The 72,089-nt window shown below is 44.6% G+C and overlaps 1 long non-coding RNA gene across 2 annotated transcripts; it reads right to left on the bottom strand.

Moving 5' to 3' along the window:
* Positions 1 to 24,801: 24,801 nt before the first annotated feature.
* LOC120400248 lies at positions 24,802 to 64,641 on the bottom strand. 2 transcript variants are annotated; one of them, XR_005595640.1, is made up of 3 exons: positions 64,506 to 64,641; positions 60,462 to 60,547; positions 24,802 to 25,186 (listed from the first exon to the last, which is right to left on the bottom strand). It is a non-coding gene; the product is annotated as an uncharacterized LOC120400248 (long non-coding RNA). The 2 variants fall into 2 exon arrangements; XR_005595641.1 differs by lacking the exon at positions 60,462 to 60,547 and having other exon boundaries at positions 64,506 to 64,610.
* Between the last annotated feature and the right edge of the window lie 7,448 nt (positions 64,642 to 72,089).

The following is a 72,089-nucleotide window of genomic DNA, read 5'->3' as shown; positions in this document are numbered from 1 at the left end:
TCTAAATTAGCTGTTACCACTCAAGAAAAAGATCTTGGAGTCATTGTGGATAGTTCTCTGAAAACATCCACTCAATGTACAGTGACAGTCAAAAAAGTGAACAGAATGTTTTTTGAATCATTAAAAAAGGAATAGATAATAGGACAGAAAATATCATGTTGCCTCTATATAAATCCATGGTACGCCCACATCTTGAATACTGCGTGCAGAGGTGGTCACCCCATCTCAAAACAGATATATTGGACTTGGAAAAGTTTCAGAAAAGGGCAACAAAAATGATTAGGGGTATGGAATGGCTGCCGTATGAGGAGAGATTAATAAGACTGGGACTTTTCAGCTTGGAAAAGAGACAACTAAGGGGGGATATGATAGAGGTCTATAAAATCATTACTGGTCTGGAGAAAGTAAATAAGGAAGTGTTATTTATTGCTTCTCATAACACAAGAATTAGGGGCCACCAAATGAAATTAATAGGCAGCAGATTTAAAACAGACAAAAGGAAGTGTTTTTTTCACACAGTGCACAGTCAACCTGTGGAACTCCTTGCCAGAGGATGTTGTGAAAGCCAAGACTATAACAGGGTTCAAAAAAGAACTAGATACATTCAGGGAGGATAGGTCCATTAATAAGAACAGGAGTACTTGTGGCACCTTAGAGAGTAACACATTTATTTCCATTAATGGCTATTTGCCAGGATGGGCAGTGATGGTGTCCCTAGCTTGTGTTTGCCAGAAGCTGTGAATGGATGATAGGGGATGGATCACTTGATGATTACTTGTTCTGTTCATTCCCTCTGGGGCACCTGGCACTGGCCACTGTTGGAAGATACTGAGTTAGATAGACCTTTGGTCTGATCCATTATGGTCGTTCTTATGTTCTTATTTCTCATAGTCCTAAATGGTAACTAGCATAGTCCTCAAAAGCTGACAAGTTTACTGCCCTGTTTTTTGTCCCAGCTACATTTCTGGAGTCACAGACTAGTAAGCTTGAATCTTATGCCCCATTCAAGCCTATGAGGCTGTTCTCAGAAGAGCTTCAATAAAGTGTTTTTTTCACCAAACTATACTGAAACCTTTGTACCATCTAGAAGAAAATCAGGAATGCTAAATGAGTAATGTCAGTGTTGTTGTAGCTGTGTTGGTCTCAGGATATTAGAGAGACAAGTTGGGTGAGGTAATATATGTTATTGGACTTGAAAGCTTGTCTTTTGCACCAGCAGAAGTTGGTCCAATAAAAGATATTACTGTATCTCACCCACCTTGTCTGTCAAAATGAGGAATATGTCAGTGTCAGCCTCCCCAGACTCTCACTGTTACTCTGAGACATCTCATCCATACTAGTGATGGGTATAGTAGTGATAGGGGTAGAACAGCAGAGACAAAAATGTCATACATGTTTGATTAATTTATCAACTAGCTATAGAGTTAGTCAAATACTTGGAAAGATAGTAATCAAAATAAATGAAAAACTGCAGAACTTGCCAAACACCTTGGTTGCAGGATAACAGATGAGATGGACCTGGGGTCTGATCCAGTGCAGCAACTCCTATATTCCTAGTGCAGGTTAAAAGGTTTGGGGTGAGACGGGAGGTCCAGTGGTTAGGGCTCTCCCCTGACACTTGTGAGGCTGGGGAGCAGTTCCTTGCTCTGCCATAGACTTTCTATGTGACCCTGGGCAAATCCCTAGGCCTCTCTGTGCCTCGGTTCCTCATGTGTAATATGGGGATAACATGAGCTTCCCTACTTCACAGGGACGCTGTGATGGTAAATATATTAAAATAAGGATTGTGAGATATTCAGACACTATGATAATGGAGATTGTTACTCATCCTGAGGTCTGGCTCAGAAGAATAAAGAGGCATAAAATGATTCCTCTGAAACCTCAAGAGACTCTGCAAAGTTGTTGTACCCCCTCCAATGATGGAAAGGGATAAAGCATCAGCTGTGAACCCCTTAATGCACAGCTTGGATGGAGCTGTGAGACATATACTGCACCAACTACAGGAAGGGTGCTTGGCTTGTCCCCTCCTCCCAGTCTTCTTCCTGGGTTGCTCCTGGAGCATCTAAGCAATGTCCCATATACAAAACTCCTGGAAAAGCCAAGACTTAGCCCGTGGAGAGTTTTTTGCATCTATCATTTCTGAACTTTGAGCAAACTTATCTGAACCTTGACCTACAAATACTGGGAATGAGGTGGGGAAATATGTTTTCTCATATAATCTACAAGTTGTCCTAGATAGATAGATAGATAATCCATACTTTCATCATGTGGCTGTTAGTTCCCATCTAGTGGCTGGACTACATAGAGTTTTAAGAGTTCTCTGCAGCCTTTAAGGAACTAACTGAGCTAAAATAAGAATATGCCAGACTGCTGAGCTCTTACTGAACCCTTGAGAACATTTACACCTGGGAGTAGTCTCTTTGAAATCAATGGGGGTCACTTGATGGAAATAGTGTCTTTGACACAAGCCCTGTGTGTGTTACTCTTACCGAAACAAGTGTCAAAGTTTGGGGTTAGGCATTGTGGCCATTAGCATCTGTGATAGGACTAGAACTATGGAGGTCTGCTGCTAGTAATGGATCCATAGCTGAAAGTGGGTTGATGGCGTCATCTTTCGTGGTGAAATAAACCAGTGCTACAAGTTTTGTCCTCATCCTTTTTCCTTTTTTTCACTGCTTCCATGTTGCCAATGAACTGTTTGAAGCCAATAAGAAAACTGTCTATATTTTAGGGGTTTATACAACCACCTATTACTCTAGTTAGTATCTGAGCACCTTTCATCTAAAATTGATATCAAGAGTGAAGTCCCTAGTGGACTTCTTGGAGTCTCTAGCACTTCTCATTATTCAGGGTCAAAACTTTGCTCCTAGAAAAATTGCTTGCTGTAAATAGTTTGATGTGTTTAGCCCAATTTCTGTTTGTAAATTATCTGTGATTAGACTGGATGTTATGAAGTTGTCATTTAGAATTATTCAGTGAATGGTTTACACAAACATGTATGATCCTATGGCTTCCTCACAGACTATGCCCTGCAACTATTGCTTTGCGTATTTTTAATTCCCAAGTCCCTGTTTGCATAATGTGATAGGCCATATAAGTCACCTGGTATTATTTTTGCTCCTCAATTGAATGACTCTCATGGGCATGCAGAGCTTTTAAGATGGTTGCTGGAGATTTCTGGTGCAAATATATGTAAATACAAATATGATGTCTTCCCATGAACTTTCTTTTGAACAAAAATTTACTCATTCAAATATTCACAGAAAGAGAATGAGAGGAGGTAAAAAATGCTATCAAAGGGGATTTTTGGTTTTCCATCAAAAGACTGCCCATAAATCCCTTTTTCGTGCTATTTGCTCAGCACTGCACAAGTATATAAGTTGTCAAGTTCCTTGAATTAATTGGTGTCACTTCCAAAACTTAACACATTGCACTGTATATTATATATTTCATTTATTTGAAAGGAGTCCAAAGTAGTTTTGTAGGGATTGCATTGTCTTTTAAGATGAAGTCCCTGCACTTAATATGGCAAAGGTATGCTGGCCTTCTGCTGCCAGTGAATGAAAGATTAGTGCACCCATTGTTGTATCCAGGTTAACTGCCAACAAAACAATTCCTGAAGATTCATACCAGCAAACCCATGACAGAACTGGTATTCCTGAGAATTATATTACATGTGCACATACAGTTTGTCAAATATCTTGCTGGCAATTAATGAAGATTTTAAAGCTCAAATGCAAATGTTTTATTAAGAACCACATTATATATACAAACAGTGCATTCCTGAATCCTTCTGACATTTACCCAAAATAAACTGTCCTCTTAAATAGGTCTTCAGGCAGTGATTTCTTTCTGTCCTGAGTAGTACTTCATAGTTTCCTTGCTGTTATTATTTTATATTTAATTAGCATCTGTGTTGTTGGCACCATACAAATCTGCAGAAAAGACATGAGCCTGATTCTTCTCTCACTTACACAGCTGTAATGCCATTGTCTTCCGTGGAGTTACTACTGATTTGCACCAGTTTAAGTGACAAGTGAATTAGGTCCTTTGTCCCTTCCAGAAAGTGTTGCAATCTGGAGCATGATGCTTATTCCTTGAATGTAGGCTTGGGTCTTTAGATTCCTTGGAGAAGGCACTGTGTAATCCCCTAGTTTGTACAGACTTTCATTTGACTTTAATGGGGGTTTGCTCTGGGTAGGGAATGCAGTAATAGGCTCTAAATCAGCTTTCAAAAGCTCTGTTGACTGTTGTGCACGCAGTGGTTGGCAATTTACTTTTTTCAGGTGGCTCGGTGGCTCAGTGCTGCAATTCTTGATTTGCTTTTCATCTCAAGACCAAGGAGTAAAGCGTAAGGATGGAATTTCTGGCAAGCAGTTCGCTGCCATTCTAGTTACATGTATCTTACTGTTCGCTGAAGTGGCATGACCTTATATAATGTGACACATGATAGAAAAAGTAATGTGACAGGACATATCAGACAGGCAATGCTGCACACGAGATATATGACACATCTCATCCAAACCAAATATAGCTTTTAACAAAGATAGTACTTTAACAGGCACTTTACTTTTCTCCTACCCTTCAGACCTCTGATTGATAGGAAGGTGGATAAGGAGACTGAAACACTGCCATAGATAATACTATCAGCCCAATAAAGCTGATCTTTACAATTAGAAGCACTTGATATAGAATGGAACATAAATATGCTAAGCCATGCAGCCAGACAGATGAGAAGAGATTTTTTTTCGTTGGCTATCAAATGTAATGGAAACCCAAGCGCATGAAGTAATGATTTTGTTGCCCGATTATAAATAATACAATACAATGGGACCTCACTAATTTGGCTAATGTGACTGGAAGGCCATTTGCAAAGTACAGAATGTTGTTAATTAACAAGGAAGTATTCTTGCCAGCAAGTTAAAAAAGGTATGGATCGGATGAATGGACTATAAGGTGGATAAAAAGCTGGCTAGATCATTGAGCTCAATGGATAGTGATCAATGGCTCGATGTCTAGTTGGCAGCCAGTATCAAGCAGAGTGCCCTGGGGGTTGGTCCTGGGGCCGGTTTTGTTCAACATCTTTATTAATGATCTGGATGATTGGATGGATTATACCTTCGGCTAGTTTGCAGATGACACTAAGCTGGGAGGAGAGGTAGATATGCTAGAGGGTAGGGATAGGGTCCAGAGTGACCTAGACAAATTGGAGGATTGGGCCAAAAGAAACCTGATGATGTTCAACATGGACAAGTGCAGAGTCCTGCACTTAGGACGGAAGAATCCCATGCACTGCTACAGGCTGGGGACCGACTGGCTAAGCAGCAGTTCTGCAGAAAAGGACCTAGGGGTTACAGTGGATGAGAAGCTGGATATGAGTCAGCAGTATGCCCTTGTTGCCAAGAAGGCTAATGGCATATTGGGCTGCATTAGTAGGAGCATTGCCAGCGGATTGAGGAAAGTGATTATTCCCCTCTATTCGGCACTGGTGAGGGAAGAGGGAACAACAACAGACCCACAAATGGGGAGTCTTCTTTCAATTTTAAAAAGTTCTAGCCATCCCATTGGCTCTTTTGGTCAGGTGCCCACTGTTACCTCTGTTCCCCTAAAAAACAACCCAGGGTCATACTTGTATTAGTTTTATTACAGTGATGCTGTTAGGTCAGATAGAAAAGAGATGGCGCTTATTCATACACACACACATTCACACCCTCATGCAGCCACACACTTATGCAAGCGGAGAGTTACCAGAGACAGCATGGAGGCCGAGAAGCCGAAGCATGGTAGATCTGGTGTGTCCACCTGCAGTCATGAATCCAGGCTGCTGAGTAGGTCAAGAAGCAGGGGCTTGTGTGCATACCTTCTTCCTCTTATTTTGGAATTGGGCAGCTCCTGTCACGTACACTGAGTTTCCTTTCTGTGTCCATCACCCAGAAGCGTTCCCAGACCAGTTCCTCTCATGCATACCAGGTCCTTCTTTTCTTTACAGCACTCTGTGATTGCCTTCTGAGGGCAGATTATATTAGACACATCTGGCTCCTGGCTCCGGGCTCCTTTCTCTTTGCAGTTCCTCTCTGCCCCTTCCCACATACACTCCCTTGTTCACACTCCCTTATCTTCCTCACACACACTCCCTTGTTCACACTCTCTCTGATTGTGTGATGGGATATTACACAGCTTGGAAGTTCATACAAGTGGTAACTTGAAAAGGTTACAGAGCTTGCAAAGGTTACAAAACTTAAAAGGCTATGCTAACTATAACTGAAGTTACAAAGTCTGCAAAAAGGTTGCAGAACTTAATGATACAAGTTATAGATCTTACAATTGCATTTGAGCCGAGGCTTTACATAACACCCACTCCCTTTCTTTTACCTATGCAGGGAGACTTTTTTAACCTTTTACATGTAAAACAAGCCAAGAACAACCACCAAGAGGGACTTTATAGCTAACTGACCTGGCTGGGTTTCCATAAAAGGGAGCTACCCCCACCCCCTTCATTTATCAAAGCTAGCATGCTAAAAATAGCTGTGTGGATATTGTGGCTCCGGCAGAGACTCAGACTAGCCACCCAAGATCAAGACTAGGGGGTCAAATGGATAGAATGTCTCCACATTAGTCAAACTGTGAACACAGAATATCAGGGTTGGAAGGGACCTCAGGAGATCATCCAGTCCAACCCCCTGCTCAAAGCAGGACCAATCCCCAGATTTTTACCCCAGTTCCCCAAATGGCCCCCTCAAGGATTAAACTCACCATCCTGGGTTTAGCAGGCCAATGCTCAAACCACTGAGCTATCCCACCCTCTGTCATAAAGCAATCTCTCCACCGCCATAATCATTTTCACTGCTCTTTTTTGCTTTCCTTCTAACTGATCAGTTTTCATATGATGCGAACACACCTGAAGTGAAAACCATCAGTTTTTTCACTGCTTTACTGAAAATATCTTCTTAGGCATGTGGATGGGGCACTAGACTAAGAGCCAGGAAATCTGGGATGTAATCCTGGCCCCATCGGAGTTAATTGACTTCAAGGGGGCAGGATTTCACTCTTGGGAGCTTCTACTGGCTCTGCCACTGACCTATTAATGACGTTAGGCAAATCACGTCACTGCTCTGTGCCTCAGTTTCCCCAATCTGCCAAATTTGGATTATGGTCCTGATACTCTTTTTTGACGTGCTTTGTGATCTAAGAATGAAAGGAGCAGCATTAAGTAGCTTTGTGTGATAATGTAGTACCTGCACATTTTCGTACATAACCAGAGTGGACAGGCTCAGATCACAACTTGGGGAAGGCCTCATTAGGAGTTAATATTTGGAAGCTATGTACCAAGTAAGATCTCATCAAGGGAGCATCTATGAGGCACATGAAATACTTTGGTAATGTTTAAAAATGCAACTCCATTAGCAGTGGACTGATACATTGAAAACCAGAACCTTCTACCAATCAATCCAGCTGGGGCAAAACATTCACAAAAGAGGAAGTTTGTTTGGTAATTGCTGGTAGGGATGATAAGTTGTTTATTCTTAAATATAGGCATTTCTGAGATAATTTTCATGGTCTAAGGGCCAAATCCTGGGTGGCACTAAACATCTTCTAATCCCAATGAGCTGAAGGTAGGTGAAGGGCTCAACTCCACTGCAGGTTTTTCCTTATAAAGTCTATAGGTCTCCTCTGACCCTGGTTTTACAATGGTGGAACTCCATTGCCTTACATGGAGGTATTTCTGATGTATACTAGTGAATGTGAGAGAATTAGGCATTTGATCCACAATCCCTGAGTTAATTTCTACCCCGTTTGCCCAAACAAATACATCTGTATTGACTAATAGTAAATCAGATACCTCTGGTTGTACATCAAGACACCTGTATACTAACAATGTGCAACTTGCTTGTGCAGCCACTGTCACAATCCGATTCATAGTTATGGCTCTGTATGGCCAATTGTTGGTCCACGGCCATCTTGTCCTGCTAAAAGGGCAAGGCAGCCTCCATTTTGGACCAGATTCTTGTTGTAGCTGTGTTTTTGTTTTTTTTGTTCTGTTGCTGGGCCATCTAAAGGTCAGGCTAGTTCTATGTATGAAGGCCTGATTTTGCCCAGCAACCTGTTTTTTTTGGGTCGGTCGTCTGGAGGTCAGGCTAGTTCTGCCTAGTAACTCCAGAGTTCTGTATACAGAGCCTTAGTTCTGCCCAGAGACTCACTTTCCCGCTCTTTTTGGACCCAGTCATCTAAGGGTCAGGTTTGTTTACTCGTCAACTCCAGTGTGCCGTGTGCAAAGCCTTCCGACGTGGGGTGGCAACAGCTCGAAACCTGAAGGGAGGAGGGACCAGGGAGCCAATCAGATGTTGACACAGGGAGTGAGACCCTTCTATAAAACTAGTTTTCCCCCCAAAATTTGGGTGGAGCATCCGCGTGTTAGCTGAAGGACCTGATCACTCGTTCGGCCAGGGTCTCCTCCCGGTAAAGTGCACTCGTGTCGTATCGTTTGGATTCGTTGTCGTTTGGACCTGATCCCTGTCAGCTCATCATGCTTCTGGTGTCTGTTCTGCTGGTCAGCTGCCCCTGGAGTGTGGTATTTGCTTTTTGATATCTGACAGTTAGCTTATTTAGCCTCTTACTTTTCCCCTCCCTAACTTGGTACCAAATATCTACTCAGGATTGTATTAGTGAGCTCAGAATTGCACAATTGTTTAGCTAGCTTGTATTATTGTTCTATTAGTTATTGAATTGTTAATTGCAAATTGTTTTGTGTGTTTGAATCACTGCTCTGTCTGTGCCCAGTGTGTGTGTGTTTAACTGGGGAGCTGCCTCTACTTAGAGGGTGGCTGACCAAGGGGGTCCAGTCCCCGCGGTCTGAGTGAGTGGAATCTGCCCAGCTGCAGCCGCACCACACTCTGGGTTTACCCTCTGTGTGAAAGCAAGGGTGGCTGAGGCAGTGGCCTGTGGGTCTCTTTTCTGTGTTTGCACCAGGCATCGCCCTGACGAACCTGATTCCTATCTGTGTGATTGGTGTGTCTGCCTATTTGGTGTGGTGTGGTGAGCAGTATAAAGTGGATTATTACTGTGTTTTGGGGGGTGTTTGTACTTTTAATACCATCCCAGCCAAAGTTGCCTACTCCCCCAGCCCAAGTTGTAATTATCCCCTAAATAAACGTAGCCACTTGGCTTTTCAGTGTTACCCTGGTCCTGCCTGTTTTTCCTCACTCAATACCAAGCTTGAACGAACCCCCAACTAATTCAGACATGGCGTCACGAACAGGATTGAGTGAGGAAAATCCTTCCCGGTTGTCTGTACTGTCTGTCTGTCCGTGGCGAACCAGGGTCACTGACAAAACCCCAGAGGACGAACTTAATCACTTTCAACACCATGTTTTACTTGATCGGGGGGAGGCAGAGGCCATTGGCTGGAATTGTATCTTAGGGGAAGGCCACTTGAGCCGAACCTATGCTGCCAGCTTGACTGTCGGTGCTGCAGGCTGTCTCCTGACATGCCACATGGGTCTGCGGTTAACCCCCACGGAGGCCAGTGACAGGCCAACGTGCATTAAGGCAGGGGAAGCCGGTGCTGGGACTGATCCAGTCCAGCTGTGGAAAGGTGCCCGAAAGATTTTAAAAGCAGCCGGGGGCACTTGTCCATCAACTATCCCTCCCCCAAGATTCCCAAGCGGAGGTCCTGCACATGAATTGGTAGTCCACTGTACCCCCCTGAAGCGAACCACAGCTTCAGATGTTAATAAAGCCATGCTTCAGGTTTTTGCTGCTTGGGGCATTCCCTCTGCAAACAGATGGAACTCCTCCATTTACCAGTCAGAGTTTTGAGACCTTGGTTACTAAGTGGGGTGTTCAACTCCATGTTCACCTCCCTTATCAGCCAGATATAGATCCAGAACCTCCTCCCCCGTCTGGAAACCAGTTTTCTCCCCACAGGAGCTAGTGTGGTTGTCTGCCCCAGTAGGTACGGATCAGGGGGACACATGCTCCTCGGGGTCAAACTAGTTTCCCTTTGGGCTCAATTGGCTTATAGTAAACTCCAAGGCCCCCATGTACAGCTCATTCCCTGGTTATTCTTTATGGGTATTATGTTTAAGTTGTATAGTTGTTCCAGTTTAGCTGAGCTCAGTGCATTTAATCCCTGAATTGTATCTGACGGGGGCAAGCCCCCCCCCCCTTTCGCGCTGGTATTCTCTGTCAGCGGTGTGACATGTTTTCAATGCGCAAACCCACTATGTATACCTGACTGTTTGTCAAAACCCTCTGGGCTGTTAACACTGCTGCCCTTTTTTCCATTCGTAATTCCTTGGAGTGGAAGCCATAGTGTGCGAGGAAGCTCCTAGGTCGAATTGGAATCTCATTCGTAATTCCTCAGTGTGGAAGCCATAGTGTGCGAGGAAGCTCTGAGGTCGAATTAAAATTTTTCTGCCCCCACCCCCCTGTCAGTGGTGTGGTAAACCAGACATTTAAGTCCACCTTAGTTACCCTTCACCATAACTGGCTTAGCCGGAGATTCTAACAGGACCTGCCCTAGGGCTCGTCCTATACTTTCTTTTTTTAGTTTCAGGTTGACAATTCCCTTACTAGCTCGTTTCAAGGGACAATGTTGCCTTCGTTTGCGTCCTGGCTGGAACAACGTCTCTGCCATCACCCAACAACTGTCGTCCCTGGCTGTCCGCATCCGTGAGGAGCGTCAATCCTGGGACTGGTGGCAAACAACCTTGTCAGGCTGGGGACTTGGACAATGGGCACAATCCTTAAAATATTGGTTAATTGCAGCAGCAGTAGCTATTGTTATTTTCTGCTTAAGCCTTGCATGTACCAAAGTTCTAATTAACAGAGCTGTGTCAGCACTTCCTATCCAGACTGTGCACTACACTGCCTTCACGTCAGCTGACGACCAGTCAGACTCTGAGCTTTCTGCTTAAATTCGGTTTTCCCTTATGTTCCCTAGGTTCGTTCCCTCCTAGGTGTAAGCTGACCCTCCCGTGATGGACCGCCAATCGGCCACGGGGGCATGTCGCAATCTGATTCATAGTTATGGCTCTGTATGGCCAATTGTTGGTCCACGGCCATCTTGTCCTGCTAAAAGGGCAAGGCAGCCTCCATTTTGGACCAGATTCTTGTTGTAGCTGTGTTTTTGTTTTTTTTGTTCTGTTGCTGGGCCATCTAAAGGTCAGGCTAGTTCTATGTATGAAGGCCTGATTTTGCCCAGCAACCTGTTTTTTTTGGGTCGGTCGTCTGGAGGTCAGGCTAGTTCTGCCTAGTAACTCCAGAGTTCTGTATACAGAGCCTTAGTTCTGCCCAGAGACTCACTTTCCCGCTCTTTTTGGACCCAGTCATCTAAGGGTCAGGTTTGTTTACTCGTCAACTCCAGTGTGCCGTGTGCAAAGCCTTCCGACGTGGGGTGGCAACAGCTCGAAACCTGAAGGGAGGAGGGACCAGGGAGCCAATCAGATGTTGACACAGGGAGTGAGACCCTTCTATAAAACTAGTTTTCCCCCCAAAATTTGGGTGGAGCATCCGCGTGTTAGCTGAAGGACCTGATCACTCGTTCGGCCAGGGTCTCCTCCCGGTAAAGTGCACTCGTGTCGTATCGTTTGGATTCGTTGTCGTTTGGACCTGATCCCTGTCAGCTCGTCATGCTTCTGGTGTCTGTTCTGCTGGTCAGCTGCCCCTGGAGTGTGGTATTTGCTTTTCGATATCTGACAGTTAGCTTATTTAGCCTCTTATTTTCCCCTCCCTAACTTGGTACCAAATATCTACTCAGGATTGTATTAGTGAGCTCAGAATTGCACAATTGTTTAGCTAGCTTGTATTATTGTTCTATTAGTTATTGAATTGTTAATTGCAAATTGTTTTGTGTGTTTGAATCACTGCTCTGTCTGTGCCCAGTGTGTGTGTGTTTAACTGGGGAGCTGCCTCTACTTAGAGGGTGGCTGACCAAGGGGGTCCAGTCCCCGCGGTCTGAGTGAGTGGAATCTGCCCAGCTGCAGCCGCACCACACTCTGGGTTTACCCTCTGTGTGAAAGCAAGGGTGGCTGAGGCAGTGGCCTGTGGGTCTCTTTTCTGTGTTTGCACCAGGCATCGCCCTGACGAACCTGATTCCTATCTGTGTGATTGGTGTGTCTGCCTATTTGGTGTGGTGTGGTGAGCAGTATAAAGTGGATTATTACTGTGTTTTGGGGGGTGTTTGTACTTTTAATACCATCCCAGCCAAAGTTGCCTACTCCCCCAGCCCAAGTTGTAATTATCCCCTAAATAAACGTAGCCACTTGGCTTTTCAGTGTTACCCTGGTCCTGCCTGTTTTTCCTCACTCAATACCAAGCTTGAACGAACCCCCAGCTAATTCAGACAGCCACGTTCATATTCTACTGAATTGGAGCCTTTTGGATGATTTGCATATTGTTAAATTGCTTGAAATGTGTCTCTGTTTAGTACTTACATATTCTGCAGGCAACATTCCTGTGTTTTCTGTTTTGATGCTAGATTCTGTGGAGTTGTGGAACTTATAAAAAGAGTGAAATAAAAGTTAGCAGTGAAGTTTAGGACTGGGATAGACAACCTTGAGCAACCTGGTTACCTGAGGGAACAACTTGAGGACCTTTTTATAAGCCATCCTCCTCTGCTCAGTAAACAGTGAGAAAAGACTAGGAGAGCACCACATAAACTTCACTTCTGTACCTATCATTGAAGGGATTGTGAGAAGACTATAGATAGCAGGAATATAGTGTGAGCCTGGAGACTGCACTTTTCATTGAAGAACCTCTTCACAGAAGAACCTCATTTGTTTTTATGTAAATTCCTGGGTATGCTATGAACTCCGATAATATTGTGTCCATAACAACAGATAGTTTTCCAGTTTGAAATAGTTTAATAGTCTGGATCTCTTTGGACTTGACTTAGTTTGCTGTTGACTTAAATGTCAAACTGAAGCACCATTTTCTCTTCCTGAATCTCTGGAATCAAAGGTTATGCTACCTGACAGCTGGCAGCTTGACTCAGTGTCACAGATACCCTTTGTGGAGTGGTGGCTTTCTCCTTCTTCCTTTTATTTAAAATGGTTTCTTCTTGTTTCCTCCTTCACTGTATGGTATTTTGTCATTCTAAAATGGAATGACACATTAATTTCAAGCACTAGTCTTGAAATCTAGTCAATCTAGTCATTTTTTATATTACTTTACATTTTCCTATCTTTTCCTAGGTATTTCTCTGTCCCCTGTTGCTGGCCTCATCTACACTATGGGGGTAAGTCGACTTAAGTTATGCAACTCCAGCTACAGTGAATGATGTAGCTGGAGTTGACATAGCTTAGGTTGACTTAGTGCGGTGTCTACACGGTGCTGTGTTGACCAGAGATGCTCTCCCATTGACTTGCCTTATGCTTCTCATTGTGGTGGAGTACTGGATTCGACATGAGAATGATCTGTGGTTGATTTAGGGGGTCTTCACTAGACCCGCTAAATCGACCCCTGGTGCATCAATTGTAGCAACATCGATAGACATGCCTGCTGTATGTAAGATCCACACAAATAAAAGGGGGAATGATATGTGTACACCTGAATTGGGAGTATAATTCCCATCTTGGATAGACCTACATGTGCTAGTTCTGACTAAACTAGTGCACTAAGTGTAGCTGTGGTAGTGTGAGTGGAACATGGGTTAGCCATTCTGAGTAGAATCTCACCAAAGTCATGAATGAAACAGTATAAGCCATGCTGCAGATATGCCCCATCATGGAAAAGTTGAGGGCTTACTGACAGAGATGGCTGGGTCAATGAGGTGATGGGATGTGTGATATGTTGGCCAGGGAGTACAACAGCTAGTAATCATAGGACAAAGACCAAGAGGAAGACCCAGAAAAAGATGGGTTGAGATGACCAAGAGGACATGAAGAAGGTTAGCGTTGGCTTGGTGGATGCACTTGACAAGAATGCTTGGAGATGTAGAACTAGAGCTGCTGATGCCAATTGATGGAATTAGGCGAAGGAGACAAATGTTCCTACAGCACCACTGATTGGATACTGCTAGCTGCAGTTGAGAACAAACAAATTCTTAGTACTTGAGGTTGCATTAATTCGATTTGCATGGAAGTTTTAAAGCAGTGAGACCTTTTTTGTTTTTCAGTGTATAGAATCCAGGAACCACCCATGCAGGCATTAATCTGAATTGGTCTTTGCAAATTGTTACCTTCTCTTTTGGGCCTCAAAGATCATATAGCTGCCACAGGCACTCAGGCTTTTTCTAATCTGTTCCAGCTTCCTTCCCAGTATACAGGGCCTAGGGGGGCGGGGGGAGAGCAGGAGAGCCATTTGGCCTGGGCCTCAAGTTCAAAGGGGGCCTCAAATTTAGACACTAGTTTTTTTTTGGCATTTGATAAGTTTTGCAACTTGTTTTTATGTGCATCCTTATTGGACTAAAATGTGACACACTCTCTCAGCTTAGAGCTGCAAATTTAAGCAAATAAGAGATGTGATTTGATAAAAGACATATTTTTTTGTTGTTGACTGATATAGATGTGTCACATTACAGAGTTAAAAATGTTCATACATATTAATAAAGATATATAGGTCCTGGTGGCACAAGATTAGAACTTGATGAACGTGTCTTCTCAGATCAGCTGATTATATAAACAAACCACTACTAGTGGCTGGTGCTGGATCAAGTGCATGTTGAAAGGTAGAGAATTGTTAAATTTTAGTGTCTTTATAGTTTTATGTCTAGTAGAATAAGGAGTTATTTGTGTGTGAGAATTCCTCATTATTATCTTCATATGGTAGCTAAAAGAGGTGACTGGTTGGTTGGTTGAGCTCTATCTTGGTAGCTTGGCCATCATCAGGGCCAGTGTAACCACTAGGCGAACTAGGGCGCCAAGATTTGGAGGTGCCAAAAAGCAGTGCCCCAATTTTTTTTTTACATTCATTTTTGAAAGTTAATAATAAGCGATGCTCTGAGGGGAGGAGGGGAGGGCGGGCACAAGGTGGAAGTTTTGCCTAGGGCGCAAAATATCCTTGCACCAGCCCTGGCCATCGTCATAGGCTTTCGTAGTCTATAGGCCCAGATTCAATTCATGAGTACTACCACTTTGACTGTGACTGACACTGGAATTATTGACAAGAGAAATGCTGCCCAAATGCAATCTTTTATTCAAATTAGTTATTTTGAAATTCCAAGTAACTTTCCATGAGATGCTGATAATCATGCTTTCCCTACTGACAAAAACTCTTCCAAATGGTGAGACCTGCACAAGAGACTGGTTATGCTGGAGTACAGAAAAACAAGCCTGTACTGTGCACCCTGCTTCATTTTGAATGAAAGTGCTGCCAATGCATCAGTTCTCTCTGATCAATCAGGATGGAGCATCAACAGAGGTTGGAGGAAGTTGAAAGACCGAATACTATCACATAAGAGTTCAACATCAAAGAAAATTATGCCAGTGGGTCAGCATCAGCTGAAAGTTCAGTTGAGAATTTACTCTTAACTGAACTCTCTACAGAAACTAATAACTGGAAAAAAGCTTCTTGAGCGCATCCTGAATGTCACTCTCTTTTTCTTTCTGAGCAGGGATTGGCTTTCTTTGGTTCCAGTCAACGTATTGGTGATCGTACAAATGGATACTTTCTAGGCATAGTTGAGCTCCACAGCAAATTTGACCCATTTTTATCAGAGCATGTGAAACATGTTAAATGCGTTTGAGAATCGCAAGCAAGTCAAAAGTGCATGAAAGTCCATCATCTCTCCACATGCCTACAAAATTAGTTTATTGAGCTTGATGAGATTTGAAATGCCAAGTATTTTTCAATCATTGTTGATGCCACTCCAGATTGTTCTCACAAGGAACAGATTACTATGGTTATTTGATATGTTAAGATTGTAGACAGCTCAAAATTTTCAGTTGAAGAATGGTTTATTTTGTTTGATAATTTCATGAGAAAAACTGGGAAAGAAATTGCTGCTCGAGTACTAGAATTCTAGAAGGTTTTAAGATAGATTTTCAAGGCTGCATTGGTGAAGCCTATGACAATGGATCTAATATGGCAGGGAAGTACAAAAGCGTACAGGCAGTTCTGCTTGAGCATGATTCAAACTGTATTTTCTCCAGCTGTGGAAACCACACACTGAACTTTGACAGTGCTGCATCATGCAAGGAGGCAATGACTTACTTTGGAACTGTTCAGCAAATGTACAATCTCTTCAGTAGCAGTCCACAAAGGTGGGAAATTCTGAAGCAATATCTTCCTGTTTCACTGCATGAAATGTCCAAACTAGATGGTCTGCACGGATTGATGGTGTTCAACCTGTTGCACAGCACTTGAATTCAGTGAGAAAGGCTTTAAATGAACTTGAATCTCTCAATCTCACTGCACAGGCTTGAAATGAACTTCAGTCAATTCAGAAGCACATGTCCAAATTTGAATGCATTCTGATGTCATCTTGGTGGATAAAGCTACTTACAATGATCCACCAAATTAATCTGGTAATTGAAGCATGCAATGCTACACTTAATGTTGAGAGGGATAACACTGAAAGTCTTACCAATGACATTCAACAGATTCGTGAACAATGAGATGCAATCCTGACTGAGTCCAAATTAGTAGCACAGAATACTGGCATTTCATCTGAGTTCTCCACCAATCGCAATTTACCTACTGAATCTGATGCTGAGCAGCATTACAGGGTCAGTGTCTTCCTTGTCATCATTGACTCTATTCAATCATGTCTTACACACGATTTGAGTCTCTGCGACTAATTTGTACCCTTTTGGGGTTTCTTGGTAGTTCAACAGACTGAGTAATGAAGATCTACTTTCTACAGCTGAACAATTTCAGCAACAGTACAACAAAGAAATCACAAAAGATCTCAGTGATGAGGTCATCTTCATCAAATGAATATATTCCACGAACTTTAAATTGGATTGCAAGCCAAAGGAATTGCTTCAAGAAATACTCGAACTTGGACTCTCTGGGATGTTTCCTAATATCACATTTGCAGTGCGTATTTTTGTCAGTTTGCCTGCATCAGTGGCTTTAGGTGAACACAACTTCAATGTGCTGAAGCAGGTAAAGAACTGTCACCATTCAACTATGGGACAAAAGCATTTGAATGGGTTCATCGTGTTTAATATCAACTGTGACATTGCATGAAAGCTAGATTTTTCCTCAATAATTACTGTGTTTGCACAGAAAAAGGCTAGGAAAAGCATTTGTTAAATAAAAAAAATTCAAATTATGTCTCACTCTTTTTTGGTGCCTTATTTTGTTTTCATGTGTCATCATTTTAAATCTTTATTATGGCTAGGGGCCTCAAAAGCTGGAAGTAGCCTGGGCCTCTCTGGACCTCTGAGAGGGCCTGCCGGTATAGTCATAAAGTTACATTTTTGCAAATGTTACAGCATATTGCTTAGGTAGCCAATAGCCATTATGTTTATCACAGGTACACAGCAGAAGGTTACTTTCTTATTATTAATATTTGTACTGCGCTCGTACCAAAGAACACCAAACAGAGATCAGGGCTCCATTGTAGTAGGCACCATTCAGCAAATGGCTCAAAGACAATCACTGCCTCGGGCAGCCCACAATCTGTTAGGCCTTGCCACCACTACCCTCATTCCAACTACCGATGGCCACTTACAGAGACACCAGTGTGACTCCTTAGGGAAACTCTCATTTGTTCTGCTCCATCTGACTGTCACTTAAAACTGGGGGTAAATTGCACCAATATAAACTATGGTTTATCTTTGTCTACAATAGGGGTTTGTACTGGTGCAGATAAACAGGTAGCTGGAATCTGACTACATTTCCAGTGTAGACAAGGATTTCAGCAATAGGCAACAGATTATTAAATGGACAGATAAGAGAATGAGGGAAAACATCATCTAATAGTTGGGAAAGCTGCATTTGCATAAGTGAATAGTGATGATGGTCTCAGTGGTCAAAGCTGGTGATCCCAAATAATGCTGTAATAAATCCAGTGGCTCCTATACTTAATCCTCTCCTCTGTTTCCAGTTCAGATATATCAGGAATTCTCTTCGCTTCTTCACAGTTCCTGTGATAATGAAGTGAATGTGCTGATTTTAACTACCAAGGCTCAGATTATACATAATTTGCTTATCAAGGACACCCTCTAACTAACAAGTACAGTAACATATTTTGATAGCTCATCTCTTGAATGTAAATGAACAATCAGTGCATAAAGATTTTGAGCACCATTTTTTTTTGTGTCTTATGGATGGCCTTTGAGGTGCTTTTGCTTGTTTTTTAAATCCATCCATCCATCCATCCATCCATCCATCCATCCATTATTTTCTATATATCTGCTGTCATCTAACCATCAAAGGTTCTTAGCTCAGAGCAATGATTCTGTGCTTTCATTTTTTCTTGATTCATCGGACAATTAACACAGGTAAAAACAGCTGGTTCTTGCTTTGCAGAATTTCTACAGCCGAACCAAGAAGATGTGGCAGACTCTGAAATTGGAAACCTTTGCCAAAGCAAAATTGAAGTCAGATCCTGTGAAATTTCAAGCAAGGAGATTTAAAGTTGGAAAGGAAAATGCCCCCATAGAGCTGAGCTCCAGGTCACGGAGGGTGAGGTGAACAGAGGCAGGATTTTGTTCCGTTTGCCAAATTTCCCCTGCAGTATTTTCACTTGACAGTTAAGGGAATATGCCTTGGAAAATGGCATTGCTACCCCCTTAAAAAGGGCCCTTTCAGTCCCACGCACGCTGTGTCTGTGTCTAAAGAGATTTCACAAACGCCCAGAAAAGGAGGAAAATTCTCCGTAGAACCTGATCCACTTATCTGAGTTTGATCCTTTCTAACCCTTTTCTTTTGCTCCCTACCATACATACATCAGAAGGGAGCCCTAAATTCATTTGGGTTTAAAATCTCCACCTCCAAAAATATATTCCACCATGAGGTTTATTTCACCACCATTTTTTAAAAAAAAATTTGGAGGCTCTCTTCTCTTGCTTTTTGATTATTCTTTCCCACTCTTTCATTTCAGCAGCCTTTTCGCACGACTCAGGACGTGCAATAAGTCACCTCTCCCTATTAACTTGCCCTCCTCTTTATTTCTGAAATGATTAGCCATTTATTTCTCAGTCCATCTCCTCAGAAGTGGGCACCTAGGTGGCTCTGAGGCTTGTGTCTGATTTGCATATATGATCCAAAGTTCAGAGAATTATCTTTTGGCTCTTCAAAGCTGGCTTGAGAATCTCACCAGAGCAAGTATTCTTTCAGTCTGCTCAGAATGGGAATGCCATGAGAATCGTTTCTCTTGTAGTCCCTCGTTACATCCTCCCTGGGTCCAGTTGGGACTTAGAAGTGCAGAGATTTGAAGGAATGAAAGATAAAACTTCCATGAACTTTTTTGGACCCCACAGGCTCGACCTGGCTTTGATTGAAGTTTGGGGTATTTATTATCCAGACCCAAACTTACTTTTATTCCGCTATTCTGGTGACACACACTGTCTCTCTCATCTTCTTCCCTCCCGCTCCCCTCCGACCCTCCCGAGCTTTCAGGATTCTCCATTTGACATCATTTCACAAGGTGCTGCTTTGCAGCCATCTGTTTTCTGACAGAGAACTGGGTGGAATTGCTTTCAGTAGTTATTCTTAAACAGGGTGTAGGAGCAGTGGTTGAACAATATAGGGCTCTTCTTTTTTGTCCAACCCCATTCTTCCTCTTTGTAACCATTTGTTGACTTTTTACCTCAGTATCACTTGTTTGCTTTAGCTACAAGCTTCCTAGAAATTGTGTTTACACACTGTCATCTTTCCACATCACCTCTGCTTTCATCTCCTTGCTGTACTGTCTCCACATCCCAATTAATCTTCTTGTACTTTTGTCGGAGGCCTTTTCATAAAAATAGCTTAATTGAAATCCCACATTTGGTTTCTGTTTCTAACATGAATTGTTCTGTACATGCCATCCTTTAAAAAACCCAGTCTTCACACACACGAAGCATCCACTATGATTAAATTATATATAATAATAAATTTATAATAAAATAATGTGATATATAATTTAATTTAATCAGAATGTGTAGCTATAGCTATATATTCACACACATTCTTTTTAATAGACATATTTATTTTCTTTAAAGGGAGTGGTGGGGAGGATTTTATGCTCCTTGACTTTCCACAGAGGCTAAGGAACCTCCAGATTTCCCTCTGAGTGTCTTTTCCAGCACTGAGTTTGACCAATTGCAGTGCTTTCTCATTCCCATCTGTGCATAATGGTGATTTTATGTCGACATCTGCTTCAGATAATTTTTCCAACCATTTATTTTTATGGTCTGATCACTATTAGAATTAGGACCTTCTTCCTGAATGTCTGTCTACCCTTTCCAGCTGAGGTTCCAGATGAGGCTTGCATCAGCCCCATGGGTCATTCCAAACAACCAGCCACATTATATTAGCACCTGCGTGTACTGTTGTATAAAATCCAAAGGACACTGTGTCTATTGCTCTGCTTCAATCCCAGTGTAGAATTATAGTCCACAAACACAGTGAAAAGATATGTGTGGGTAAAGAACCCCTGGGTAAACTACTGGATCGTCACAGAGCAGCGGGAGAGGCAAGTGAGACTAAAAAGTGGAGACTTTCAATTTCAAACTGGCCTCTGAATTTGATAGGGGGAGAGGAAGGAAATACTGTTCTCTGCTTTTTTGTGGTCCCACCCCTTCCATCTATATTAAAATAGACCTGCTCTGCAAACTCCCCCTGCACAATGTTCAATGCAGGATCAAAGCCTGTGTTTGTACTATTGTATATAGGGCCTTATGCAAAGCACAGTGAAGTCAATGGAAAGACTCATATTGAATTCATCGGGTTTTGGATCATCCCTGTAGTATTCCCAAATGCAATATTGAGTTTGCCCATTCTAGAATAATACGTTTTGGACATTATTAATGCTTCTTTGTGATCTCTATGTCAATTCTAGGGCCTTTGAAACAATCCCTCATTTTAAACACAGACCACATTGCTAGAGAATCAGGAGCACTTACAGTAATACAGAGAATATTTTTAAAATATTGTGCCACTTAATATCTTTTTTTTACTTTAATCCAAATTGCGAAGGAAATTATCACTCAATTTCAAGACAGCTTGACAAAACCTAATTTATGTTAAAAATTGCAGCCAGGCTTTAATCTGCAGAAGATTTCCCATTAAAAAGCTGCCTAAGTGGGGATTCTGACAAATTTATACTCATATAAATCAGGAATATCTCAGCTGATATCAGTGGTGTAGCTGAGAGAAGAAAGTTGCTCAAGTCCTTTCTCTACTTTGGCTTATGAAGACCACGCCCTCACCCAACAAACTCACACACTTCCCCTCCAGCCACAGTTTTGCTGATGATTTTAAATTCTTCAATACTACATTGGGAGCACTGAGGCATGTCACAGGGTCTTTCTATTCTTTCTCAATAATATGCTGCCTCTTGAGTTTGTGTGTTAGGCCTGGCTGGTCGCACTATCTATTATTAAGTTTGCTCTGTGCTTTCTATTATAAGACCTTGTTTTTAGTTGCTTATAACTTTTCCAAAGTTTAACTGTTTAGACTGAAATTTTCCATGGTGAGTGTCTGCCTCAATCTGAATTGTTTTGCAAAATGTCAGCCAAAATGGTTTTGATGTTTCTAAGAATGAGATTAGGGGAAAAATAGATTGTTTTGTCTACATTAAAAATGGAATTATTTTCTTTTGACAAGTTTCAGTGCCCCCGTGTTTTTGAGCAGTGACTGGAAATTTAACTGGAGCGGTGGGTGGACTTTGTGTTAGGAATGTGCCTTTTGCAGTCCCAGTGAGAATCTGACCAAATCTAGCCAAGTTATAAGCCTTTGTACAATTGCAGTTTGAACATGCTTAGTAGAGACATCTAATATTTTAGCAACTAAATTCTTCAAAGAATCCATCCACAATGAACATGTTCCAGCCTGGGTCTGAGGAGACATTTTCCTAAATTGCAGCTCTGAGACTACTACGGGACATGCCAAATCCAGAACTGGGAACCTGAACTGATAACAGGGGGATCCAGTCTCTCTTGTGCTTTCAATAACCTCTCTGTTAGGCCCATGCAGCCTGGAGGAGGAACCTGCCTGATTCAAATGCAGAGGCGACATGACTTGGACCTGGTGAGGATGGGAACGGAGAGTAGAGTGTGGCAAGGTGATGGGAGGTAGAAAGTAGAAATGGAGCCTGGCAGTGGGGAGAGAGAAACCGGGACTGACTGAACAAATAAACTGGGCCTGGGAGGCAAGACAAAGATTGGGAGTAGCTGAGTGGCATACTAGGACCGGCAGGGGAAGGATACTGAACCTTGGACCCATGGAGGAAAATGGGGCGAGTGAGAGCCGGTAGGTGGTGTGCAGATTGAGATTACAGGTTGAGATACACTGGTACTGGCTGGGCAATGAGATCAGGACTGAGAATCAGTGTGGAAGAGGGAAGTAGGATGGGAGAAGGAGCAGAGATATTGACAAGAAACTAGTGTGATAGGACAGAATTGGGGCTGGCTAGACAAAGATACTATAGTGATGGACAACAGTGTGAAGCCCTGCAAAAGATACTCCTGAGGGAATTCTGCACTACTGCATGTGCACAGAATTCATATCCCCACAGATTTCTTTGCTTCCCAAAAGAAAAATGATTTTCTGACAGGGAAGGAAAGGGAAGCTGCAAGAGCGGTCACACACCCAGTAGCGTAGCTAGAGGGGTTCAGGGGAAGCAGCCGCTTCCCCTCAGCACGTTTTCAAAAAGTGGCACCTGCCGGGCCGGCGCTGGCAGCAGCACGGCCGGAGGAGCCATGGGGGAGGGGGAGCGGCAGGCGTGGCCGGAGGAGCGAGGGGGCAGCTCCTCGGCCATCGCGCCCCACGCTCAGTGTGGCCCCAACATCGCCGCAGCCACCTTCTGCAGCGGCGGCTCAGGGCTCAGCGGCCAAGCGCTCCCCGCCCCTTGCTAATGTGGTGGGGGGAGGCAAAAGGGCCCCTGCGCCTTTAAGGCCGCCTGGCTGGCGAGCCCTGCATGGAGCGCACTGAGCGCCGGGAGCAGGCCGGGGACAGGCGGTGGAACAGGATGGAAGGTGAGTGGCGGGGGTCCAGTGCCTTGCACTGGGGGGTCCGGGCAAGGGGCTCCCCGAGGCCAGGCTCACAGGGCAGGGGCACAGGCCGTGCTGTCTGGACAGGGGGCCCTGGCGTGGCACAGGAGCCTGGATCCTGGAGCCTGGGGTAGGGGGGACGGGACCCCGCGGGTGGGGCCGGGTGGCACAGCCCGGCGGGGGACACCTGCAGAGCACGCTGGGCAGGAGAGACTCTCCCAGGGACAGGGCGGTATCCGCACCCCCGGGAAGCCCGCAGGAGTCCTGAGCCGGCACCGGGGTTAATCTGGGGGGGAAATGGGAGGAGTCAGGGGGGCATGGCCAGAAGAGGAGCCAAGGGAGGGCGCCTTTTTATGTTTGCTCCCCCTACACTTAAAACCTGGCTACGCCACTGCACACACCCCTCCCTAGCAGCGCAGATACATCATTTCAGGCATACGGAGCAGCCAGTGGAGACGTAAATCACCACAGGAATGGGGACACCCCAGCCGGTGACTCCTCCCCTGTGCCAGGATCAGCTCCTAGTCTCAGCTGGGATGGAGGAGGAGGAGGATGAAACTTCCTCTTCCCCTGCAAGGAGCAGCAGGAGCTGGGTCAGACCTACCCCCAGAAACCTCCCCCTGCTGCAGGAAGCTCAGCATCTTTCCCTGCTTCCTGCCCCCATTGCTCCTCAGCCATGGGGAGAGAGGTCACTGTACAGGGAGCTGCTTGCTCCGCCACCCACCCCTTGCCTCCAGCCCCTCACCTCTGCACCCAGACCACCCCTTGCACCTGGACCATCCCAACGAGCCCCTCACACCCAGATCCCCATCCCACTGAGCCCCAGTTAGCTGCACCAGGAACCCGTTGCATAGTCCCATTGCCCCTGCACCTGGACCCCCCCCCACTAGCCTCTGTGTACCAAAATCCCCCCTCACCTGGACCCTCCACTGTGCTCTCTGCACCCAGATTGTCCCACACAGAACCTCTCACCTCATACCTGGATCCACCCACACTAAGGCCTTCCATACTTGGATCCTGCCTGGTTGAGCCTGCCTGGCCCATATTCAATGCACCTGGCATGGAGGGGCAGAGCCCCAGAGTGTTTCTGGGGGCAGGCCCAGCCCTTGCGCTTTGTCAGGGTCAGATTCAGCATCACTGCCGAGTCAATGTCCTGAGGGGAAGAGGAAAGGCTGTAGGGTGATCTCTCACCGCTGTGCAGCCAGTGGTCTGTGCTCCCCAGTGCCATGCTGGAGCCTCCACATTTATTTATTGACAAATAAAACTTGCAGAATTTTGCAGAATTTTAAAATATTGTGTGAAGAATTTTTATTTTTTTTGGCACAGAATTCCCTGAGGAGTAAAAAGACATATTTTAGTGGGTCTTCTGTTGTTGTAAGATTCTACTCAGCCTGAGGAAGGGTACACAAAGGGTGCTAAATGAAAAAAAAAGTGAATTAAAGTAATATATTACAGGCCAGATGTGATAGGCTTAACCATTTAAATTATGTTTCATCCTTTCTTTTCTGAATAGACCTTGATACATACACTGAAATTCTCTTAGTCAGATCTGTAGTGTTATAACTAGGGAGTGGATGAAGTATTCTGAGCATTTAAAAAAACTGGGTCCGTATATACAGTGTTAATCTTATACACTTGATATCAGATCAATAGTTTTAATATTACATTTCTGTAAAAAAACCACTCAAATAACTCATCATAGGGAATGTACTGCTCTCATCGTACCTTTTATTTACCAGGGGGACATCACAACATTTTTATTATGTTCTCATATATGAGGCTGTTGAAAGAGATTGAATGATGAAGGGGAAGGAGATCATGAGAAGAATTATAAAAGACTTAGAAATAAGCTTCCTATTTCACTGAAACAGGTACCTAGATTGTTTGGCTTTAAACCCTTATCTTAAGAATCCTTGTCAGTGTAAAATGAACTGATGTTGTGATGATTTAGTGCTTCTGTGAGTGCTCTTTCTTTGCTTGAGTCCTCGGCATCCATTGTGCTGTGTCATGCTGAGGATTGATTGCGGACTGAGGTCTTATTGGAATGCCAGTGAAAATGTTCAGATGTCTCGCTGATGAGGCTTATACTAATGAGCAATCTTTTAAAAAAAAATAGAAAAGAAGGAAAATTATGAAGTTGGAAATACAGGATAACAGAAGTTAGAAGAAATAAATGGGGATGAGATTAATGGAATATGAACAGATTATAAAAAACAGTACTTAGAGTTAGAAAAGGAAGCCAAGAAACTGCAGAGGGTAATGTCATGCTAAGAAATTAGCAGTATTTCAAAATCTGTGGGTTTGCCTAGATATTTCTGGTTCATCTTCAGAGCTCTGCTCAGAGCTTATGACACTTTACAAGGCTGCTCAAACTCCCTATCCTCAAATCAGAGTCATATCACTAGATTAGTTTAGCTGCCATTCCCATTTCATTTCCCTAGGTACCCTTTAAGTGATTATGAGGATCACGGATTATTTACACACTCGAGATCAAGGTAGAGATCAGGCTTTGCAGATGTTCATGTTTTGTCTGCAAATTCATTGCCATTTGTGACCTGTATTAACCCAAGCAGTGATTAACAGTTACATTATTAACCTATTATATAACACACATAATATCAACCTGGACAGTATTTAAAACCATCAGTCTCATTTAACATGCTGTTTTTCTTTTCCTTAGCAATGTGTTAAAGTTGTTTACAGGATTAAAAACAAAATTCTTAATAGATTTATCTGCCATGAAATCTCTTCTGTACCCATGGAGCACCTGATTCAATGCCCACTGACGTTAATAGACAGGGGCGGCTCCAGGCCCCAGCATGCCAAGCGCGTGCTTGGGGTGGCATGCCACGGGGGGCACGCTGCTGGTCGCTGGGAGGGCGGCAGGCAGGCAGCCTTTGGCGGCATGCCTGCGGAGGGTCCGCTGGTCCTGCAGCTCCAGTGGACCTCCCGCAGGCGTGCCTACAGAGGGTTCACTGGTCCCGCGGCTCCGGTGGAGCCGTGGGACCAGTGGACCCTCTGCAGGCACGCCTGCGGGAGGTCCACCGGAGCCGCGGGACCGGCGACTGGCAGAGCGCCCCCCACGCGGATTGCTGCCGTGCTTGGGGTGGCAAAATGTCCAGAGCCGTCCCTGTTAATAGAAAGTCTTTTATGGACTAAACATCTATTTCCAGTTTAGTAAAAAGACCATTTTGATTAATTTTTTTTGACCATCTCTAATTTGATAGAATTATTATGGTAGTGCCCAATGGCCCCAGTCAGGATTGAGGTCCCATACTGGCAGGCACTGTGTAGATAAATGCAGTGAAAGACAGTCCCTGTCCCAAACACCTTATCATCCTTCATGGTTATTTATAATTGATGAACAAAGCACTTGAAGGTATATTATATTATATTACAGTGAATGATCCTGTTTGGGCAGTAGATTGGTTTTTTTGAGCTGATTCAGTATCTCTGCTTATTTATAGAATCATAGACTATCAGGGTTGGAAGGTACCTCAGGAGGTCATCTAGTCCAACCCCCTGCTCAAAGCAGGACCAATCCTCAACTAAATCATCCAAGCCAAGGCTTTGTCAAGCTTTACCTTAAAAACCTCTAAGGAAGGAGATTCCACCGCCTCCCTAGGTAACCCATTCCAGTGCTTCACCACCCTCCTAGTGAAAAAGTTTTTCCTAATATTCAACGTAAACCTCCCCCACTGCAACTTGAGACCATTACTCCTTGTTCTGTCATCTGCTACCACTGAGAACAGTCTAGATCCATCCTCTTTGGAGCCCCCTTTCAGGTAGTTGAAAGCAGCTATCAAATCCCTCCTCATTCTTCTCTTCCGCAGACTAAACAATCCCAGTTCCCTCAGCCTCTCCTCATAAATCATAATAAATATAATATAATATAATATAATATAATATAATATAATATAATATAATATAATATAATATATTGTGGCAGAGCTCTGACCTTGCTCCTGTGGGTCCTGCGCTTCTAGGCGGTTTATGCTAGCCTCAGTGGCTCACTGTGACCCTCCACGTAGCCCTTCTCTCTCTAGGGCCAGGGTTACAGTCTACTGAGCCCTTTTCATCATAGGCCTGCAAGGAGGTTGGTGAGACAACTCCCACAGTTTCTGTTCAGCCTCCTGTCCTGACAGGGACCTGACGTCCCCTTCCAGGAGATGTTCCTGTAGTGGTGCATTGGGGGGAACCCGGGCCCGCCCTCTACTCCGGGTTCCAGCCCAGGGACCCTAATGGTAGCAGTTGTTGGCAGCCAACCTTTCACTGCCAGAGTTGCTACATTTCCCTGGGTCACTTCCCCACAGCTCTCCTGCTTCTCCCTTCTTCACCCTTACCTTAGGACTCCTTTAACGATGGTTTGAGGGTGTCTTCAGTAACCAGCCCTTCAGCCACACTTCCTCTCCTCTGGCTCCCCTGCCTGACTGGAGTGAGCCCTTTTTATAGTATCATCAGGGCCTTAATTAGAGTCAGGTGGTCACATTAACTGAATTGCCTCACCTGTCTCTTTACAGCTTAATTAGAGTCAGGTGTTCTCATTAGCCTGGAGCAGCCCCTGCTCTGGTCAGTCAGGGAACAGAAAACTGTTAATCCAGTGGCCAGTATATCTGCCTTCTGCCTTCTGCTATTCTGCTGTACCCAACTGGCCTGGGTCTATCACAATATATATAGATATAGATATATATATATATATATATATATATATATATATATATATATATATATATATATATATATATACATTTTTTTGTCTGGTGAAAATAATTTCACTGGAACCTAGTCCCCTCCATTTACATTAATTCTTATGGGGAAATTTGATTTGCTTAACATCATTTCGCTTAAAGTCACATTTTTCAGGAACATAACTACAACGTTAAGTGAGGAGTTACTGTATGACGGTATGGCCAAAAGGGCCAATGTAATTCTTGGATGCATAAACCGGGGAATCTTGAGTAAGAGTAGAGAAGTAATTTTGCCTCTGTATTGGCACTGGTTTGTCTGCTGCTGGAATACTGTGTCCCGGTCTGGTGTTCACAATTCAAGAAGAGTGTTGATATATTGGAGGGGGTTCAGAGAAGAGCCATGACAATGATTAGAGGATTAGAAAACCTGCCTTATAGTGATAGATCCAAGGAGCTCAATTTATTTAGCTCAAAAAAGAGAAGATTAAAGGATTAATTGATCCCAGTCCATAGGCACTTATATGGCAAACAAATATTTAGTAATGGGTTCTTCAGAGAAAGGTATAATATGCTTCAATGGCTGGAAGCTGATGCTAGACAAATTCAGACTGGAAATAAGGCATACATTTATAACTGTGAGAGTAATTAACCATTGGAACAATTTACCAAGGGTCGTTGTGGATTCCCCCTAACTGACCATTTTAAAATCAAGATTGGATATTTTTCTAAAGGATATGCTCTAGGAATTGTTTTTGGGGAGTTCTATGCTCTGTGTTATGCAGGAGGTCAGACTAGATTTTCACAATGGTCCCTTCTGGCCTTGGAATCTGTGAATCTATTGCCTAGTGCTGCCATTGCAGAAAGAAAATAGATTTGCCGCTAGAAACATAACCATATTGCATGTAGGGATGGACACATGAATGGAGATATAAAATCCATCTGCATATATGGTCTATAGCTTGGTTGGAGGAGCTGTAAAGTATAGAGTAAATGATGCTGATGCAGATGATAGTGAGGACAGCAATATATTAAATTCTAGATCTTCAGGCTACAATGCAGAGTTTTAAATTCCAAATATTTGAGGGCGTGTGACCTAATGGTTTGAATGGAAAGCAGAAGTCTTGGGTTCTGTTCCTGACTCCGCTGATGACTCGTCACAGTGGGCAAATCACTTATCGACCCTGTGTCCCAGGTAACCCTTCCATAAAATGGGTAATTGTAATAATTATGTGCTCTCAGGGGATGTTATGTGGCTAATGAAATTATATTAATACATTCTTTTGCGACACTTGTATGAAAGGCCTTCTACTGCAAAGTTGTAATGATTTCATTATATTCCTATCAACTGCAAAAGAAGCAACTACCATTTCTTCTCTTAATTATGTGACTATCATAACTCACAGAACAGCTTGGAGGTCCTGTCTTCTATGGTATAGCCATTTCCTAGATCTGTACCATTAGGTGCAGCTAATTTATTTTTTCAATCTAAATGAAAGTCTGGTTTGAGGATTCATCAACTTGCTTAGTCTTGCCTATCAGGACTTAATAGCTTGTGGTAATCTGAATCTGTCAAGTACCCTGGGATACATACATGGAAAGTATTGTAAAAATATAAATTGCATTGAAATGGAAATGTAGGAACTGTTTCATAAAGCTACACATAGTTAAAATTAGGGGCAGAAATGAAACTTAAGACAAAATTTTCAACAGTGCAAAGGTTGAAATCCTGCAGCTGCATAGAACTCCAGTGGTCTTTTGAAAGTGGGGTATATGCATTTCACTGGGGATATTTATAATGTTCTATTACTTTTGTATGTATTTAGAAGTTAATTACAGGCCCCATCAGCTCTTTCACTTTGATGACATCTCAGTGAAATATATTCAAGCATTATGTGACTGGTTGCAAGAAAGATTATCAGAAAGTCAGGGAAGTGTAATAATCAGGGGATTTCTTTGTTAATCAAGGACTTAAAAAATAAATTATTTAACACTACATTGATCTTAAATTTTGCTGATGGCAAATCAATCATTTAAAACTTTAACATAGTCTGCAAATAATAGAGAAAAAACAAAGTTTAGCATGAATATGTAACCTACCTATCTAGGCACTTACATGGCCCTCATCCCTATAGTGTCCCAACAACAGGAGGGCATATTATTTTCAGAATCAGAAGGCTATTGGCTAGTCATAATGGGAAAGGCAACACTTTTTGAAAATCTGGCCATATAGGAATCCATAAATATCCATGGTCACTATATGGCTGCTTTGGCAAAAGGTAGATTGTAGAGGTATGCCGTTGCTATGCCTGTAGAGAAGACATGCTCCCTGAGCACAACAAGCGATGCAGCTACTCCAGCAGTGCTGATGTTTCCATATGTGGTTTATTGAGGTGGAACTGGTATGTTGGGAGTAGTCCCATGAACTCACGTATGTTAAGTGTTTCCAGGATCAGACCTAGAGTTAGCAACTTTCCCAAATGAGCTGAAATCTAGGATAAATTGCCTGTGGAAGCCGAAACTGCTCACAGTCACATGCCTATAAACCAACAGATCATCCTGTGTTTTGCTGATTTTGGCAGTAGTCCAGGGGCCATATATGTACATGGAAGAATGTTTCCTCACCAGCTGGTGAAGAGCTTGGCCCACACTGGCTTTCCTTCAGCATTAGGTATTCAATTCTTTGCTCTTTAGTGTACATTTCAACCAACCTGGTGGTTTTGGACTGTACAAGCAAGATCTGACTTTCCATGAACATTTGCATTCCCAAAGATACCATTCATGGGATAATGATTATACAGCATGGGGAAACTTGTTCCACGTTCACTTTCTTTATATGTACTCTGTGCATACTTTGTGCAAAGATTTATAACGTCTATTTGGTGGGAAGGTTAACTTCATGGCATTTCTGTGATTGTGCCTATTATGCTTTGCAAATGCAGAATGTAGTGAATACATATTCTGTTTCAGTGAAATGGATTTATCTTCACACCACCTGGGAGGTAGGGATGTATATCATTATCTCAGTCATTCCAATCACATTGAAAAAGTATTGAAAAAAACATGAGTCAGGTCCCAGAAATTCACATGACTGGTTAAAAAATCATGACATTTGAAGAAATAATAAATTGGGGGGTGGGGTTTGCTTTGCTTTCTGGTTTTTGAAACTTGAGGGGGCTCTTGGGTCACATTTTAAAGTTTTTCTCCACAAATCATGAGGGTTCAAAATTTAATTTTGAAGAAAACAAATGAAAGCCGAGATCAGGAGTTATGTGTCTATTACAGGAATGGGTGGGTAAGGTTCTGTGGCCTGCACTCTGCAGGAGGTCAGACTAGATCAGTGTTTCTCAACGACCAGTCCATGGACCAGTGCCAATCCCTGAAATCTCCCTGACATAGTTTAGGGAGGCAGCAAGATGGTCCCTGGTATCAAAAAGGTTGAAAAACACTGGACTAGATGATCATGATGGTCCCTTCTGGCCTTAAAGTCTATGAGTCTATCATCACATACTTATTTGACTCAAAAAACTGGGACTGTAAGAAAAACACCAAATATTGTGACACTCATGATAAAATCGTATTATTTGGCAACACTGCTCTCTCTCTTTTACAGATGGGAAACTGAACACAGAGAGATTAAAAGAAGGCATTTTCAAAGAAGCTAAGGGGATTAAGTTCCTAATTCCCAATGAATTTCAATGAATTTGGGGCATCTAACTCTCTTAGGTTCTTTTGAACATACCAGCTAATTGAATTCCCAAGGTCACACAAGAAGCCTGCAGCAGATCCAAAATTAGACCCAAAATCACCTAATTCCCTCTCCAGTACCTTATCCACAAGATCATCTTTCCATCCTGATATTTGGTTGTTAAAATAAATGCAAACAGTTGTGTTTCTATGATGCTGACAGCTTATGAAACAATTTAGTTTGTAATACATTTGCTTAAACGAAAGCCTGATTAATTCCCCTGTACTTATTAGAACTAATAGGCTTTGTTACATGTGTTGCAATTTAAGCATTGTTAATTATTCAGAGCTGGGTGAATGGAACAAAACATTTGTCATGAATATTTGCACATATTTTCAACAAAATTGGATTTGGCAGTGTTTGCCACAGTTAAATATTTGATGTTCATGTATATTTGGGTGAGCCAATTCTTTTTGTATGAACATCAGTAGAAAGGGAAGCTCACATGAAGACACTCACAAATATTTATGGGAATCAATATTTGCAAGCAAAAAGTTTGTGTTGGCATCTGGGTGAGTTTGTGAGGTGGAAAGGAAGTACAGGATGCAAACCACACTAAAATATCATCATAATGAACATCAGCAGTCAGGTAGAGAAGATCAGAGTTGAACTGTGTAGCACCACAGTCAAGTGAAACTGCTGCTAAGCTATCCTCCTGTTTGGCAGCACTTCAAGTATGTTTTGGTCTACAGAAGTGCAGCCTCATGCCTAGAGTACAGTCATTTAGTCAAGCTGCGCTGAGAAATTTCATAGATTCATAGATTCATAGACTCTAGGACTGGAAGGGACCTCGAGAGGTCATCGAGTTCAGTCCCCTGCCCTCATGGCAGGACCAAATACTGTCTAGACCATCCCTGATAGACATTTATCTAACCTACTCTTAAATATCTCCAGAGATGGAGATTCCACAACCTCCCTAGGCAATTTATTCCAGTGTTTAACCACCCTGACAGTTAGGAACTTTTTCCTAATGTCCAACCTAAATCTCCCTTGCTGCAGTTTAAGCCCATTGCTTCTTGTTCTATCATTAGAGGCTAAGGTGAACAAGTTTTCTCCCTCCTCCTGATGACACCCTTTTAGATACCTGAAAACTGCTATCATGTCCCCTCACAGTCTTCTCTTTTCCAAACTAAACAAACCCAATTCTTTCAGCCTTCCTTTGTAGGTCATGTTCTCAAGACCTTTAATCATTCTTGTTGCTTTTCTCTGGACCCTCTCCAATTTCTCCACATCTTTCTTAAAATGCGGTGCCCAGAACTGGACACAATACTCCAGTTGAGGCCTAACCAGCGCAGAGTAGAGCGGAAGAATGACTTCTCGTGTCTTGCTCACAACACACCTGTTAATGAATCCCAGAATCACATTTGCTTTTTTTTGCAACAGCATCACACTGTTGACTCATATTTAGCTTGTGGTCCACTATAACCCCTAGATCCCTTTCTGCCATACTCCTTCCTAGGCCTGGTCAACACTAGGACTTTAATTCGAATTTATCAGCGTTAATTCGAACTAACCGCTCAACCGTCCACACCAGGAAGCCATTTAATTCGAACTAGAGGGCTCTTTAGTTCGAATTTGGTACTCCACCCCGGCAGGTGGAGTAACGCTAAATTCGCACTTGCTAGCTCGAATTAGGCTTGGTGTGGATGCTAATCGAACTTAGCAGCTCCGGGAGCTATCCCACAGTGCACCACTCTGTTGACGCTCTGGACAGCAGTCCGAGCTTGGATTCTCTGGCCAGCCACACAGGAAATGACCCGCGAAAATTTGAATTCATTTTCCTGTCTGGGCGGTTTGAATCTGACGTTCTGGTTGCACATCGGGGCAAGCTCCGCAGCACCTGCAACGATGCAGAGCTCTCCAGCAGAGGAGTCCGGGCAATCCCAGACTAGAAAGAGGTCCCCAGCATGGACTGACCGGGAAGTCCAGGATCTGATCACTGTGTGGGGCGAGGAGTCTGTGCTCTCGGAGCTGCGCTCCAACAAGCGGAACACGAAGACCTTCGAGAAGGTCTCTAAAGCCATGAAAGACAAAGGATACAGCCGGGATGCGATGCAGTGCCGCGTGAAAGTGAAGGACCTAAGACAAGGGTATCAAAAGTCAGAGCGGCAAACGGACGCCCGAGCCCAGCCCCAGACATGCCGCTTCTATGAGGCACTGCATGCCATTCTAGGTGGGTCTGCCACCAGTGCCCCACCAGTGACGGTGGACTCCGAGGACGGAATAGTGTACGGGACAGTTCCCCTCCTGTTCGCCAATGGGGAAGATGAGGAAGGGTCTTTTGAGGACGGCGCAGGCGACATCGAACCCACTCCCGCTTTCCCTGACAGCCAGGATCTCTTCATCACCCTCACAGAGATCCCCTACCAACCGTCCCCGCCCGTTAACCCGGACTCGGAATCAGGTGAAGGATCAGGCGGTAAGTGCTACAAACAGGGAAACATTTATTTTTTTAAGAAACAGGGATATATATAAAAAATAGAAATACTATATAAAATTTTTTAAATATGAAACTATACAAACAGCAGGTCTACACAGATAGGAATGGAGCAATAGTCCTCTGGGGACAGTTCAAAAAAGCTCTCAGAGAGCAGCTGGAAAAGCCTCAGCAAGAGGTTTCTTGGGAGAGGTGCTTTATTGGGTGCTCCGTTGAAGCACACTCTTCCGCGCCAGGCCATCCTCAGGTACAGGGGGACCATCGCCTCTACGAGCATGGCAGCATATGGTCCTGGTCTGTGCAGGGCTTCTGTTAGCATCCGCTCTCTCTGTGTGCGCCTGACACACCTCAGGGTGATGTCGTTGTGGAAGTGCTGCATCTAATTAGTGGAATTAGTGTACTGTTACTATTGTGCATGGTAGACTTTTACTTTGCATAAGAATGACCCTCGCTTAACAGAGTTTTACTTTGCATAAGAATGACCCTCGCTTAACAGAGTTTTACTTTGCATAAGAATGACCCTCGCTTAACAGAGTTTTACTTTGCATAAGAATGACCCTCGCTTAACAGCCACGTGTTGCAGGCCACAGAGGAAAAGCATACAGGGGTCTTTCCCGTTCACTGGCGGGAGGTGCCGCATAACGCTCATCTTTTCTGCTTTGCACATTGCCTCCAGCAGGAGAGCACAGCTAAGCACTAACTGATAAGCACTCTGTACTGTAAGGCTTACCAGGACTTTGTGCAAGAGGGATGCAGCTGTCTCTCCTCGCTTGTGCGCTATCCAGTGCAATCGCGCCGCCAATGAGAGCGTATTCCGAAATCTCAGACTAGTTCCGAGATCTCCTGAGACTTGGTTCCCTGTTTGGTCTTCTTAACTGAAACTGACTAGACTGTGTTTACTGTTGGCAAACATGTATTTGTTCAAGGAAATCACCTACTTTTTCGCATCACACAGCTTCGGCTCCTTCCCGGACTGCCCCGGCATCCCACGCAGAGGCTGGCTCAGATTAGACGCCGAAAGAAAAAGACAAGGGACGACATGTTCCAGGAACTGATGGCCAGCTCCAGAGCGGAGGCGGCAGAGCAGAGACAGTCGAGGGAGAGCCTGTGTCAGCAGCATCGCACACACCTGGAATGGGAGGATAGGTGGCGGCAGGAAGACCAGCAGGCGACTCAAACGCTGCTTGGTCTAATGAGGGAGCAAACGGACACGCTCCGGCGCCTTGTAGATGTTCTGCAAGACCGCAGTCAGGAGGAGAGAGCCCCCCTGCAGTGCATCTGCAACCGCCCTCCAACGCCAAGAAGTCCTGTCCCCCCCTCACCCAAAGTGACAAGACGGAGGGGCGGTAGGGGCCGTGAGAACTGTCCCTGCACCGCAGCACACCGATAATGTTCGAGACAACTGTCGCGCTGTAAATTTGTACAAGCTCTTTCCTTAAAGCATCAACCAGTCCCAACTCCAAGTTCAAACCCCCCACTGTGTACTACATTATTAAAAGCGGTTTTGTGTTACTGACTGTTTCCGTCACGTTTCTGGTGTCAGAAGACTTTCTGTTGTTCTGTAGGGGGGGGGGGTTGTAATTTCACTGCATAGCCCACAGTGCCATGCTACAGACTTGGCTGCAGGGTCAACTGCAGGGCACACACAGACTGCAGTCACTAGGCACCAGGGACAGTCTGTGTGGTGTATGCTGCCCCGGGTCTTTCCTTGATGTGTATGCTTGTGCAGGGTCCTGGTGCCTGACATCCCAGAATGTAAAGGCAGGCTTCCCTTCACATGCACTTGGACCGTAGTCACGATCCTCCCCGGTGCCCTGAGCCCCAAAAAGAGACCTCATCCAGGGGCAGATACTCACCCTTCCCCCACACCCCTCACCCCTTCCAACGCCCAAACCCACAGCCGTCATGTTAACCCCTATCCAAAGACGGCACCCCTCGCCCCTTCCTGCAAACCCACGCATCAGTGCACACCTTAACCAGCACAGAATGCTTCCATGTTTCAACGAAGAAAGAGAAATGCAAAGTCAACGAAAGATTTATTATTAATTACTAAAACATGTCCTTAGTTTTAAAACGTCCTTCGGAAGTGGGGGAAACTTGGTTTATGATCAGGCTCTCTTAAAATCAAGTGGACAGTCACAGGTTACCCTGCTCTGCGAGGAAACTAGCTTTCAAAGCCTCCCTGATGCATATCGCTTCCCGCTGGGATATTCTCTCAGCACGGGTGTCTGGCTGATCGTAAACAGCAGCCAGGCGATTTGCCTCAACCTCCCAAGCGGCCAAAAGGTCTCGCCTTGCTCTCACAGAGATTGTGGAGCACACAGCAAGCAGCAACTACGGGGATATTCTTTCGCTGATGTCCGAGCGAGTCAGTAAGGTCCGCCATCTCCCTTGAGACGTCCGAAAGCACACTCCACCACCATTCTGCACTTGCTCAGCCGGTAGTTGAAGAGTTCCTTTTCACTGTCCAAGGCGCCTGTATAGGGCTTCATGAGCCAGGGCATTAGCGGGTAGGCCGGGTCCCCGAGGATCACTGTAGGCATCTGCACATCCCCAACCGTTATTTTGTGGTCCGGGAAGAAAGTGCCTGCCTGGAGGCGTCTAAACAGACCAGAGTTCCTGAACACACGCGCCATGAACCTTGCCCGCCCACCCGACGTTGATGTTGGTAAAACGTCCCCTATGGTCCACCACAGCTTGCAGCAGCATTGAAAAGTAGCCCTTTCGGTTAATGTACTCGCTGGCCTGGTGGGCTGGTGCCAGGATAGGGATGTGAGTCCCATCTATAGCCCCACCGCAGTTTGGGAATCCCATCGCGGCGAAGCCATCTATGATGACCTGGACATTTCCGAGAGTCACTACCTTTGAGAGCAGTTGCTCAACGATTGCGTGGGCTACTTGAATGACAGCAATCCCCACGGTAGATTTGCCCACGCCAAAGTGGTTCGCTACTGACCGTAGCTGTCTGGCGTGGCAAGTTTCCAGAGGGCTATGGCCACTCGCTTCTGCACACTCAGGGCTGCTCGCATCCTTGTGTCCTGGCGCTTCAGGGCAGGGGACAGCAAGTCACACAGTTCAAGGAAAGTGCCCTTACGCATCCTGAAGTTCTTCTTCGAGTGATTGCTCCAATGCATTCCAGTTAGGTGTGCGCGCCGCGCGTGCACGGCTTCTCCGGAACTTTTTCCCCTAGCAACCCCGGGCGGCTGGGCGCCCTGGAGTGGCGCCGCTATGGCGCTAAATATATACCCCAGCCGGCCCGTCCGCTCCTCAGTTCCTTCTTACCGCCCGTGACGGCCGGTCGGAACTGTGGAGTGCTCTCTGCCCTCCACCACCCTAGCTTCACTCTTCGTTTTTTGTATATATATAGTTAGTTGTATAGTTAGTGTTTCAGTTCTTATAGTTGTCTTAGTGTAGTTGTTCTAGATAGTAGTTGGTTAAGGGGTTTCCTTTCCTCCCCGGTGCGGGCTCATGCCCAGGGCACCGGGCTTCAAGCCCTGCGCTGTGTGCCAAAAGCCTATGCCCGTTGGAGATCCACACGACGCTTGCCTCCGTTGCCTCGGAGAAGGACATCGCACCGACAAGTGCGTTATCTGTTCTGCTTTTAAGCCACGGACACGCAAAGAACGGGACCACAGGCTTAAGCAGATACTTATGGCCGCTCCAACCGGGCGGCACCAGCGACGCCGCACCGAGGACCTCCTCGGTTCAGAGCGCACCAGCGGCACCGGGCCGCCCGGTACCGAGGTCCCGCAGGCCCCACCCCGCGCAGAAGACCCGCACCGCCACTCGCCGGCGAGGAAGCGTAGACTCGCCAAAGCCATAGCTAAGTCCCGTGCTGAGGACTCAGCTAAAGTGCTTGTGCCGCCTGCGCCCCCAGTGGTGACCGTGCGCAAGGCAGACACTGGGCCGTTGACTCCGCCAGGTCCGTCGAGTCCGGTACCGCCGCACTCCCCAGGGCCGTCCGGAGTTGAGCCAAGGCTGCCGACGACGCCGGAGACGTACTCCGCCGCACGAGAGCTAATTCAGCTCGTAGAGGCACCGAGCCTCCGGCCCCCGGCACCGCCGGTGCGGGCTGTTCCGTCGGCTGGAAAACCGGCGAGGATGGTCCGACCTCCATCTGTGGACCACCGCACGGTCGACACTCTCGGTCCCGCCGCGCTAGGACCTGCCGCCGCCGCCCAGCCGGTCGAGATCTCGCACCGCCCCATCGTGGTACCGCCGCCATCTCGCCGCCGTCGCAGTCCCGGTACCGATCGTCATCCCGGTACCGTCGCACTCCCGCACCGGTCAAGGTCCCGATCACCGCCGCCGACGCAGCCGAGGTCCCCGCCCCGCACCGCCCCGACACCGAACTCCCGCAGCCGCCCCGCACCGCAGGTCCGCTCCCGGTCGAGCTCCCGAACCGTCGAGCTCCCGCACCGCTGGTGGCCGTTGGTCGAGGTCTCCTCCCGGTACCGGACGGACGGACACCGGGCCTCCAGACCATCCGCAGTATTCCGCAAGCTCGGCCGGGCTCCGCCCCACCCTGGCCGCCTCGTCCGCATCGGTCGCCTCTGGCGCGACGGCACCGCTCATTGCCGCCAACCTCACACACCATCCGCAAGGTGCTCAGCAGTGGGGATTCTGGGTGCCCTGGGGTCATCACGAAGCGCAAGGCATTCCGCTTCCCCCACGAGACATCGCCGCGGAGCGCAGGGTGCCCGAAGCGTCGATCAGTCGCCCTCCGGAGTCACCCCCCCGCGAGCCCTCGATGCCGCGGGACCACCAGGCCCCCGTCCAGCCTGGCCTGGCTGAGGCGCCTCTGACGGCTCCCAGTGGAGGCCATCGCCAAGCAATGTCTCGCCATCGCCCCCGGACGGCGGTTGCTGGGACTTCTGCTAAAGACCCGCCCCCCATTGACCTCAAGGCCCACCAGGATCTACTCCGTCGGGTGGCGACGGCCATGGGCCTTCCGGTGGCAGAGGTCCAGGAGGATGAGGACCCTATAACTAATGTGGTCGGTTCGGACACTCCAGTGCGCGTGGCACTGCCTTTTGTGAAGACCATACAAAAGAACGCGGCCACGCTCTGGCAGACACCCGCCCATCCCCACCGCGCTGGGGTAGAGCGGAAGTACTCAGCCCCCTACGGGCTATGAGTACTTATACTCGCACTCCAACCCCGGACTCGCTTGTCGTGCAGTCTGTGAATGGCCGTGAACGGAACGGTCAACCGCCCCGCGCCCAAATCCAAGGACGCCGGAGGATGGACCTGCTAGGCAGAAAGTCCACGCCGCGGGCGGCCTGCAGATGCGCATAGCTAACCAGATGGTCCTCCTGGCCAGGTATGTGTTTGACATCTTGACATCCCTGGCAAAATACACCGAACTTCTGCCGACAACTTCCCGCCAGGAGTTCTCAGCGATGCTCGAGGAGGGAAAAGACGCCCTCACGCCGTCCATTACGGCGCCCTCGACGCGCGGACTCGGGGCGCGGACAATAGCGACAGGGGTGACGATGCGTCGCATCTCATGGCTGCAATCCTCACGCTCCCACAAGAGGTGCAGTACACGCTGCAGGACCTGCCATTTGACACGACAGGCCTATTCTCCGAAAAGACCGAGTCGCGGATACAGACCTTGAAAGATGGGCGACGCCATACGAACTCTTGGCATGCACACGCCGCCCGCAACGCAGGTCTTTCCGCAACAGGCCCTCGGTCCTTCCCGCAGCAGCGTTACCGTCCGTACACGCCTAGACGTCAGGGACAAAATCACCGCGGCCTTCGGGTAACCGTCGCAACCAGTCCCAGGCCTCTTCCAAGGGCCCGCAAGGGTCCAAGCAGGCCTTTGATGGGACGCCCGGGGCGGCCCATCACTCTCCATCTCGGATCCTCCCGCTTGTTTTCCAACCGCCTCCTATTTTCGCCCCGCGTGGTCCCGAATAACATCGGACAGCTGGGTTCTTCAGACTGTCCAGTCGGGATACCGTCTACAATTTGTTTCGCCTCCTTCCCACCCACCCTCCCTGTCCCTCTTCAGGGACCCATCTCACGAGCAAGTCCTCCTGCAAGAGGTCCAGACTCTACTGAGCGTGGGTGCCATAGAGGTAGTGCCTCCAGACAGACGGGGCAGGGGATTGTATTCCGCTACTTCCTTATCCCCAAGGCGAAAGGAGGGTTACGCCCTATTCTGGACCTGCGAGCTGAACAAATACCTGCTCAAGCCCAAATTTCGCATGGTCACCTTGGGGACCATCATTCCTCTCTGGATCCGGGAGATTGGTTTGCCGCCTCGACATGAAGGACGCTTACTTCCATGTCGCAATTTACCCCCTCACAGGCGCTTCCTTCGGTTTCTAGTCAACAAAGACCACTACCAGTTCGCCGTGTTACCTTTCGGACTTGCCACGGCACCGAGGGTGTTTACAAAGTGCATGGCAGTGGTAGCAGCAGCCCTTCGCAGGCGCCAGATCCATGTCTACCCCTATCTGGACGACTGGTTGATTCGGGGGCAGTCGCAGGGGCTAGTACAGCGACAGGTGGCGGAAATCCTGTCCCTCTTTCAACACCTCGGACTGCTTGTCAATGCCGAGAAGTCTACCCTGCTCCCAGCACAGCGGGTGGAATTCATTGGCGCGATCCTCGACTCCTCGGTGGGCCGCGCCTGCCTGCCGCGGTCTCGACACCTGACAATGGCCTCCTCATCAGGAGCTGGTCAACTTTCCGACCACGACGGCACGGTCATGCCTCCGCCTCCTCGGTCACATGGCATCGTACATATGTCACCGCGACTCCACCTCCGTCCGCTCCAGTCGTGGCTAGCATCGGTGTACCGCCCGCACCGCGACCACATCGACATGGTGGTCACGGTCACGACCGACCCTCGAGTCCCTCCGCGGGTGGCTCGACCCAGAGATCGACTGCGCTGGGGTGCCGTTCCACCCTCCTCGTCCGTCCGCGACGCTGACCACGGACGCCTCGGCACTCGGTTGGGGGGATCACCTGGGGGACCTTCACACGCAAGGCCTCTGGTCGCCCCAGGAGCTCGCTCTCCACATCAATGTCCGCGAGCCCGGGCGATCCGCTTTGCATGTCACGCCTTCGACCAACCTGCAAGGCCGCTGGGTGACAGTATTCACGGACAACACAACAGCTCTAGCCTATGTGAACAAGCAGGGCGGAGCTCGCCGTCCCCCTCTGCAAGGAGGCGATCCTCCTCTGGGACTTCTGCGTGACCCACTCCATTCACCTGGAAGCGCCCTTTCTTCCGGGAGTGCAGAACACGCTAGCCGACCGCCTCAGCAGGTCGTTTCTCCCACGAGTGGTCCCTCCGTCCCGACGTGGTACACACGATTTTCCAGAGGTGGGGGTTTCCCCGGGTCGACCTCTTCGCCTCCAGGGCGAACAGGAAGTGTCTCCAGTTCTGCTCGTTCCGAGGGCACTCGCCGGGATCTCTGTCCGACGCCTTCCTCTATCCGTGGCAGACTCACCTCCTCTATGCCTTCCCTCCGCTTCCGCTAGTGCACAGAGTGCTCCAGAAGCCGGAGGATCGAGCCACCATGATACTCGTGGCTCCGGCCTGCGCGGCAGCACTGGTACACCCTGCTGCTCGAGCTCTCCGGTCGGGAGCCCATCACCCTCCCATTGTGGCCGGACCTCATCACACAGGACTTCGGCAGACTCCTCCACCCCAATCTGCAATCTCTCCACCTTACAGCCTGGTTCCTGCGTGGTTGACCCATGCAGAGAAGGGATGTTCGGCAGCCGTACAGCAGGTCCTGCTTGAAAGTAGAAAGCCTTCCACCCGCACTACATACATGGCAAAATGGAAGAGGTTCGCGCTGGTGTGACCAGCAGGCTCAACCCTTTCGTGGTACCCATCACTACCATCCTGGACTACCTATGGTACCTTAAGGAGCAGGGTCTGGCGGTTTCCTCTTTGAGAGTCCACTCGCCGCGGTGTCCGCCTTCGTCCGTCGGCGGAGGGTCGGACCATCTTTGCCAATCCGATGGTCTCCGCTTCCTGAAGGGCCTCGACCGCTTGTACCCGCCGGTGCGTCGCCCTGCCCCAACCTGGGACCTGAACCTCGTCCTGGCCAGGCTCACGGGTCCTCCATTCGAGCCTATGGCCACGTGTTCTCTCCTCTACCTCTCCTATAAGACGGCCTTCCTGGTTGCCATAACATCGGCAAGGAGAGTCTCGAGCTACGGGCATTGACGGTGGGCCCTCCTATACCGTCTTCCACGCGGATAAGGTGCAGCTTCGCCTCACCCGGCCTTCCTACCAAAGGTGGTCTCGGCCTTCCACCTTAATCAGGACATCTTCCTCCCGGTCTTCTTCCCGAAGCCCCATGCTTCGCCCCGGGAGCAACAGCTCCACACCCTCGACGTCCGTAGGGCGCTGGCGTTTTACATCGACCGGACAAGGCCTTTTCGGCGTTCCACCCAGCTCTTCATCGCAGTCGCTGATCGCATGAAAGGCGAGCCAGTCTCTACTCAACGCATTGCCTCCTGGGTGACCCAATGCATCCGGTCATGCTACGAGCTAGCTCACGTGACTCCATGCCGACTCACCGCTCACTCTACGAGCGCAAGCCTCGCCCCGCCTTCCTGAGCCATGTCCCCATCCAGGACATCTGCAGAGCGGCTACCTGGTCTTCGGTCCACACCTTCGCCTCCCACTACGCGCTGGTGCAGCAGTCTAGAGACGACGCAGCCTTCGCCCGCGGTTTTACACTCCGCCACGCCTCACTCCGACCCCACCGCCTAAGGCTTGGGATTCACCTAACTGGAATGCATTGGAGCAATCACTGAAGAAGAAAAGACGGTTACTCACCTGTAGTAACTGGTGTTCTTCGAGATGTGTTGCTCCAATCCATTCCAGACCCGCCTCCTTCCCCACTGTCGGAGTAGCCGGCAAGAAGGAACTGAGGAGCGGACGGGCCGGCTGGGGTATATATTTAGCGCCATAGCGGCGCCACTCCAGTGCTAGGGGAAAAGTTCGGAGAAGCCGTGCACACCTAACTGGAATGGATTGGAGCAACACATCTCGAAGAACACCAGTTACTACAGGTGAGTAACCGTCTTTTTCGCAGCCACTCTGTGTCATCCCAGACCTGCAGCACTATGCGGTCCCACCAGTCTGTGCTTGTTTCCCGGGCCCAGAATCGCCGTTCCACACCATGAACTTGACCCATTGCCACCATGATCTCCACTGCCCGGCGTACCCTGCTTTCTGAGAGGTCTGCGCCACTCTCCTCACCGTGCTGCCGGAGCCTCCTCGCCCGGTTTCTCAGCATCTGACTGTGGAAGAAGTGGACGATAACGTGCGAGGAGTTGACAATGGCCATAAGTGCAGCGATGATCACAGCGGGCTCCATGCTCGCAGTGCTGTGGCATCCGCGCTGTAACCGACCAGACAAGGGCGCGAACAGATTTCCCGCCGGCGCTTTCAAGGAAGACAGGGAGGGCGGGATTGACGGTTCAATGACAACACATTTTTCCCCCCAGCATGCATTGGGGGGAAATCCCACAATTCCAATGGGCAGCGGGGAGTGCGGGAACTGTGGGATAGCTTCCCACAGTGCACCGCTTCCAAAGTCGAAGCTGGCCCCGTGAATGTGGACTCAGAAGTTTGAATTTGTGTATTTAGTATGGATACACAAATTCGATTTATTAAGGTCGAATCCACAAATTCGACTTAAGTAGATTCGAAATAGTCCTGTAGTGTAGACAAGCCCTTAGACAGTCTCTTCCCATTCTGTATGTGTGAAACTGATTGTTCCTTCCTAAGTGGAGCACTTTGCATTTGTCTTTATTAAACTTCATCCGGTTTACCTCAGACCATTTCTCCAATTTGTCCAGATCATTTTGAATTATGACTCTGTCCTCTAAAGCAGTTGCAATCCCTCCCAGTTTGGTATCATTTGCAAACTTATTAAGCATACTTTCTATGCCAACATCTAAGTCATTGATGAAGATATTGAACAGAGCCGGTCCCAAAACAGACCTCTGCGGAACCCCACTTGTTATACCTTTCCAGCAGGATTGGGATCCATTAATTATTACTTTCTGAGTGCGGTTATCCAGCCAGTTATGCACCCATCTTATAGTAGCCCCATCTAAATTGTATTTGCCTAGTTTATCGATAAGAATATCATGCAAGACTGTATCAAATGCCTTACTAAAGTCTAGGTATACCACATCCACCGCTTCTCCCTTATCCACAAGACTCGTTATCCTATCAAAGAAAGCTATCAGATTGGTTTGACATGATTTGTTCTTTACAAATCCATGCTGGCTATTCCCTATCACCTTACCACCTTCCAAGTGTTTGCAGATGATTTCCTTAATTACTTGCTCCGTTATCTTCCCTGGCACAGAAGTTAAACTAACTGGTCTGTAGTTTCCTGGGTTGTTTTTATTTACCTTTTTATAGCTGGGCACTATATTTGCCCTTTTCCAGTCTTCTGGAATCTCTCCCATCTCCCATGATTTTCCAAAGATAATAGCTAGAGGCTCAGATACCTCCTCTATTAGCTCCTTGAGTATTCTAGGATGCATTTCATCAGGCCCTGGTGACTTGCAGGCATCTAACTTTTCTAAGTGATTTTTAACTTGTTCTTTTTTTATTTTATCTTCTAAACCTACCCTCTTCCCATAAGCATTCACTATGTTAGGCATTCCTTCAGACTTCTCAGTGAAGACCGAAACAAAGAAGTCATTAAGCATCTTTGCTATTTCCAAGTGTCCTGTTACTGTTTCTCCCTCCTCACTGAGCAGTGAGCCTACCCTGTCCTTGGTCTTCCTCTTGCTTCTAATGTATTGATAAAAAGTCTTCTTTTTTCCCTTTATTCCCATAGCTAGTTTGAGCTCATTTTGTGCCTTTGCCTTTCTAATCTTGTCCCTGCATTCCTGTGTTGTTTGCCTATATTCATCCATTGTAATCTGACCTAGTTTCCATTTTTTATATGACTCCTTTTTATTTTTTAGATCATGCAAGATCTCGTGGTTAAGCCAAGGTGGTCTTTTGCCACATTTTCTATCTTTCCTACCCAGTGGAATAGCTTGATTTTGGGCCCTTAGTAGTGTCCCTTTGAAAAACTGCCAACTCTCCTCAGTTGTTTTTCCCCTCAGTCTTGATTCCCATGGGACCATACCTATCAGCTCTCTGAGCTTACCAAATCCACCTTCCTGAAATCCATTGTCTCTATTTTGCTGTACTCCCTTTTACCCTTCCTTAGAATTGCAAACTCTATGATTTCATGATCACTTTCACCCAAGCTGCCTTCTACTTTCAAACTCTCAACGAGTTCCTCTCTATTTGTTAAAATTAAGTTTAGAACAGCTTCCCCCCTAGTAGCTTTTTCAACCTTCTGAAATAAAAAGTTGTCTGCAATGCAGTCCAAGAACTTATTGGATAGTCTGTGCCCCGCAGTGTTATTTTCCCAACATATATCTGGATAGTTGAAGTCCCTCATCATCACCAAATCTTGGGCTTTGGATGATTTTGTTAGTTGTTTAAAAAAAGCCTCATCCACCTCTTCCACCTGGTTAGGTAGCCTGTAGTAGACTCCTAGCATGACATCACCCTTGTTTTTTACCCCTTTTAGCCTAACCCAGAGACTCTCAACACTTCTGTCTCCTATGTCCATCTCCACCTCAGTCCAAGTGTGTACATTTTTAATATATAAGGCAACATCTCCTCCCTTTTTCCCCTGTCTATCTTTCCTGAGCAAGCTGTACCCATCCTCACCAATATTCCAATCATGTGTATTGTCCCACCAAGTTTCAGTGATGCCAACAATGTCATAGTTGTATTTATTTATTAGCACTTCCAGTTCTTCCTGCTTATTACCCATACTTCTCGCTTTTGTATATAGGCATCTAAGATACTGGTTTGATCTTGCCTCCCAGTTTTGCCCTGACCCTCCTTTCTCTCTGCCATTATAGCCCACGCTCCCTCTTGTTTCCAAACCATCTCCAAGGTCTCCATGTTCCCCACTTACCTGTGGGCTTTGCTCACCTGTCCCTGCCGAACCTAGTTTAAAGCCCTCCTCACTAGGTTAGCCAGTCTGTGTGCAAATAGGGTCTTTCCCCTCCTCGAAAGGTGAATGCCATCTCTGCCTAGCAGTCCTTCCTCAAATAGCATCCCGTGGTTGAGGAAGCCAAAGCCCTCCTGGTGACACCATCTTCGCAGCCAGGCATTCACCTCCATGATGCATCTGTCTCTGCCCGGGCCCCTACCTTTGACAGGAAGAATTGAAGAGAATACCACCTGTGCTCCAAACTCCTTCCCCCATACTCCCAGAGCCCTGTAGTCACTCTTGATCCGCTCAGTGTCACACCTCACAGTATCATTTGTGCCCACATGGATGAGTAGCATGGGGTAGTAGTCAGAGGGCTGGATAATCCTCGACAATGCCTCTGTAACATCTCAGATACGGGCCCACAGAAGGCAGCATACCTCCCGAGATGAAATGTCAGGGCAACAGATGGGCGCCTTCATCCCCCTCAGCAGAGAGTCTCCGACTACCACAACCCTATGTTTCCTATTCGCAATGGTGGCAGCAGACCTCCCAGCCTTAGGGGTACGAGGCTTTTCCTCCTTTACTGTAGGGGGTGATTCCTTCTCTCCTGTATCAAGAAGAGCATAACGGTTACGTATTACCATGGCGGGAGGGTTCGGAGCAGGGGTGGAGCACTGCCCGCTGCCAGAAGTAACCAGCTGCCAGTGTCCACCCTGAGCCATCTCCTCCTCCACCAGAGGTGTGTCAGCAGTCCTGTGTACTGGGACAGCTACCTCCTCAGCTGTCTCCACATGGACACTCTCCAGGAATTGCTCGTGGATTCGGATGCTCCTCAACCTAGCCACCTCCTCCTGTAGCTCCCCCACGTGCTGCCTGAGAGATTCCACCAGTAGGCACCTTTCACATTGGATGCCCCCGCCTGAGCCTGGATATCAGTAAGTGGAAATTGCAAGTTACAGTCCCTGCAAAACCACACCAGGATCTGGGTAGAAGCATCTATACTCAGGTGCTCTGTCTGGCTACAGGCGCAGGTGGAGTAGGCAGAAGCAGTGCTGGCACAGGTGTTTCGGGTCTTCCTAACCATCATAAGTCTCCCTCTGTCAAACTCCCTCTCAAACTCCCCTGTCTGCAGCTGTCTGTCCGCTCTGCTCCCCTGGTCGCTTTGCCTCTGGCTTTTAAATGACCTAGTGCCTTCTAGAATCACCTGCCAAGGTGACATCAGGATACTGCCTTGTATACCGAGGAGCCATTGCACAGGGCACGTAGAGTCATTCAGCACCCAGTTCACCTGGAGGAGGAGGGGGGGCAGATCTGACAAGTGTGTCAGAGGCCAATCTGCCTGGTGTGTTTGACAACTGAGATGAGTGTTGAGATATAGTACTGGGTGGCTTCTCTCATTGTCAGCTTCCTGTAGGGGAGATACAACTATTATGGAAGGAGAGCAAGGTGCTAGCAAGGAACAGCAGGCACTGACGGCAGATCAGCTCTGCAGGAAGTAGATGCAATGGCCTCCTTCAGAGAAAGAAAAATGGTGTGTGTGTCTAACTCCTGCCATGCTGTAGCTCCTTGGGCCAACTAGCCTTCTTTTAAAACAGCCCTGCTGTAATTATTTTGCTGGGGTTCTGTTGAAGTTAAACAATAGCTTATTAAATATGAAAGCAATTAGAATTCCAGTTCAAACAGCTGTTGCTTAAAGTCTGGGGTTGCAGTTATAATTCCTTAAAATTGTTGCCAATCATTTTGAAGAAAAAATGCCTTTTTTAAAGATGGAAAAGCCTTTTTCTAAATGCAGTGAAAGCTGCTGGCAGGGTGAGGATTGCTTTTCTCTGCATTTAATTTTCAGGTATGGGAGGTATTTAAAGAAGCCGGGTTTGGGAATATGAGAGAGAACAATCTAGTTGTTGCAGCCACTATAGGTCCAATCATCCCCTGTGTCTCCACCTCTCCCCACCCCAGCAATCTGTTTGTGGAGGGGTCCTCCATTTATGGGTCTCAAATATTCCATGTGGAAAGGAGACTTGAGCATCTCCATTGCCCCATCCCTCCCCGAGGTTCTGTGTAATCCAGGCGCATGTGTGGGGATTGGGCAGAGTTGGGGCAGGTAGCAGGGATAGGGCCAAGTGGAGTTCACATTCACCCCTCTCCAGCAGGTCGCAGTTTACAAGGGGAAGCACATACAGTCCAAAGTTCTATTAACTTTTCCATGTATACCATACCCCACCCTAGGGACCCAGGGACAGTGGCATTTCCATCAAATTTTAGTGCCTTTGGTAGTGCTCATGAAGCGCTACTAAAAACCATATGTTTGTAGTCTACTGCACTCCTTTCATCATTAGAGGCTTGACTCTGCCCCACTGTGAAGCCACTAGGAGGCTTGCCATTTACTTCAATCAGCGTTCAGGCTCCACATTTGTAATTTGGTCCAAAGAAGTGGACCCAGTCTGATATGTTCTTCAAATGTGTCTACCCCAGGTTTCTTTATAGTCCAGGTTCTTACAGCTATTCCAGTGATTTACTGTGAATTGAATTTGTTACTAACTTTTTAGCAGAGATCAACAGAATTGTTAATGCCACAGATTGTTTTCTTATAATAAGAATAACAGAAATAAGCTTTTTAAATCTTGCGGTCCAGATCACCAGTTGTTGCAAATCAGCATAGCTTCACTGAAATCAACAGAGCAACATCATTTTATGCCAGTTGGGGAATCTGGCCCCTAATCTGTTTGTGATTGGCAGAAATACAAAAACTTCATTACTTCAAAGTTTTTTATTGTGATTAAATAACTGTCATCAATCTGTGTTCAATTGTCTTGTATACATTATTAAAAACTCTTTGTTTACTAAACAACCATTTACAGTTAAAACAAAAACCACTTCACTGAAACATGCATCAAATCTGAGTATAAAATGAGCCTAAGAAATTTAGCTACAAGGTGAGTGAAGTTAATTTAATTAAAATCCTGCTAGAGGATATATGACGTTGGCAGATCAATTTTTTTGAGTTAGTGGAATTATGCATTGATATTCTAGTTTAAGGCTGGTGAATCTGATTGTAGAGTATAGTAAATGTGAAACATTGTATATTTATGTACCTTCTATATCTTGCTGTCTTTCTGGCTGTCTTTCTTTCTCCCATCCAGTTTATTGTAGGAAAAAACAAAATAAAAAGCCATCACCCCTTTTTTCAAGTTACGACAGCTACAGTTAAACAGCAGTACCAAAAATAAATATACATATGCGCTAAGATACAGTTCAGCATTAAAGTCTAATTGAAGCTGCAACACAGTGGGATGCCAGCAAGTAATTTTCATGGCCCGGGGACATGGGAAATCTAGTTTGTAAGAAAATGCCTTTTTGATAATTAATCTTAACTGATTATTTTGTAGGTTTATAACTTATTAAACACATTGCTAGAATTAATTTGTACTTTGCAATTTCTCAGGTGTCCTGAAACATTGAACTTTTCTGTTTCCTCTTTGGTATATGTTAATAAAAATATAGTGGTGGACATTCAAAAGGTTTAGCAGAAAAGGCCTTTTTAAGTAATCTATAATGTCACTGGCATAGTCCAGCAAATGTATCCACTGGGTAGTAGCTTCTGCTGAAGGTGGAAAGTATACAGCACATTGAAATCCGGTGTCTTTTGAAAGGAGTCTGTAATTTCAATAATACCCTCATAATTGTGAAAAATGCAATATTCTGGAATCTTACATATTTGTACAGTAATCATATAAATGGACTTTTATGAGTGTATGTGAAAAGCGTTATTTTTATTAATATTACTATTGTTGATTACTGTTACTACAGCCTCACACACAACATTTTATTCTAATCATCATTCCCTCAGCATCTGCATTAGACACCCCACATTTCAAGGGGTTTATGACTCATCACTAAAATTCATTCACAGTTGGCAAACGAGCTTGCAGCCTGCAATGATCTTTTTAATGAAAAAAATGGAGCAAAAGCAATCTGGCTGGCTTGAGGAATGGTTGGGGAAATCCAGTGCTACTTTGATGGGTTCCTGAAGCATTTTGTGATTCTATTTTTAAAGCTTGTAAAGTTTTTCTTTAAATAAAGCTGTGAGCTTGTGGCTTTGGGCCTGATGTACTGTTGCCTTGCACCTCATGGGTGAGAGACACTAGTGAAGAGAATGTGCAAAACACTAGTATTTTAAATTGTAGCATTTGACATGCTCCTTGCACTGGGGTGAATGATGGCTGAACATGCAGAAGAATGGTTATTTGGACCCATTGACTTATGGTTAGTCATTGGAATGCCATGGCCAGGGCTGAGCATGCTGATAAATTTTGTCTCTTTATTTCTTTGTGCCCCACCTGTCTGTTCTATCCATCTCTTGTCTCTTGTTTTATACTGAGGCCTGGTCTACACAAAATGTTTGTACCGGTATAGCTATTGCAGTGAGGGGTGTGATATGTTTACTGAAATAGTTACAGTGGCACAACCCCTCCTGGGTTTGCAGTCATACCTATATATAAGGGCCTTATATGGTATAGTTTATTCATCTTCTCTTATGGGAATTAGTTATAGCATAAGCACCTTTATATCAGTATAACTGCAACCACACTAGTGGGTTATACTGCTTTCAATATATTAGTCTAGTTTAAGTGTAGACAAAACTGTAAGGGAAAGGACAATCTTCTTATGTGTTTGTACAGTGCCTAGCAGAATGTGGCCCTGCTCTGTGGTTGGCATTTCCAGGTGCTACTGCAAAACACATTATTAGTAGTACTGTAGTAATATCTTTTTGAATGTATGGCCTCATTCCTATAATTGGAACTTTGCGGATGACCCCTGTATCCATATGGTTTTTGAGACATGGAACCAAGTGTTGGTTCAGGTTTCAAGAAGTCTCTCTCTCTCTCTTTTCTCAGTGTAGAAGATGCTGGCCTGACTCCTACATCACTTTGAAACTCTAAGTGTAAGAAGTCATTTACTTTGCATCGTGATCTCTAGAGTCAGGAAGCTTCTATCCTCTTCTGACTATAAATCAAGGACCGTGGATCAGCCGATTCCAGATTTAGTCTAACAGGAAGAGGAGTTTCATTTTTTTAAAATTCCAGTTGCATGTTATGGAAGTGTTATGGTGCTGTGAGGATAAATACAGTAAAGATGTGAGGTACTCTGATACTCTGGTCATGGGACCATATAAGAACTAAGAACTACGGAGATACACAGAATACCTCATCAAATGATAAATAATCATTGTAATATGCATTAGCAGCACCATGGTTCCAATGCATATTATGTACACAGAATAATGTACAAATTCAACATTGTGAGGTTCTGTTCTGTTCCACATACTGTGGGGTTTATTCCACCATCATTTGCATGCTGGGTATTAAAGATATTTGTCTGCCAAATTTCTTTACATAACGTATCTCTGTAAAATAACCACGTTTAAAATATATAGCATTATACTGCTGTCAAAATGCAAACACTGATATCAGTCTTTACAAGGGAAGGCATGTGATTTGCCCCAATTAATAAGGTACCCAATTAATAAATCTATTAATTCTGGCTGCCTTAATTTAAATATAGGAATACACACAACCATCACAAATGGATACAAGTCAGCTGAAGTTGTGCTCTGGTAACTGTTAGAAGGCAGATAACAGTACAGAAATATGCAATGCTTGTGACTGTTACTAAGCTTTGACAGTAAACATGCTGTACCAGCAGCATTCCTACGGCATATGCTGTCAATGCAATCACAAAACACAGCTAAAGTTCATTGTCTAATTTCCTGGCATGATGGGCACATTTCATATTTTCTCGGGCAAGGTAATAATTTGTTTAAGCCACCTGAAATGCTTCCCTTTATAGTTTTAAGATGAAAAATCTGGATCAAATTCCAGCCTGGGTTTTTGATTCCCATACATTTGACAATGTATATAGTCATCGTCAAGAAGGATCATATACATTTCTCCTTGTATATCTATTTTATTGTGTTTCTTACATACTGTCTAAACACAATACCAAAAGTAAAGTTAGCTGTGAATATGCCTGAATAATAATAAAATAATAATAACAAATTATAATAATTTTAATTTAATAATTTTAATTTAATAATTTTAAAATAATAATAATTATTATAAATAAATTATTATTATTATTATTATTATTATTTCCAGTATGAAAGTTCAGATTTTTTTTTAAATCCTTTCCTCCTTATTTCTTGCCATCTCTTCCTCCAATGCTGTCTCCCCAATGGTAGGCTGGTCCTTGGAATGTACAGTTACTGGGGAAAATTCAAATCCTATATATTTGAATCTGGTCAGAGAAGGACCCAGTCTGATCTCCTCTGGTAAAGAATTGCACAGCTAGAATCAGAATCCAAAAGCTTTACCCTTTGCTGAGCTAGCTGAGTTGCCCATGTAGTTTGGGTCTGAGGAAACTCAGACCCAGCCCACTAAGTTTATGGCTTGGCCTAACAATGGGCAGAATAATGATTCAGGTTATATGGAAGATGGATGGGTGGAGGAAAATATGCATGCATAAAACAAGGAAAGGACAAAGGCTATGAAGTGATCAAAATTTGAAGTGATAATCAACACAGCAAAGCCACTCATCAAAGCACATTCCTTAATGAAGGCCAACATGCTTAGGAAGGAAGCAATCAGAGAATATTTATCTTAGTTAAAAACAACAAGCACATCACTACAAATGCAAGATACAGTTGCTAAGAGGAATGCCACGTGCAGTACACAGCTAGATATACTAATAATCTTTGCTAGACAGAAGCTTTGGAAGAAAACTTTGAAGGCAGTGTCAGTCTTTTATTTCCTGCTGGTGTAACAGTCATATGGACTGAGGATGAAAAACCATTAAAGTACTGTTGTGCTGGAAGCAGAACAGTCACTTGCTGCATCTTCTAATAATTAATGACAAAATACCTGCAGTACAACCCATCGGCACTTGCCTACTTCAAACGGTTACTAAACTGGTACTTCTTTAAACATTCCTGATCCAAACTGACCTGACAGGCTTCTTTTTTTTCCCCCACTGGACTCCATCATCCAATTATAAACATGTAGCTTAGCCTGGCTCCACTTTAAAAAAAAATAAAGAAATGTTTTCAAGTTCTATTGGTATTTTCAAGTTTAATGCTGACATCTCTGCCTAAAGCTGTCTCCTAAACCAGTATGAGTAGTCAACATCTGCTCGGGATTATTTATTTATTTCCCATTGCAGAAAATTGGCAACTTCAGTGTCCCTAAGAGATGGATAATTGTAATTATCTATGATGCTGTGAAAACTGTTTTAATGGCTGAGCAGTTACGGAGGGCCTGAATTTATTTTCCCTCTTACAGCGTTTATGTTACAACTGTGGAAAAATAAAGTTTAGGATTTATTTGTGAGACTTTTGAGTATATTTTTTTCTCCGTTCCACTGTGAATGAAATCTTCTTCTATACTACTGTTATGTTCAGAAACCATTATTAAAAGAAATCACTTATTACTAAACTGGGTGAAACCATTAGCATTTAATGCCTCAGTCCTGCAATTTGTTGCATGTGGATGGCCTAATGCATTTGTTCAGAGTCCTATTGATTTCAAATGGGGTTCTGTGCCATCAGAGCACTGGACCCTCAAAGGACTGTCCTGAAAAACCTGTGGAGCTAAATTTTCTCCTAAATCATAGTAATCAAATAATTATGTGCAATAAACAAAATGGTAAAAAGCCTGATCTTTTCTTGCAATCACTTTGCAAACAGAAGAAAGGGCCAAATGGAAAAAGTGCATTGCTTGCAGTGAATGGCTTTGCCATTTCTACTCTTAATAAAAAGGAAACATCTCTAGAACATAAATCTGAGATCTCGCTAGCTCAGGAACTAATCCAAGAACACCCCTGGACTTCTCACTGTGATGGCCTCAGGTGAAGATGTGTGCGCCCTGACAGAAGAAAAGTGTCACACAGGTTGGTGGAGATTTGAATGGAGATAGGAAGGAGACATAAACGCTTCAAGGGACATAGAAAGTCTTGGAATAGAAAGGGTGTGCTGTTGGTGACATCAACAGAGTGATTAATTCAGCTGTAACCCTAGACTCCATTCTTGCAGGTGCAGACGTCACCTCACTTGGTTATCTTTGCAGGATTGGGTCCTTACATTGGAGCATTGAGAAGCTGCCTAACAGCAGACCTAACATACAGGGAAAGGACTTTGTGGAGCATAGAGTAGCATGGATTGATTGGGATTGGGAGTTCAGAACTGCTCGGAGAAGAGAGAATTTTGGTGGATACTCTAGAGGTTCTATTCTGATGTGCTAGCTGTATCTCAGCAGTGTTAAGTCTATATTATAGCAGATTAATATAAACATATTTGTTACAGTTTTATGTACTGAAAATAAGTTTAATATAACAGTTAATTTCTATTCTTTGTTTTAATTTAGGGGGGAAAAACATCTAACCAATCAAAAAAACCAACCCCCCCCTTCTCCCAACCCCCTCATCTTTTTCTCCAGAAGAAAGAGGAAAGGAGTAAACACCAATAAAATTATAGTCAACATATCAATATATCTATGTGGTGCTGCAGAGAACACAAGAAAGGGTCTATTGCGCTATAACAAGGCAGAGCCAAAACATCGGCAAGAATCAAAAGGCATGGGAGGCAAAAATAGTAAAAATAATCTGGAGCGAGTAGCCTGGAGAGATGTGACTTCCATAGTGCTGCTCACCCTCTGCTATAGACTGAAATACGCATTGGACGCTAAACCTGACAGAAAAAAGGCTGTAAAGGAACAGTGTGCCTGAAGAATATCCTTCTAGAAACTGGAGCTATGGACCAGGAAAAGATTATAGACCGAACCCTGCTTATTTGGTAATATTTGTTCTATACATGTGGTAAAGGGTACAGAATACTTTGAAAATATTGATACTATGGAAAGCAGGGTTTAATTTATGCTGAGGGCACAGCTTTACATTTAACATGTAGGAGCCCTGCCTCAGAACAGAGGCTGCATAGGAAATTGTGCACCTTTGACCAGCACCTCAGACTTTTGGAGCATAGTAGCTCACTCCAGGAGAGACTGATGGAGAGGGAGGGGTAGGCATACAGCACTGGCTAAGCTTTCTGTCACTGCAGACCCTCCATCCTGTGTTACACTGGTGGAATTTATGGCTGAAGCAAGTCTGTATAGTGTGAAATGCTAATGTAACCCAAATACATGAACTATAATCCATAGCCTGGAGGAAGGTCTCTTATCCTCACGTCTGGGAGTGTGCTACTTTTGTACTACTGAGTTGATTTTGCTAGTAAAATAAGGCAGCTCTGCTTCCAATCTTAGGTTTCCATTGTATGCATGCTCCTCTACTGAATTTCATAGGCCTTGGGGTTCCTCATTTTTTTTTAAGGGGGAGTCATGACAATGCTACAAGGTGATACTTCACTGCATATGAATCAAGAAAGCCAAATGCATAATAGAGCTTGATACACAGCATGACTGAAAACCCAGCTGACTTTGGATAGATGAGAGATTGTTTTGACTGAAATAGGCATGAATAGTCCCATAGGCCTAAAAGATTAGAGGATTTATCATTCTTCCAAGAAAATGATAGAAGTGGCTAGCTTTCTGGCCCACCTGTTGTGCCCATAGTAAAGAGGGATATCGTTTAATTTTCTTTCAGTTCCTCAGTTACTAGTGAGCTATTTTAGCTCTTAAAGGCCTAGCCTTTAAGTATGGAATCCTAGTGTAGAGTTCTTCTCCCAGGAGGGAAGAATTAGTAAACATATGTGAACCAGCTGGCTTATGAAAACTTTTATAAACTTTAGGGAAAGATGAAGGAAGATGGCTAAAAATGCTAGATTTTTAGGGAAAGGGTTGGGAAGCAAAATCATTAATTTGTCAAATCTCTTCTGTGTTGAGAGACAGTGGTTAATCCTTGATGGTTTTACTCTCTTAGCAAAGCTGAAGGTGGAGGCTGGAGTGGTGAAATATGAAGAAAGATAACCATAGATAATTCCACCGGCATGCTGATCTAAGCTTGTTAACCCCATGGGTTCTAAAGCTAAGGAGTTTCACAGAAGAAGAGTGAGAAGAGCCTTTTAAAGTTCCCGAGAGCAGGCTGTGGATAACTGGCTTGATGATCACTCCAGCTAAATTGGGCCTCTTTGGATGCCTTGCAACTTGCAAGTTGTGCAAAAGACTTGGTCTTTAACAAGACCTCTTGAGTGACTGTCTAGATGTTCCATCTTTACGATACCATATTTCTTCGCAGCAGGACCCATTATATGCTAACACTCACTTGATGAACTGTGGTAAATTAGAAAAGGTAAAAGACCATTTTCACGGCATGAGCCATACAAAAACGGTAAGACAACCAAGCCAAAAGTGAGAAGTCATGGTTATTGTTCATCTCTATGGCAGCACTGGAGTCACAAAGGGCACCAGTGTAGAGAGGAAAATGTTTTTAGAGCATTGGGAAGATTTTTGAAGAATAATCTCCCACCTCTAGTAAAATTACGTGTTGATTGAATCTGTAGAATTTTTCAGAGTCTCTCTGTATTCTGAGAACATATATATATATATATATATACACATATATACACGCACAGACTATTCTATAGTTTTTCTACCTATCAGACAAAACTTTATTTATTAAAGTGTCTCAGGAGTAAATGGACCTTCACAGAAGTATTGCTAGACTATCAGTGTTGGCCAGTTTCCAATGTGGGTAATTACATTCTGCCATCTAACATCCCTCACTAGTTTCAAATGGATTTGGTATTCTTCACTATTTCTCCTAAACTAGGAGTTCTCTATTTTATCCATACTGTACTCCTTCCCCTGCCTTTTCCATACTGGGACCACAACTGGACCTGCCTTACATCTAGCCAAGATCTGGCTGGGACCCCCTTCTCCAATTTTGAGATATGGTAAGGGAAGAACTGTTGTGACATCTGACACCTGCTCAAGATCCCTAAATTGAAAATACCTGTCCTAAATGATAGTATGTCTATTGTTGCTACCAAGAATGGCTTCAATATTGAATCTGGTTGGTTCTTGAAGAGTGATTGGCCTATGTAATCCACTGAATCACTTCAGCCAATAGAACTGCAGCATGCAAATTAGTTGGAGAGAAGGAGTTGTTATCACAATGGCACAGCTGAAGAATGACTTGAGCTACTAGCATGGCTCTAGGAGTATTGGTGTTGACTGAACATCTCAAAAATATTTCTGTAGATATTCATTCAAATAAAATAATTGAATTCCCTTCAGTAGCATTTTAACTCCCAATGTTTTTGCTTTCTGTGAATATTCTATAAACTGAACTTAATGGCAGGAATGCTTGTGGTAACAGTTGTTTTGATCAAATATTGCAGAATATTTGGAGGCCCAAAATACTGAATTCATAGTTGTAAATATCATTGTATATCTGCATATTTTCAATGAACTTTCTGTGAACAGTCTACATCCTTCCTCCAAATATTTCCCTTCACCAACAATACATCATTTGCATCTTACTCAGGATGAATTAGAACCCTTATGCTTTCATTCTTTAGTTGGGCAAAGTGAGAGCAATAAGACTGTGGAACTTGGATTCACTGAGAACAGCTAAGCTGCTGATGTACTGAGCCCACTGCCTATCATGCTGGCCAATATTGTCTCGTTGTTTACTTGTTCTCCTCTGACTGTATCCATCTGTTGTCTCTTGTCTTATACATAGATTATAAACTCTTTGGGGCAGGAGTTATCTTTTGTTTTGTGTTTGTACAATGCTCAGCAGAACTGAGTCCTGGTCCAGGACTGGGCTCTAGGTACTAGGATAATACAAATAGTAATACATAATAAATTACGAAGGCAATGTGCAGCTAATTATCACTACGAAATTAGTGACACTGCACTAAAATATCTCTCCTGTTGCCTTTTTCTATCCATGGAACAGGGAGGATGATGAGATGCAACCCTATATCATCAGCTCACTTGTATGAGCTTTCTGAATAATCCCCTATACAAAAATAGTACAGGGTGGGGCAAAGCCCTGTTATAAATTTAATGTTCAGTGAAATTACATTGAACTAGTGGAAGACATTTTTTTTTCTTTATTTTCATTTTTCAGTAAGAAATGGATTTGTATTCTGAACAGCCAACTTGAGGCTTTGTAGGTAATTTGTACATTGGATAACCCATCCGAATACAGGAACCTCAGAATTACCAAATCAGTTCAGATGTGGTCCATCTAGTCCAGTATCTTATTTCTGACACTAGCCACTACCTTTAGATGAAGGGAAAAGAAACCCTGTGATGGACAATTTTGAAATAACCTGTCCTGCCCACAGTCCCTTTCAATTAGTGGTTGTCTTATGCCTGGATACTACTCCAAATTTTGAAAAATTACAAAGGCCTTTTGCTACTCCATAACTTTACCAAAGTTGGAGAAGATTTGAAAAAAATACAGAGTGACGATAGAAGGAAAGAAAGAAAAAGAAAAGGGGGAAAGGATGGGGAAAAAAGTAAATCCTCAACGTCATTCATTTTACGGCAAGAAAATAAATAAATAAACAAGCATAAAAAAGGGAAAATGGGGGAGACAAGAGAAAAACAAAATTAGAATTTAAGCATCTCAACGTTTGATTGTTAATTAAAAAAAACAGTGCTCAAACACTGCACTGAAATGAACATTTTAATTTAAAACAAAAATAAATTATTTTCTCCTCTAGTTCAGGTCTTACATTTTTCAATGAAAAATTACAATAAAAAATAACATTCTGACCATTTTAAAAAAAAAAAAAACGATGAGATCTCATTTTTCAGTCTAAACATTTCGGCTAGCTTTATGTATCTTCTTATTCATCATCTCTTTAGTTTAAAGAATGACAATCTTTTCAATCTCTCTGCATGCAGAAGTTTCTCTTTGCCTCTAATCTAATCAGCTCTGAAATCATATTTATTCTGACATTTCGCACATCATAAAGTAACCTCCTACACAGATGAGTCCTAGGCACATGTCCTACATTTGGTGAGTTTGGGATAAGGGTTTCCCTTACACTGCAAGTAAGGCAAATTGAGGAATATGATGTGTTTTTGTATCCACTAGAAGACGTAGTCACTTTTCAGTGGCAGCCTAAAATGTATCATTGGCAGAGAATAAAGAGATGTGTAGACTGCCAGGTAGGAGATGGGGAAGAAATAACTCCCATAACATGCCATTTTCTTGATTTTAGTGTTTGAGGTGTGTGGATTTTACTCTGAAACCACCATGCCCAGGCTGTAATGAAACTTTTGTTTATGAGAATCTAGTGTGCTATTGTCTTTTCCTAGTACGTAATGTATCCATCTCCCAGTATATGTATTTCAAGTATTTGTTATGATGAATAATACCAGGAGGTATGAATTATATCCCCAACAGCCTCTTTAAAGAGAGTTTAAATGAACTCACAATATTATATTAATTACCATGAGAGCCAGGAGCCCATATGCCTTGTAATTTGTACATATGTTCCTTGGTTATTTGCTCTCCCCAAAGAAAGCTTTTCTATTAAAGCTGAATTTGTCATTTCCTATACCTATTGCTAATAGGGAAAATGTGCTATTTCCACTGTTTGAGGATTGCCTTCTTAGCTACTAGGAAAGATATAAGAATCCATTTAGGTGTTCATGCAGTGGAGGGGCTAGATTTTCCTTCCAGCAGGCCTAACAGACAGGTCTGGAGTATAGGAAAGATTCCTTTTTCCAGCATGCCTTTCTTTCTTGAACAAAAGCGCCCACCACATAGTCTCTGTGTTCTGAACAAAATGAAATAATTATATACATAAATTGTTGAGTAATGCCATTACTGGAGGGCACGTATCCACTGTTGAACTCTATCCTAACCCCCATTCTCTTTCCACCACTCCTCACTATAGCAAAAGCCTGGTAGAAGAGCTAGGCATTACACCAAGCTTTGAAGAGCAACCACCTCAGATTCCCAATATCAGCTGGGGGAAGTGACTTCAGCATATAAAGACCTTCAACTTAAATTGCCCTGCAAGCAGCCCAGGATGTTTCTGGGAACTGTTAACTCCAAATGCCTCATGTGCCTCATCTGCCATAGCGGCACATGGGGAGAAGGGTGGTTTCTCAGGTAGCCAGGATCCAAACAATGTAGGGTTTAATAGATGAGGGACACCACTTTCAGTTGTATGTTGAAGCAAACAGATGGCCAGTATAATCTTCAGAATATTGTGTAATATGCTCCAGGTGGCTCAGAGTACCAAATAACCGGGCAGTTGCATCCTATACTGTAATTAGTTGAAAATCAACTCTGTGTAGCACCCATTGCAGTAATGTATTCTGGATCTCTCAAGGCATAGGTGACTTTGGCAAGGTCCACATCAGACTGAAATGTCTGCATTTGTATTTCCAGGTAATTGAGGGCATTGACGCCTCCTGAGAATCCTAGAGCAATTGGGGAATGCAAACACCCCTACCTGGTGAATTTGTTGGATAAGGGATGGGTCAGGCACCATTCCTGCCATATCCCTTAAAAGCTTACCCAGTCCTCCAGATGAAATCTCTAGCTTGGCCAGACTGAGCTTTAAACCAACTTGCCTTTGTCCAAATCCTGGTATCAACTGGGCACTGAAAGAGAAAAAACCTGCACCTTATAGATCCTTGGAGCTTATGATATATTAGTAAATCTTTCACTGCATCTCCAGTGCAAATTCTCTACTGGTAAATAAGCTTAAAGTAGACTTGAATAATGAGGGACCGTTAAGATCTGTTAAAATTTCAGGACAAAGTCTTGGTTCCATTCTGGTCATTTTTACTTGCTCATTCAGTGCAAAGCGAGAGGTTTCTGGTTGTAAGTGGCCAGACTAGAATTTCCGTGGCAGAGGGAAACTCCCAATCTTTGTAGCCACCTTAACCCCCACAGTAGAGGGTATGCTGAGAGAGACAGGGGACATATTTGGTACAGGAAAGGGGACTTGATGGAGCTTTCTCCACTGGCATAAGATCCCTTAGGGGCCTTATGCTCTAACAATGGCATAAGTTAGAGCAGCCTCCTCGGTTGTTCTAAATCATGGCAGAGTCAGGAAGATGTAACCAGCTTGCTGGTGTCTAGCCTTCCTGCACTGAGCAGAGCTTGGCCACAGGGGAAAACTGAACTCCCTATTTCAACCACACTAAATCATATAAATGTGTGAAAAAGCCACTTGTGCCTGAAATTTCTTTCATGAAAAATACTGAGCAGAAGTTGCATGGTGCCTATCCACAGCGTGTGTCTTTTGTGGATAGGAAAGAGTGGGAAAGACAGTGGCATTGTAGAAGAGCGGACTCACTCCTGTGGTGCCTCCTGCTGGTGACTTCTGGGAATTAGCTTATTCCAACTCTGGAGCACCCTCTGCAGGCCAATGATCCACCTGTCCTCTGGCCCCCATGTCCTTCCCTGGACCCAGTGCCCTTTTAGCTGCCCCCTGGCAGTAACCCCTTTCTCTCAGGGTCTCCCCTCCCTGGGGAACCTCCACCCACTCTCCCCACCTCACCTCAGTACTAAGCTACTGCCAGTCATCATCTAACCCCACACCCTGGGGCAGACTGCAGTATCAACCTACACATCACTGGCAAGGTTGGGTTTGGACCTGCTGCCTTGGCCTACCCCCGGGCTGCCCTCTGCAACCCTCAGTACCTATTAGCCCAATGCTAGGCCGCAGCTTGGGGCTTTCCAGGCTGGAGCTCCCCAGCTCCTCTGCCTTTCCCCAGCTCTGCTCCACTCAGGTACCCTGTGTCTAGCACCCTGCAGCCAGGCCCTTCTCCCTCTACAGGCAGAGGAAGACTGACTGGGCTCCTGGCTCAGTGTCTCTTATAGGGGCCAGCTGGGCCTGATTGGGGCATGGCCCCAGCTGAGCCTACTTTCCCCTAATCAGCCCAGGCTTTTAGAGCTGCAGCCCTCTCCAGGGCTGCTTTTTAAACCCCTCAGGGCAGGAGTGGGTAACCACCCTGCTACAGGCATATTATTCACACATAGTAGTATACACAGTGATAATGATATACACATATACTTTTCTAATGGAGGGAGAAGGGAACAGGGAGGAAAAGTTGGGAAATAATTTTTTTAATTTATTTATCAGCTCAGAATATGCTGAGGATGGTGGATAACAGAGGAACATAGCTCTTGAGATTTTGGAGATACTTTCCTAATTGTATAAAAATGGGCTTGCAAGGGGATATGTGATCTTCACAAAACAGCAAGACAGGAACTGAAATACTGGATCAGACCACTTCTCCATCTTATGCAGAATCCTATCTCTGAAAGTGGCCTGTACTAGTTGCTTCAGAAGATGATGCAAGAAATATATTGAAGAGCTGTGGATTGACTCTTCATAATGGAAGTTTCTACCTGACTCTCATCAGTTAGTGGTTAGTTTATATTCTAAAGTATGAAAGTCTCTATTGGATTTTTTTCTTATCCAGCTGCTTATTCTTTATGGATCCTACTAAATTCTTGGCCTCAATGATATGTTGTGACAATGAGATCCACAAGAAGAAAAAGTATTTCCTTTTATCTTCTGCATTACTCTTAACTCTGGGTTGTGATTACAGGGCAGTATCAAACTCTCAGTAAAAAGCCATCGGGCTCCTTGACTGCACTTCCAGAAGAGTCCAGAAGCTATGAGAGCTGAAGAGTTCACCAACCCCCTTATCTGCAGTATCACATTTTTTTTTCTTTTTTCCTATTTTTGTTTTTTGTTTTTATTAGCTGGGAGATGCATTAGCCTTTTATTTTTAATTTTTAGGGTATTAAAGTGTGGTTGTGCATTTGCATGAGTGTCTGAGTACCTATAAAGTCCACAATGGATGGCACTAGAAAGAAAGTTCCTCAAGTTTAAACAGCCCTAAACCAAAGTCTCATAAAAATACTCAATTAAGTGTGTAGTGTCTTGAGAATCCAAAGAAACTTAAAGATGTCATTTCCAAACTGCCAAACAAGTGCTGATAAAACTTCTGCTTATCAGAGTGTTCTGTTCAGATATGTATTGTAATATCTGTTTGCAGAGGCAGGAGAAGGAAAAGGCCGGCCAGCCACCCCTGAAATCAGAAGGGGAAGCTTTTCAACTAGCTCTGAGATTATGGTTCAGACAGTAGAAAATAATTTGGTTTCAATATCAAAATATCCAACCGGCTCCTAATTTTCACTACCTTTGTTACATTTTTTTGTTGGGGTTTAAAAGCAGAAGGCCAGCCACTTTTTCAGATTATTTGCTAGAATTTATAAGGATTCATTATTTGTTGTTTTAATCTGTTGTTTTGAATAACTTGGTGAGTTAGTGCCAATCCAGTATTGCTGCTAATTTATTGATTTGACCTTGATAACATAATAGTATGACTTAATTTTTAGTTTAAGATTCTTAATAGTTGTTTAGTTTTAGTGATATGTTTTCTGATTTTATTTGTTCGCTAATTTTAATTTATAAAACTGATAATGAATCCCACGTTCTTTGGGGACCAGGGTGGATATTAGCCTGTCAACCTAAAAGCCTGACCAACTATCCGTAACTAGTCATAGATTCCTAGATTCCCAGATCAGAAGTGACAATTGTGATCATCTAGTCTGATCACCTGTGTAACACAGGCTGTGGAAAGTCCCCCAAATAATTCTTTTCTGAACCCTCTCCACTTTATCATTATCCTTCTCTAACTGTAGATACCAGAACTGAACACAGTGTTCCAGCAGCATTTGCACCACTGCCTAATACAGAAGTAAAATAACTGTCTACTCCTAATTACACTGTTTATGCATCCAAGGTCTGCATTAGCCCTTTTGGTCATGGTGTTGCACTGAAAGATAATGTTCAGCTGATTAGCCACCATGACCATCAAATCTTTTCCAGAGTCACTGCTTTCCTGGAGTCCACCATCACGTAACTATGGCCTACATGCTTTGTTCCTGGATGTTTATATTTACAGTTAGCTGTATTAAAATGCAGATTGTTTGCTTATGCCCATATTACCAAGTGATCCATATTGCTCTGTATCAGTGACTTGTCCTTTTCATTCTTTGCCACTCTCCCAATTTTTGTGTCATCCGCAAACTTCATCAATGATTATTTTATATTTTCCTTCCAGGTCATCTGCTAGAAGCACACCCTCTTTATGATCATTCCCTGTTTACAATTATATTTTGCAATTTATCAGTTAGTCATCTTTTAACCCATTTAATAGATGCCAGGTTAATTTAGTACTATACTTTGTTTTTAATCAAAATGTCATGCCACACCAAGGAATAGCTCAGTGGTTTGGGCCTTAGCCTGCTAAATCCAGGGTTATGAATTCAATTCTAGAGGATGCCCTTTAGGGATCAGGGCAAAAATCTGTCTGGGGATTGGTCCTGCTTTGAGCAGGGGGTTGGACTAGATGACCTTCTGCAGTCCCTGCCAACCCTGATATCCTATGAAATCTTTTACAGAAGTCTAAGTATATTACATCAACACTATTACCATTTTCAACCAAATTTGTAATCTCATCAAAAAAGATATCAAGTTAGTTTGACAGGATATATTTTCCATAAATCCATGTTTCTTGGCATTAATTATATTACCCTCATTTACTTCCTTATTGATTGAGTCCTGTATTTTCCCCTCCATTATCTTTCTTGAGATCAATTTCAGACTGACGGGACTATAATTAGCTGGGTCATCCTGTTTACTTTTCTCAAATATTGGTGCAACATTAGCTTTCTTCCAGTCTTCTGGAACTTCCCCAGGATTCTAAGACTTATTGAAAATCAATAGTGATTGTTTCTCACAATGGATAGGTAAGAGAGATGAGAGATAAAGCATTGGTTATATACCTCAGGTTGAAGTGATGACTGATCATTTTGATCATCACTAACGTTTTCCAAGGTGTGTTTATCTTTTTGTATTTTTGTCATGTGCTTATTTTGTCCTTCCACCATGTGTATTCCTATGCTTTTCTTCTCCACTCTTGTAGATAAGCAGACCATGGGGGTATTTCAGTGGTGGTAGATTTGTTTAATGGCTTTCCTGAAAGATTGGTTGGATTAGGTATGATTTGTCCTATTTCCTGTCAAAGGAAATAGCTGTTATTTTGCAGCAGCTTTTAATAAAGGCTTTCTATGAACTAGTGAACTGTGTTAGATTATATTCTTTTTACTACATCAGTAATGGAAAAGGACGCTCTGAAAATAAGGTGAAACAAAAGTTGCTTTTATGTCGAGGAATTATTTTGATTTTCTAGAAAACAATAAATATATCATCACAAGTTGCCATGCATTTACTTCTGAAAATGAAAAAGCAATATAGTTTTGCTCTTTGTAATTTTGCTTGACAATAATACATTATATATGCTATTGTTTATTAGAATTTTAAAGAAGACAGCAGCTAATTTATCTTGGATTTTAAATTTCAAAGACAACCTTTTTTAATAAACATAGCCAGGGTCTTTATCTGAAATACTGATAAATATACATATGGACATGCAAGATTTGCCACCCAAGGTTTGTTGAGCTGATAATGCACCACTGGGGCTGTTTGCTCCTCAAAATGTGTGCACGCGTGTGTGTGCGCACGTGTGTGTGTGTGATTAAATTATTCCAGTTTTGAAAGAAGCTATGTGGTATAGTAATAGATAGAAATGTCATATGAATAATGTTGATGCTATTGGTCCAACCAGTAGGATGGATGATGAGGTCTTTACAATCTACCCAATTTGTTATAATAATAGCACATCATTCTAGTCACGTAAGACAAGCTTCAACAAAGCACCTAAGTGTGTGTTTATTCCCATTCACTTCAAAATAATAGGACAGATAGTGTAATAAGCACTGGCCCCTTTCTACCACTCCAGAAGTACAAAGGAGCTGGAAACTTTCCATCACTGGAGAGCATAGAATTGCTCTGTCAGAGGGAAACTCATTGCTGTCTGGCTCTGAGGCTTGTCCCTGTCCCATTCCCCCTTTCTTAGAGTAGGGGCATAAGAGACGTGGCAGGAGAAGAGTATGCATCAAGGCAGACAGGCAAGCAGAAGAAATAGGCATGGCAGAGCTCCATTTTGCAATATCTGTGTTCCATCAGTGTAAGGACAATTAAGGATCCTGCACTTAGATTTGCCAGGTGTCTAGTTTTCAGCCAGAATACTTGGTTGAAAAGGCACCCTGGCAGTGCTGACTGGGCTGTTAAAACTCTGTTTGGCAGCACAGCGGGGCTGAGATAGTTTCCCTTCCTGCCTGGGCTCCGCGCAGCTCCCCAAAAGAAGCGGCAAGTCTCCCTTCTGGCTCCTAGGCATAGGGACAACCAGGGGGCTCCACGCGTTGCCTCCTCCCCAAATGCTAGCTCTGCAGCTCCCATTGGCTGGGAACCATGGCCAATGGGAGCTGCGGGGGCGGTGCCTGCGGATGGGGCAGTGCGCAGAGCTGTCTGGCCATGCCTTCACGTAGGAACCAGAGGGGGGACATGCTGCTGCTTCCAGGAGCTGCCTGAGGTAAGCGCTGCCTGAAGCCTGTACCCCTTCCTTCACCCCAACCGCCTGCCCCAGCCCTGATCCCCTTCCTGCCTTCTGAACCCCTCGATGCCAGCCTGGAGCACCGTCCTGCACCCCAAACCCCTTATCCCCAGCCCCACTCCACAGCCCACACCCCCAGCTGGAGCCCTCACCCCCCCATACACCCCAGCCCCCTGCCACAGCCCAGAGCCCCCCTCCCTCACTCCAAATCCCTCATCCCCCTCCTGAATCCCAGACCCCTCATCCCTGGCCCCACTCCAGAGCCTGCACCCCAGCCAGAGCCCTCACCCCCTCCTGCACCCCAGCCCTCTGAGCCAGCCTGGTGAAAATGAGCGAGGGAGTGAAGGTGGGAAGAGTGAGCAACAAAGGGAGGGGGGATGGAGTGAGCAGGGGGGACAGGACCTCAGAGAAGGGACAGGGCCTCAGAGGAGGGGTGGTGCCTGGGGCCAAGCAAGGGTGTTCCATTTTGTGCAAGTAGAAAATTGGCTACCCTACCTGCATCAGAGGCACAAATACTAGCTCTGACTCTTGGCTAATCACGAAAATGAGACAAGGGAGCAAATCAGGCCTATTGTCTTCAATGAGACTTAAGCATGGACAGAACTAGTCACATAGCTACTTAAAGTTAAGTACATTTCATTCATCAGGGCCATTGACCGTGAACATCGAATGTTAATCTCATGCCCAGATAGTTAAAATCCTTTCCCAATATTTGGAAAAGAAACATATTGAAAAGCTCATCATTCTCAGGATATGTCTACATTGCAGTCAGAAATCCACGGCTTCCCCACACCAGTTGACTCGGGCTTCTGGGGCTCAGGCTCAGGTGCTGATTAATTGCAGTGTAGACCTTTGGGCTCAGGCTGCAGCCAGAGCTCTGGGACCCTCCCACATTGCAGGGTCCTAAAGCCCAGGTCCAGCCCAAGCCTGAACAGCTACACCACAGTTAAACAGCCCCTTAGCCCAACCCCCGCGAGTGCTAGTCAGCTGGTATGGGCCAGCTGTGGATTTTTAATTGTCAGGTGGATTTATCCATAGTTACTGCTTGTCATGAAATGTAGCATTAGGTTTCTTGATGTTTATTTCAGTCCAGAAGGTTTTGCGTAGTCCTCTAGTCAGTAACAATTCTCCTGCAGAAACTTCAGTTTCCCACAGGAGTATGAGCAAGTAACCAAAGGATAATATTTGCAAATTAAAAAATCTTTAATGTTGTTTGTGTGGCTGTGTGTGGGTGGGCAAGAGTGAGAGCGTGGGCAAGAGAGCATAAGATATATGCAAATTTCCTAAGGCTAAACTAAACAGAAACAGTCATGGGTGATGATGATTGCAATAGTGTCTAGGAGCCTCAGGCATGGACCAGTACCCCACTTTGCTAGGCACCATACAGACAAAATAAAAAGATGGTTCCTGCCCCAAAGAGCATACAGTCTGCCCAGATCCCCCTTTTTGGCTACCAGTATTTGTTTAATCCAGTTAATTCTTATTGCTGCTCTGGGGCAAGTATTAAGTTCTCAAATCTACATCATCATATTTCTTTTAAAGCCCATAGCTAGCAGAACTGGGAATAAATATCATCACTCGATCAAGTCAAATGCTTTTATAGCATCGGATGAGAGAATTATAAAAGACGTAGGAAACTGAACTGAGTGGATCAGAACAAGTGAATTTGCTTCAGGAGAGTTACTGGACTCTTTCTAAAGATTAATGGAGCTGTTTAGTGAATCTCTGTTTATTTTGAACCCACGTTCTGTTAGCTGATCACCACATTTAATGTAATAACAGACATGCAAAGAATGTTAGTTATATGAGCAGGGATTGTAATGAGGTCTATGACAATCATTCACACCACTATTTGAAGAATGTATCAATTTGGGGACAAGTGCTTTTGACAGTGTACCCCATAAGGCTTTATGGGGTGGGGGTGCTCATAAATGATATGTATGATATACGTAGGGTTTTGCTACATATGCCATGTAACATATCTATGTAAAGGTTATGATCTACTGGTTATGTTCATCCTAGTTGTATGCAGGCACTTTGTGTGTTCAAAGTTATGAACATTGGCTGTATAATTGCTTGATTTCTAAGTAGCCTTAGTTAGAACATTTGGTCACTTCTTGGGAAAGGAATGTGCAAATTAAGTGCTCAATCCGGAAGCACTTAACAGACAAAAAGCTTGGAAGGCTCCAATCCACATAAGAAGTCTTCCTGGAGACGTACAAGATACCATGTGGAAATTGGCTTCTGCCTGTAAAGACTGAGTCATGCATGGACATGTGACTTGCCCAGGTGACTCCAGAACTCCATCTTGGAACTGGACTTTGCATAGGAGTAAGGAAGGGGGTCTCCACCCACAAGAGAAAGTCTATTTAAACCCATGAGAGACCCCTCCATTTTGTCTTCAGCTGGCTAAAGAAGGAGCCTCTCCACCCCCACAGGATACTTAAAGGAAACTGGAAGAAAGGACAGTAACTACAGGGGGCGTGAGTGATTGCTGGACCCAGGCTAAAAGGAGATTAGCCTGTAAAAGGGAACATTCTGGAACTGGTGAGGATCCTATCTGTATTTAGTTTGATTAGACATAGATTTGCGCATTTTATTTTATTTTGCTTGGTAACTTACTTTGTTCTGTCTGTTACTACTTGGAACCACTTAGATCCTATTTTCTGTATTTAATAAAATCACTTTTTACTTATTAATTAACTCAGAGTATGTATTAATACCTGGAGGAGCAAACAACTGTGCATATCTCTCTATCAGTGTTATAGAGAGCGAACAATTTATGAGTTTATCCTACATAAGCTTTATACAGGGTAAAATGGATTTATTTGGGTTTAGACCCCATTGGGAGTTGAGCATCTGGGTGCTAAAGACAAGCACACTTCTGTGAGCTGTTTTCAGGTAAACCTGCAGCTTTGGGGCAGGTAATTCAGACTCTGGGTCTTTGTTGAAGTAGAGAAGAGTGTCTGGCTCAGCAAGACAGGATGCTAAAGTCCTGAACTGGCAGGGAAAACAGGGATAGAAGTAGTCTTGGCACATCGGTTGGCAGCTCCCAAGGGGGTTTCTGTGATCTATCCTGTCACAGTGCTCTCTTAAGATTAATAGGGTGATTTATCTCTGTGGGATCTGATATCCAGCTCTTGTTCTTAAGGTCTCCTGTATTATCCAATACTAAATCAGCATCTTTCCTGAGCTCAATGATTTCTTTGTGTCTTCCATGCTCTTGATTCCAACATAGCTGATTTTTTTATTTCTGCTACCTCCATACTTGGATCCAGTGTGTCAGCGTGGACAGTGATAATGGCCATGCGGCTTTTGCATTTCTCTGTTCAGTGAAAGATTACCATCTGTGAACTTTTTATTTCTTTGAACATTTCTTCAGTACTGTTGCACTTCACTGCTTGTTTATATGTAGAGATCCAGAGACCAGGGCCCAGATCCTCAAAGGTATTTAGGCACCCACTGGGAGTTAGGCACCTCTCTACCTTTGAGGATCTGGGCCCAGGTTGCTTTCTGAATGAGAGAGGGCACTCACTATCATGCGTAAGGGAGATTCATCTTTCTCATTGAAATTCAATATATTTTTTTTTAGAGAGAAGACTTTAATCTCATTATCTCTGTGATGCTGGCAGGCCTGATGCCAGCTCCTGCCCAGGCATTAGCTAAGAACTGACAGCCTCATAGCTGGACACCAGACCAGGTCACCTGAATGTTAGTTTTGGTCAAAATAGGTATTCATCTTATAAGAATGTATTCAGTGTTTTGACTCTATGAAATGCTTGTCATTTTCTGCATGCATTAATCTCACTTGTCATAGCTATATCTCATGTCATTAGGTAGGAGTTAAGTGTTTGCTCTGAAACTGTAAACCCCCATAGTCAAGAGGGAAACATTAGCAAGTGTGAAATACTAGTTTACAACAAGAGGTATTATCTCCTGCCCAACAAAAGAAGGCCCATAAACACCAGACAAACCATTGTGGAACATCAGAGGACAAAGGACTTTGTTGATGGCTTTAATGGAATCATAGAAGATTAGGGTTGGAAGAGACTTCAGGAGGTCATCTTGTACAAGCCCCTGTTCAAAGCAGGATCAACACCAACTAAATCATCCCAGCCAGGGCTCTGTCAAGCCGGGCCTTAAAAACCTCTAAGGATGGAGATTCCACCACCTCCCTAGGTAACCCATTCCAGTGCTTCACCACCCTCTTAGTGAAATAGTGTTTCCTATTATCCAACCTAGACTTCCCCCACTGCAACTTGAGACCATTGCTTCTAGTTCTGTCATCTGTCACCACTGAGAATATCTTCTTCGGAATCTCCCTTCAGATAGTTGAAGGTTGCTATCAAATCCCCCTTACTCTTCTCTTCTGCAGACTAACCAAGCCCAGTTCCCTCAGCCTCTCCTCATAAGTCACATGCCCCAGCCCCCAATCATTTTCATTGCCCCCCCGCCGGACTCTCTCCAATTTGTCCACATTCTTTCTATACTGGGGGGCCCAAAACTGGATGCAATATTCCAGATGTGGCCTCACCAGTGACAAATAGACGGGAATAATCACTTCCCTCGATTTGCTGGAAATGCTCCTACTAATACAGCCCAATATGCCATTAACCTTCTTGGCAACAAGGGCACACTGCTGACTCATATCCAGCTTCTCATCCACTGTAATCTCCAGATCCTTTTCTACAGAACTGCTGCTTAGCCAGTTGGTCCCCAGCCTTTAGCGGTGCATGGGATTCTTCTGTCCTAAGTACAGGACTCTGCGCTTGTCCTTCTTGAACCTCATCAGATTTCTTTTGGCCCAATCCTCCAATTTGTCTACGTCACTCTGGACCCTATCCTTATCCTCCAGCATATCTACCATTCCCCACAGCTTAGTATAATCCGCAAACTTGCTGAGGCTGCAACATATCCAATTGTCCAGATTATTAATAAAGATGTTGAACAAATCCAGCCCCAGGACAAACCCCTGGGGCATTCTGGTTGATACCGGCTGCCAGCTAGACCTCGAGCCATTGATATCTACTCATTGAGCCCGACAATCTAGTCAGCTTTCTAGCCACCTTATAGTCCATTCATCCAAGCCATACTTTTTTAACTTGCTGGCAAGAATACTGAGGGAGACCATATCAAAAGCTTTGCTAAAGTCAAGATATAGCATGTCCACTGATTTCCCCATATCCATAGAGCCAGTTATCTCATCATAGAAGGCAATCAGGTTGGTCAGGCATGACTTGCCCTTGGTGAATCCATATTGACTGTTCCTGATCACCTTCGTCTCCTCCAAGTTCTTAAAAATGATTTCCTTGAGGACCTGATCCATGATTTTTCCAGGGAATGAGGTGAGGCTGACTGGTCTGTAGTTCCCTGGGTGCTCCTTCTTCCCTTTTTTAAAGATGGGCACTATGTTTGCCTTTTTCCAGTTGTCCAGGACCTCTTGCGATCGCCGCGAGTTTTCAAAGATAATGGCCAATGGCTCTGCAATCATGTCAGCCAATTCCTGAGCACTCAGATATATTAGATCTGGACCCATGGACTTGTGCATGTCCAGCTTTTCTAAAAAGTCTTTAACCTGTTCTTTCACCACTGATGGCTGCTCACCTCCTCCCCATACTGTGTTGCCCAGAACAGCAGTGTGGGAGCTGACCTTGTCTGTAAA

This window comes from Mauremys reevesii, linkage group 3, assembly GCF_016161935.1.
Source record: "Mauremys reevesii isolate NIE-2019 linkage group 3, ASM1616193v1, whole genome shotgun sequence".
NCBI classification, from domain to species: Eukaryota; Metazoa; Chordata; order Testudines; family Geoemydidae; genus Mauremys; species Mauremys reevesii.
This window is presented reverse-complemented; position numbering and strand designations above follow the sequence as displayed.